Source organism: Lissotriton vulgaris, chromosome 3_1 (genome assembly GCF_964263255.1).
Source record: "Lissotriton vulgaris chromosome 3_1, aLisVul1.2, whole genome shotgun sequence".
Lineage (NCBI taxonomy): Eukaryota > Metazoa > Chordata > Amphibia > Caudata > Salamandridae > Lissotriton > Lissotriton vulgaris.
Genome location: NC_141689.1, coordinates 1240983293 through 1241055381, shown reverse-complemented (window position 1 = coordinate 1241055381; position 72089 = coordinate 1240983293).

Sequence of the window (72089 nt, the reverse complement as noted above, 5' to 3'; positions counted from 1 at the left end):
TGCTGAGACTAGGGGAGATGACCTCTGCATTGCCTGTGTTCTCTGGGGCATATATCCATTTGTTCCCTGGTTTCCGGCTTCTCATGAATCAGCGGCTTTCATTTCTGGGCCCCCGGAGGTTGAGGGTTTCTCTGTAGGTGGTTGTTGTCTCTTGTTCCCTGAGGGGCTCATTCCTTTTCCCTCAGTAGTCTTGCGGACAAATACTTGCACCTGGGGGAAAAGGCACTGCTGGTGGATTCCTGGGCCCTGGGCTGATGATCCCTTTTTGGATCTCCGGTCTTCGTACTGGTGGATTTTGGTGGTGTTGTGACAGGCACTATCTTTGTTAACCTCCTCTCCTTCGGCCACGTGCTATCTGTGTTCAGATAGTCAGCCATGTCCTTTGTGCCTCTCTTGATAAGTAGGGGGGATGTGAGGGATCTCTGTTTTTCTCTTTTCTCTAGGGGATTCGCCTTTGTGTGGGACTTGTGAAGACTCCTCTCTCTCTCCTTGCCAGTCTCCCTCTTTGGAGTGGTGAAGTGGCCTGCAAATTCTTTTGGACTGTGTGTGCCCAATCTCTATCAGCAAAATAACTCCTGGTTCGACCTTCCCTGGCTGGGTGTGCTTGCCTCAGCAGAATTGGCTGTTCTCCCTCTGTTTGTGACTTGATTCATTCATGGTTAGGACTGGATGTTTCATGCTTTCTTCTTCCCTTGGCCCTTGCTTTCCTGGGCCCTCAGTGCATTTGGGTTGTTCTGACAGTGTTCTTCTGATTGTTCCATACTGGTCTCGAACCTTGGTTTCCCCTTCTTAATGGTTGGACTGCTTTTCTGGTTTTGTGGGTTCCTGTACACCCATCTCCGCTGCTTGCTCCTCTATTCTGCCCATCCTCTCTCCTGCGCCTCCAGCTGGGAGTTTAGCTCTTGTGAGATTGTCCCTGTTGGTTCGCTCACGGGCATTCGCCCTAGTGTCTTGCATTCATCATTGGTGGTGCTTTGGCTCTTGGTGTAGGTAGATGGGTCTATCTCCTGTTTCCTATGATTTGGTCAGGGTGTTAAGTTATTTTTAGGGGAATGCTTTACTGTTGGGTCTGCCGATATCTCCTCTCCGTGCCCAGTGGGTCTCCATTCTGCCCTTCAGGGGCTCTGAATGTCTTCTTTCTCTCCATTGAAGTATTGCTTTTTGCTGAGTTTTCTGCTTCTGAGTACTGACCCCTGTTCTGCGGTCCCCACCCAGGGTCTTATATTGGTGCTTCTGGCGTTGCCTTGTCCTACTTTGCACCCCTGGTTTCCGTTGGTCTTGTGGGTCTTGTCCTTCTGGTTTTTTCTCTTGCCACATCTTCTCCAGAGGTTGTGATTCTCAACTTTTTGGATGTGTTGTAGGCCTTTCGCATCTGCCTGTATTTCCTGTGAATTTGGGTGGTAATTTCCTTATGTGTTGCCTGTGGTCTGTCTGGATGGTGTCTTGTGCCTTCTTTGTGACCTCTGACTCAATCAGTGTTCTTTTCATCATCTGTGGCATTGTTTCATGGTGCGTCCCTGCATGTTAATTGTACTGCTCCTTCTGGGGCGCATCCCCACACTTTTGGTTCCCACTACCGTCTCTGGTTGGGGATGGCTGTTTCCACAAGTTTTGGTGCTGATGTTTTGTCGGCTGTACATGATCTTGGGTTTGTGCTGTTTTTTACATTGCTGTTCAAGTATGTTGTGCCATCCTTGGTTTCTTTGTGGTTCAATCACCATGCGCTTGGGTATGGGCTCATTAGTAATGAATGGGACAGGAAGGCGGATGAGGAGATAATACCTGGTTACTCACAGCTAATCTTCATTGCTCCAAGTCATGTTCTTCCCATTCCGTTCCTGAGCCTGTCCCTCCCTCCCTTGTTTCTCTTAATGGGGATTGTTTTTTTGTTTTTCATTCATATGAGTTTCTTTGTTATTCTCAGGATGTCCTAGTGATGTGTTTTCCCCTATATGTATGATGGGTAGGCAGCACCATATTGGGGGAAGTATTCTGACCTCAGGCAGGTAAAGGTTTTTGTGGAGCAGGCTAACTGCTCATGCATACGGAATGGAATGGGAAGATTACTGGTGAGTACCAGTGCATTATTGCAGTCCTCATTCATTGTGAAAGCACATTTTTTCCTTATTGTAGACGTTATTATGAACATATTAGTAGATTATTGTGATTTAAGTAAGAGGGGATGGTAAATTTAAGCAGCCCTTGCAAAGAGCACCAGTAAATAAGTACAACCCTTCTGAGAAGATCTACCACATTAGTGCAACCGTGGGGAAAATTTCTCATACATTATTGCATGCCTGATGAGAAATGCTGGTAAATTATTGCAGTCTGCCTCGGTTACACTAATGTGTTATGGAAGCCTCGACAAGAAGCACTGGTAATTATTGAAACTTTTGTGAGAAAGGATGGTAAATTAATCCAGCCCTTTTCAGAAGCTTTTGTTTATTTTTGCAGTACAGGTGAGAAGCACTAGAAAATTATTGCAGACCTGTTCAGAGTAATGTTAAAGTATTGCAAGCCTAGTAAAGTGTATTTTTAAACTGTTGAAGATCTGGTAAGGTCTAATGTTAAAATATTGCAGCCTACTAAGGAGTACAGTTAAATTATGGCAGGACTGATAAAACATATTGTTAAAGTTTTGCTGGCCTAGTAAACAATATTGTTAAATTATTGCAGTTCTGGTTAGCAGTGCTACATTTGAGCCTGTGGTTTCCGGTGCTTGGTACCAGCACTTAATTGTCAACACTGGCAGTTGCGACAGTCTGCCACAAGGGGGCGATGTCTGACTAATTTTGGGATTACCACAACAGTAGTTCATTAATAATTCAATATACATTAGAAATGACTATTACCTGCTACCCGCACCATTCTTATAGCTCTGGGGGACCGAAATTGTTCAAATGGCTGCCCTTGTAGGAGTGTGATGGTTAGTAGTTGTAATGTTACTATCACTGCCAGCACGGCAGGGGCAATGTGTGGTGCAAGTTGCAGTAGCTCCTGACGAGAGCCTCAGCACTTATAGTTTTTACAAACTAAGCACTGTTTGTAAGGATAAATGTTAATTATTGCAGGCCTGGTAAGGAGTACTGTTAAATTATTACAGGCATGGTAAGAAGGTGTACTGTTAAATTATTGCAGGTGGTAAACTGTATTGTTAACGTCTTCCAGTCCAGTGCGGCGTATTATACCTGCAGGCCTGGCAAGTTGTATCATTAAATCATTGCAGTCCTGGTTTAAGGCTTTCAAGAGAAACAATCAGTAAATGTTTGCGACCATGATTAGAAATGCTAGAGTGGTGTAAAGTTATAGAAAAATGTACATAAAAGAAATAAAGCAATTGTCGAGCTTGAATATGATGTTGGAGACTTTAGAAACTGCGGAAGCGCAGCGGTGCATCAGGTCGTTCACGTTTCTTTCTCTAAAGGACTTTGGGTCAAGGAAACAAAATAAAAACGTGGCTAGTGAATTTACTTTTTTTTTTTTATTTGAAAAGTCATAGCTAATTGCACACATGCAACATATATATTTCTCCATTGGAATATTAAATTAGTTTCTGGGTAAATCCCTGCTCAAAGAAAGACTCTGAGGGCCTCGATTATGAGCAATTGTATTTGGGCCGTGCCACCAGTCTTCTTAGTGCACTGCCCTAAACATATGAGTAAGAGCAGAAATGCACGGTATTAATGGAATACTGTGCATTCCTGTCCTTTACCCCTCTGATTGCGAACAATTTGCTGTCAATGTAAGAACCCTTGCACCTCCGTTGCCGTAAAGATTATTTTAGGGAAGAAGGGACACCTTTCCTACACAAACACAATCCAGAGAGGCGTTTTCCTCCTACTATTTGTGCTGCAAAATGCATCACACATGGAATGAAGAAATGATGAGACATAAAATGTTCTCCTCATTATGCCTGCTCTGGGTACGCGTAAGGTTTTGGCGCTGCCTCAGGTGTACATCAGGTGGCATCAGGTGGCAGCGCCAAAATCCATGCGTGCTACTTGGAAATCCCCACTGCAAAACCCATGGGAAGCCTCCTTGATGCATAGTAAGGAAAGGCAGTGACTTGCGCTGCTTTGTCTTACTATGAGGCTATGCAAGGCCAAGCAAAGCCACGCAGAGTGGTTTTGCGTGATCACCTCATAGATAAGCTTCAGAAGCTTGCTCTGCCAGAGCATCCACAAACGTGGAGCAATGGCTGTGCAGGCCGCTTGTAATTGAGGCCTGCAGTGTCAGGTGTTGTCGAAAATATAGTTTTGTGGATGATAGAAGAGTCTAGAAAGAATGATGGTAGTCGAGGGTTCCAGAGGTCTCTGATAAACAACCTCAGTAAATTACAGTCAAACAGATGGCATATTCTTATGAGGGGAGCAAGGAACAATGCTTACATGCCTAGAAGGAGGGTTTACCAATTTAGAAAAAAAATATCATAGATGATGGGAAGTTTAGGGGAAGAATTGAAATTACATCAGTGGTGTGGTCCAGTGAAACACCCAATGTTTTTAGCTTTAGAGATAAAGGTTGTTGCTACGACGGTCTTCATTTTATGCTATTGAGTTTTGGTGACTGGAAACATGACTCAGTTTTCGTATTGTAAAGGAGAACATACATTTCAAATTTTGACTAGTTTGAATGAGCAAGCCATATTTGCTCACGTTTTCTTGCGTTGTCCAATATAGTCAGTGTGACCATTATATAGAGTAGTTGAAATCTGTTTGTTCATTTTGAATATTTTGGTAGTAAGGCACGCATGAACACACTGCCAGGCCACACTGGCTGAAATTAGAACATTTATATTTAAAGGGGAGAAACAGGCTGCTTGCTTCAGACTGGAGGCAGCAAGGGAAGACTTCACTGACAGCCATGAGGGAATTGTTTGCCTGAAAGCTCCTTGATCCGGCCTGTGAGCTTCTTGCAGTAGGTCTGGGTTCACCACAAAATTCAGTAGCTAAATATGATTGAACGAGTGACAGAAATAATAAGGAATATGTCTGGCATACATTTAAGCATCTCATGTTTTAGCTGAGGAGTTTTTTTTATTTGGTTTCTGGTTGATAAAGGTATGCGCCCTGTCCAAGCAGGATGCACAGTCCTAGTCAGGATAAATCACAAATACCCTAAATTAACTTGTGCTCACCCTCTGGTAGCTTGACAGTGAGCAGTTAGGCTTAACTTGAGAGGCAATGTGTTAAGTATTTGTGCAACAAATCAAACAGTAAAACAGTAAAATCACCACACAAAAAGATTCCACACTAATTTAGAACAATAGCTCTTAATCTAGAAAATAAAACAAGACTAAAACAACAAAAATCCAATAAGTAGAAGTCAAGATATGCATTTTTAAAGAATAAAAGTGAAAATAACGCTTAGAAGTACCTATGGGCATATCTGGCTTGACTGGACCGGGGCAAAGTCAAGAATTCATCGGGACCACAATTGGGTGCAGGCCAAATACAGGGACCACGCAAGGCCCGTGGAACAAAAGTACCATGATCGTGGTCGCAACAGTGACATGCGGGAGGCAGTCAAGCGATGCATCTGTCGACCCTGCAGTCAAAGTGATTCATCGTTATTCTCCTTGCAACAATGGTTCTGAAGCTAAAACACTGTTTCAAAGATGCGATGGTTCCCATGCCGATGCGCTGGGTTTTTCCACACAGTCAAGGGGGTTGCGCTCTCTACAGTGGCAACAATGTGGTTGTTCCGATGCTGAGGTTCCGATGGCGATGCACTGTTTGCACGAGTGATGCACCGGTTCTGCTCCTGCAACAGCTGTGATTGCGCGATTCCGCACTTACAGCAGATGAGTCGGTTACACTGAAGCAAACATCTGGATCCTCTCCCCAAGGGCCAGGTACAGAAGCAGGGTGGAAAACCGTTATGTCCACAAGTCTTCATATCAGAAAGCTAGTCATCTAGCCCTTGGAGTCTCTCTTGGTTGCAGTGATGGTGGTCCAGTCTTTACACAAGTAGAGATCACAATTGAGAATCGATGTCCCATAGTCACATTTTCGAGTGCTAAGAGGACACCCAGCAATATTTTCCTACATGGGCGGTCACAGGTGGTCGTGGACGTTCGCGATGAAAACGTTTGACTGGAAAATCTACTTTAACGGCAACCAATTTGAAAAGCAACACCTATGGCACGCCGTGTGGTACTGTTCACGCTGATTGTTCAGCTTGCGCAAGCTCCCAATGCTACAAATTAGCATGGCCTGCTTATTTGCACTCATTCGAAGAAACTTCCTCAGAATCTCACAGAGTTTTCATTTAAATCTGTGGAATTCCACCGAATGAAACTCGACGGGTTCAGCCCACCCCAAGCTATTTGTAGTAATTAAGTATGGGTTGTACACGCTTTGCTTAGTTTTTTTTTTTTTTAAACAGATTTTATTTGTCATAGATCACATATATTTCATAGCTCCGGAATCCGGATTCTGCTGCAAACATTAATGGAATGACAATAGCATCTTAGACTTTTACAGTAAAACAAACACCACCACCCCCAACCCCTCCCCCGTTTGCGCTGCTGCTGCCACTGATTTACAATATAATATCTTAACGAGACATGCCAAGTACAACAAAACACTCTGTTGTTTTCACCAATGATCCATCAGTCACATCGTCGGGAGGGCGGCCCTCTCTGGCGGAGGGTCCAAGTCCAGCCCATGGTAGTCGGCCCACCTCTTCCAGATCTTAAAATGCTTACGGGGGCACGCCCTAGCCATGAATTTAGGTTGCTCAAGTTCCATACAAAAGTCCATGCCATTCCTCCAAGCGGTCAATGGCAGAGCTTGAGGGGCCTTCCAAGCTTTGGCAATGTCTCTTTTGGCCAGTGTGAGGCCCAGCAATAACAGGTGACGCTTGTACCTATTACCCCCTACCTCCTCCATCACATGCAACAAAGCCAATTTCGGAGCGCGTGGGAGCTCCCATACCACCACTTCAGATAAGTACGTGAACACCCCGTTCCAGAATCTATGCAGCGCCGAGCACCCCCAGACAGTGTGTAGAAGTGTACCCTCCTCTGTACCGCATCGGAGACAATCGGGGGAGCCAATCATGCCCGCCTTCCATAAGCGTTCTCGGGTAAAGTAGGTGTGATGTAAATATTTAAATTGTATCAGTCGCAGGCGAGTGGAAGTTGCTGCCTCCCTCGGGCTTGCCAAGGCCTCTGCCCAATCCTCTTCCTCTAAGTCCCCCACATCCCTCTCCCATGCGGTCCTAAGTCTGTGTAAGTCGGAGGAACAGTGGTGGACCAATGTCTGGTAGATACGTGAGATTTTCTTATCAGGTAATTCCCCCATAAACAATTTGGCCTCTAGTGGACTAAACTCGGGAAGATGTCCTAGGTCTGTCAAATATGGCGTCAGTGCATGCCGAAACTGAAGGTATTTAAAAAACTGGGAGCGAGGCATCCCAAATTCCTCTTGTAAATTCTGAAAGGACTTCAGGGAGCAGCCCAACATCACATCTCCCAGGGAGGAGATTCCAATTGCGTCCCACTCCCGGAATCCCTGCAGAGTGTCCACGCGGGGCAGACAACCATTACGCCAGAGAGGGGTCTCTTGGGTAAGCACGTTCTACCACCCCATTCTGCCCAGCGTTTGCCTCCAGACATAAAATACCACCTGCGTGGCAGAGGGAAGGCACCTCCGAAGCGAGGCGGAGTACAACAGTGTGGGCACGGATGCCAAGCTCATTATGTGCCGCTCGACCGCGTAGGCCGGGTTGCCCCTATCGCCATACCACCACTCGTTAAGAACCAACAAGTGTGCCGCTTGATAGTAAGAGAGAACATCTGATGTGGCTAGCCCCCTCAGTATAGGAGGATAAAAAGCACGTTGGCAACGCCACACGCGCGGTCCCCCCCTCCTACAGAAACCCACCCAGCGCCGAGTTGACCTGCTGAAACCAACGGGGTGGAATCCGGTGTGGATGATTTTGTAGTTGATACAATAGACGAGGGAGCACCACCATTTTAAAGATGGCCGATCTGCCATATATCGTTAGTGGCATACGGGACCAAACCTTCAAGTCCTCGTGCGTGTGGTCCCATACTGGAGTGAGGTTGTGATCCAGGGAGGCGGCTGCCTCCTCCGACAGATACAATCCCAGGTATTTCATCCCTCCAGATGCCAAATGAAGGCCCGGCGCCCGTGCTCCCACCTGCTGCTGTCCACCCAGTATTCACAACGTCGACTTACCCGATTCATATAGAGGCCAGAGGTTTCACCGAAAATCTGCAGAATACGAAGCAGCCGTGGCCCCGACCGATCCAGATCAGTGAGAAAGAACAGGACATCATCAGCATAGAGTGCTATTTTATCAGCAAGGCCCGATGACCACTGAAAACCTTTGAGCTGGGCATCTATACGCACCCACGCAGGCCAGGGGCTCAATTGCGAGTGTGAATAGGTAGGGGGAGAGGGGACAGCCCTGTCGCGTGCCCCGCTGGACCCGAAAGGATCTAGAGACTGCACCCCCACTCGTACTGACGCTGTGAGATCAGTGTACAGCAGCTGTAAGTAAGCCATGAAGCGCGGGCCCAAATTGAGGCGTCGCAGTAGGGCGAACAGATGTACCCAGCTCAGGGAATCAAAATCTCTGTCCATTTTTGCCAAAAACAGCGCTGCCTGTTCCCCCAAACTCCTCCAAGCCGATATTGCGATGTGGGCGTGCCTAATGTTATGTCGAGTCGCCCTCCGAGGCATAAAACCTGTCTGATCTGGGTGGACCAAATCTGCTATGTGAGGTTTGAGTCTATTGGCTAGGGCCTTAGCCTGGACCTTGGCCTCAGTATGCCGCCAATCCAGGGGGAGCATGCCGCCTTCACATGCCTACTCCACGACCAGACAGAGATGCGGACCCAGCTATACATAGAACCGCCTGAAAAATTTGCACGGAAAGCCATTGGGGCCCGGAGCCTTACCTGGATTCAGCTCACCCAGAGCGGTGCCCAATTTGTCGTCGGACAGGGGCCTATCTAATTGTTACCGTACTTCATCCGAGACCGACCGTGGGGGAAGTTCATCTATAAACCGCTGGATGACATTGTCTGTCAGGCATTCCTGGGGCGCGTATACCTCCTCATAGTACGCCGCGAAGCTCTCCGTGATTGCCGGGGGTTCAAGTACAGGCACCCCTTCTGGGTCCAATATCTGGGGCAGCGGTTGGGCATGGAGTGTGCCCTGACACAAGTGATGCAACATCTTGGTGGATTTGTCCCCCACTGATACACCCGACTACAAGTGGCCAACCAGCACTGCCGTGCCACCTCCATCAATACCGCGGTATACTACTGCTGAGCCAGCACTAGCTGTCGTCTGACAGGTCCTCTGACCACCTCCCGACCCCTGCGCTCCAGCGCTTCCAGATGCGCCTCTTGTTGCACTAAGTCTCTCTGCCGCTCCCTACGGGCCGCCGGACACCAGGAAATGTCAACACCCCACAATGTGGGTTTTAATGCTTCCCAAAGGGTAGTTGGGGAGTCTATGGAGCCTACGTTAGAGACCAGGTAGTGATCTATTTCTTTAGTCATGTGCTCCCTGTACTCGTCCTGCAGCAGGTGCCACCCGACATGCGCCACCAAAACGAATGCCTGGCCGGGCCTATTCTGAACGTAAGGGCCACCGGCGAATGGTCGGACTGGGCTCTCGGCAGAATAACCGCCGATAGTATCATATGTGCCAGCCCCCAGGGAACGAAGATGCAGTCTAATCTGGAGAATGAGTCATGCACCGTGGAAAAGTAGGTGTATACCCTAAGTGGGCCATGCGTGTACGTCCAGTTGTATGTCCAATCAAGTCCTGTGGCTAGGGCATGAAGTTTGGTGGGTGGGCCCCCCGCCCCCGTCAGTCGCCCCACTACTCCATCTATCACTACCCAGTTCCATCACATCGTTCCAGTCCCCCCGACCATGGAGAGGGTATCCTGCATGTCTCTCCAAAGGGACATACGTTTCTTCACCAAGGTCCACTGTAGCGGTGGTGGGGCAGAAACACTACCCAGGTGTCACCCTATCCCCCCTCACCCTGCCCTGTACAATAACATACCTGCCCCTTGTATCTGTCCAGAGTTTTTCATGTGTATACGAGACCCTGCAGTGTATAAGGATCGCAACCCCCCTAGAGCCCCTCGTAAATCCCGAGTGGTAGACCTGATGGAACCCAAACCGTTGCAGGCATAGCGCCTTCGTGCCAAATGAGTCTCCTGGAGCAGAAGTACATCCGCACCGGCTCTTTTGGCAAATTGGAGAACATCCCCCTATTTCACCTTATCCAGCACCCTCCCGCACGTTCCAACTAAGTATGCACAGGGAACCAGGGGCTACCCGCCCTCCCCTCTCAGCAGTGGACATGGTGGAGTGTTACTATGTAAGCTGCAGGTGTCTCTGTGGCTCAGCATGCATATAACGTGGCAGACATATTGCATCAAGACTTGCAGAAACAATCCCCCCAACCCCAGACCCCCACACCAACCCGCCCCTCCACCCCCAACCCCATACCTCACTAACATGGAAGCACCTGTTGCGGTCGGATCGTAGCCTATTCACCAACGGGGGAACAAGAACCACCCCCTTCAATGGACAACCCACAACTATAGAACTTCACTCCCACCCACCCACTCCTACAGGGCCAGGCTCCCAGCCCTAAAGAGACTGGCCCACCTAGACATCCATAATTACCATACATTTAGACCTGTGCAGGAGCCCCAGACATCATTTCACTCCTGATTGCTGCTCCGGTGTCGGATCGCGCTGTCGAAGCGCGGAGCCAGAGCGCGGGCTGCGTCCAGACCTCGATCTCCTGCGGCGTCGCTGCCGACTCCTGAGGCCCTCGCGGGCCATTCCACTCGAGGAGGAGTCCGATTCTCCACCCTGTGGCATGTTGACACGAATTTTCACAGTTTCATCCGTCCATTTGAACACTTCCTCTGGGGAATCGAAAAACAGTGTGCGGGACTTGAAGATAACTCTCAACCGCGCTGGGTAAAGCAGGGCATATTGAAGCTTGAGGCCTCGAAGATGGGCCTTTGCTGCAAGAAAGGATTGTTGCTGCTGCTGCTGGACCAAGCGTGTATAGTCCGGGAAGATAAGGATGGTCGCATTGCCACACGTGAGGGAGGCCTTCACCCTCACCTGTTGCAGGATGGTGTCGCGATCCGAGTGATTTAAGAATTTGGCGCTCATCGGCCGTGGGGGTGCCCCAACAGGGGGCTTCTGCGTCACAGCCCTATGGGCCCCCTCAACCACAAAGCAGCGAGAGAGCATGTCCGGGGGGAGCCAGCCCTCCAGCCACTGGAAATCGCTCCACGTTGTCGCCCTCACAGCCTTCCGGAAATCCCACGAAGCGTAGGTTGTTACGCCGAGACCGCCCCTTCGGCATCATCGACCTGCATGGCTAGGCCCTTTTGTATTTTCTCCATGGCTGCGACCTTCTTCTTGAGAATGGACACCTCGTCTTCCACCTCCGATATGCGGGTCTCCGGGCCAGTGATGCGCTCCACGGCATTCCTCAGGTCCTGGTGGAGCAACATGACGTCCGATCCCACAACCCCGATCTTGGCGTCCAGCATGTCCCTGGACTGGGTTATTGCCGCAAACAGCGCCGCATTGTCAGGTGCCTGGTTCTGCGACCCAGCGGCCCCGGGCGTGTGACTCGCCTCGTGAATTTATGCAGGGTCCCTTGCTTGGTGTGACCGCCACCTGTGCGATCCCGCGTCATCGTAGCGGGGTTGGTTCTTCCAGGCGATAGTATTCCATACCCCAAGGGTCATCACAACCAGCAATGCATGAGTCAGGCAGAACGACAGGTAAACCGGTCGGCTCACTCCAAAAATCTTCAGGCAAACCGAACTAAGTGCAACAAGTCGCAGGAGCAGACTCCCGGTCTCCACTGTGGTGGGCAATCAGAGAAGGCTATGGCCACAGCCCCAGCCCCAGGGGTCCCCCACAAGAGTAACGCAGCCAACAGGCCCAGGGCGCAGCCCGAATGCACCTCCGCTCAGGCACCTCACTGCCGGCCCTCAGAGCTCCTCCGTCCTCAGCCGACCCCACCGAGGCCCGATCTGACCCCTGATCCTCCCCAGTGCAATAGACAGCAGCCGCCCAGGAAGTTCAACACAAGGGGGAAGGAGGTCAAAGCGTCCCGCCGCCCCGCACAGGCCTGGTCTGCTAACCACGCTGCAATGCCATCCCAGATCTCGCCGGGCAGATTCAGCTGGACTGACCGATCCCCCACATTCAAAGTCCACAGGAGGGTCTCCGGCACCACGCCTCTGTCAAGGGGCACACTCCTCTGGGCGAGGGTGTAGCCGGCCCCGTCCTCCAGTTCCTCTTCAGGATGGTTGTGTGCCTCAAGATGGCGGCCGCTCCCGCTTCGGGGTGTATCACTGCCCGGCACTCTCGGGTGCCGCTACACCTGCTCACCCGCTCCCACGGCACACATCCATTCTGGTCAGGGTGTACCAGCATGGGCCATGTGTGCCAACTGAGTCTTCAGGATCTTAAAGAGTGTTAAATGTCTATTCCAGCGAATCAAAGGCATTAGCCAAATTCAGTACCAGACAACCCGCTCAGGGCCATAATTCTGGTGCCTAGTTTAGGACTCAAAAGAAACGTCTCAGATTTAAGGGCGTACTGTGTGATGGCACACATCCATTCTGGTCAGGGTGTACCAGCGTGGGCCATGTGTGCCAACCGAGTCTTCAGGATCTTAGTGAGTGTTAAACGTCTATTCCAGCGAATCAAAGGCATTAGCCAAATCCAGTACCAGACAGCACCCTCAGGGCCATAATTCTGGTGCCTAGTTTAGGACTCAAGAGAAACGTCTCAAATTTAAGGACGTACTGTGTGATGACACACATCCATTCTGGTCAGGGTGTACCAGCGTGGGCCATGTGTGCCAACCGAGTCTTCAGGATCTTAGTGAGTGTTAAACGTCTATTCCAGCGAATCAAAGGCATTAGCCAAATCCAGTACCAGACAGCCCCCTCAGGGCCATAATTCTGGTGCCTAGTTTAGGACTCAAGAGAGACGTCTCAAATTTAAGGACGTACTGTGTGATGACACACATCCATTCTGGTCAGGGTGTACCATCGTGGGACATGTGTGCCAACCGAGTTGTCAGGATCTTAGTGAGTGTTAAGCAGTGCTAGGGGCCGGTTGGAGCCCACTTCATTGGGGTCTTTGTGTACCTTAGAGAGGGATATCAGCAGTGATTTGCACAGGGAAGTAGAAAGGCAGGAGGCTTCTAGAGCCTGTTCGTAGAGGATGAGCAACCGAGATGCAAGAAGTGTGGTATATGCCTTGTAAAATTCAACAAGCAGGCCATCTGGGCCAGGCGCCTTGCCTGTGGCTAATGCTTTGACCGCCTCCTGTATTTCAAATAGTGTAATTGGATCTAGTTTCACTTTTTGGATGGGTGTAAGAAGGGGAATCACGCTGAAGAAGGCGTTTGTGTCTGCTGGAATAGCAGGGATCCTTGCTCAGTACAGCAAGGCATAGTGTTGGGTTAGTTCTTGATGTATGTCTTGTTGCGTGTAGAGTATGTCGCTGGTAGCAGATTTCAGTACAGCAATTGGGTAATGGGACTGGTCCGACCTTATTAGCTATGCCAACAGCATACTAGATTTGTCAGCAGCGGCATGTGTACATGCAGAGTGGGCCTCATAGTTCAGGCAAGGCAACGGCTCCAGGAGGGAGAGATGTTCATGTTGTGCTGCTAGCAGGCGGAAAGAGCTGTCAGGGTTTCGCCCTGCGTCTGTCTCGTGTTGCAGGAGGGTTTGTTCTATATGAGATATATTGTCGTCAAGCTGTTGTTGGACATTCCAAGTCACCCCCAGACAATAGTCCCCAACTGCCACTTTGAGTGTGTCCCACTCAACCAGCCTTGATGTCGCTGATCCATGATTGTGCTTGAAATATTATTTAATAGCGGCATGTAGTTAGATGTGGCATGGGGGGGTCATCAAGCGCCGCTGGCTGTAAGCACTATGACGGAGCAGGAGGAGGGCCATTGTGCGATGTTAGCTGTGGCTCTGCGGGTTATGATCTGAATGGGTGCTGCCCAATTACTCTGTATGTGTTACAGAGGGCAGTAGGGATTCTGTGGCAATGAATCAATCGAGCCTAATGTGAGGTGATGTGGTGAGGAAATGAAAATTACGCTTTTGTTTCAGCATTGCTCTGTTGAAAATGTCTACTATATGCCAAGTCAGCCATGTATCGCTCGCATGTTTCACGTGGCCAGGGTGCTGAGTGGCGGGGGTAAGGATCTGTCAAGGTCGGTGAATAACCATGGGATTCCACTCCAATGAGAGAGTGTCGCTGACATCCGTTCAAGGAATAGGGTTGCTCTGGATTTGGAGCATATATACAACCAACAAGAATGTGTTGACCACCGAGGTTGCCCTTGACAAGGACGAAGCAACCTTCACTATCTGCTACCACCTCCTCGGTGGAAAAAGGGACCCATGACCTGATCCAGAGCAGGACCCCTTGTGCAAAGAAAGAAAAGTTAGCAACATCCTCATCAGCAACTCTGAAGTTTATACTCTTCAGTTAGTGTTAAGTATGTTTCCTGAAGCATGGCCACCTGCGCGGAACAGGGCTTGAGGTATGCATAGAGGGCATATCAGCAAGAGTGGGTCTGAATACCCCACATGTTACAGGTTATGAAAGTAGCATGTGTCATGTCAGTGTATCGTGCTAGGGCATGGAGGTAATGCCAAGTTAGGGGGAAAGAGGCACAGCCATTTAATTCAAGTGGGGCAGACAAACAATGCGTTTTCCTGACCAAACATATTGAAATACATATGCAAGATACAGCAGTAAAGCCTGAGACCGAGGGTTTTAATAGTGGAAGGTGCAGTGGCCAAGGGTGGTGTACCCCGTGTAGTGTAGGAGTATGAGTTGCAGCCAGTGTAAGATGTATAGGAGGGTGATTGTGTGCAGCGTGTGTGTGTGTCGGATGAGCTGGTAATATAATAGGCATTGATCATTGAAAAGTGGAATGGCAGACAGACTGCCAACAAAAATATGCATTGTCCAGTATTTAGACATAATTTGCAGCTATGAAAGTGTAATGTGCTGGTAGGGGTAGGTCAAATAATGCCATCGGCTATCTGTGGAGTGACCTCTGATGGTGCCAAGGCATCATAGTCAGCTGGCCAAACAGTGGAATAATCATCCTCACTCAAAGACTTCACTGCTCTTTCATTAGAGCTGGTGTCAAGTCGGGCGTCGCTGATTGCTACTACAGAACGGAGGCCTGTCTTCTTTCCTGTATAACCTGTTCCATGTTTGGGACCACCACAGGCCTGGGAGGCTGTCTCATCGCTCGCTGTTCCTCACGACTGCGTCCGCTGTCCTTTCTGTCAGTGCACGGTTCGGCTCCAGTGGCTTGGCAGGGTGACTTGAGTTGGAAGGCCTTCAGCCATCGCCAAGCATCTTCTGGCAAGTTGAAAAACCATGCTTTGCAATCCATTACAACACGTTTTCTTGCTGGGAAGATCAGCAAATATTTCTGCTTCAGTTCATGTAGATGGCATTTGACAGCTAGGAAGGAGGCCCTGTGATGTTGCACTGTTACTGCGTATTTCAGGAAAAAGCATGATGCGGGCCTTATTAACCACAATTTCATCAAGTTTCCTGGTTTCTTGTAGGATGATGTCCCTGTCACCGTTATGGAGTAGGTGAACTAGCATTTGACTGGGGTTGGAGCTAGGTGGAGTCATCCTTGTGAGAATGCAATGCACACATTCTACAGAGAAGAACGGCGTGAGGGGATGAGGCAGAAGCAGGTTCCACAGCCAGTTGCCCAGCTAGTCAAGAGGATTACATCCTTTGATGCTTTCCAGGAGGCCCACAACATGCATGTTGTTTCTGCGTGAGCATCCCTACGTGTCTTCAGCCCTGGCCTTCAGGGTGTGGACAAAATCCGTCAGTAGCTGGACTTAGGATACCAGTACTTTGAATGCCAACTGGAGTTCAGCAGTGTTTTGCTCTGCCGTGCACACTTTGTCTGCTAGTTTACGATGATCAGTGTGTAGCAGATTAAGCTCCATTGCTATGCTGTCGATCTTGCTCTCAAGGTAGACACAAGTTTTGACAGTTTTGTGTGAGTCCTCTCCACTGCATCCATTACCACATTCAACAGAGGTAGTTTTCTGCCTGCTCCGCTGGTCTATGTCCCCAGTTGGGTCTGGAGGCCGCACTAGTGGGGGCTGAGCACCATCAACGCTCTTGAATGCTTCAGTTCAGGGTCACTGACTGTTCTGCAGCAGCTGGTTCTATGTGCCTGCAATGGTCACTGACTGATGCAATAGGCCGAATCAGGGAGGGGCATCATACACAACACGGCTGGGGGCCGGCCCCAGATCCACCCGCCAGGCCAGCCGTGTTTCCCACCACCCCTCCGGCTCTCAGGGAAGCAGCATCTGGGTGGCTGCAATGAGAGAGCAGAGCTTTTCACTAATTTCTAAAGGGGAGGGACCAGGTGAGCCCAGACTATCAGGCAGTGGCAGCAGTGACCGGGCCCCAACTTGGTCCCTTGTGCACCTCAATGCACACACCAGATGACCAGGTGCTCCGTCCTCAGTAGCCTTATCTCAGCCGAGGCCCTCCACTCCACTTGTAGTTATATCAGAGTGGCACAGCTGGTGGGTCCCAGTACGCTAGCAGGCCTGTACCGCCAGCAGCAAGCCAGCTTCGGCTCAGCAACAGTCACTAGGGGGGTTCACAGCTGGCCTTCCAGCAAAAAACCTTTACCATTGGTTGACAGTCATTGGTAGGTGCACGATCAAGGCTCGGCAGGTGTCCAGGATATGGCTGGAAGCAGGATTACTCTGGATAACCCAGATTTACCCATCAGAGCTACCTGCTGCACATCTGCCATCTTGATGTCGCTCCACAGACTTGCTTATGATAAGAGGCTGCTTAGTCACACTTGTTTGTTATTTCAGGAATGGGATGTACCAGTTAAAGGTCTTGTTGTAGACTTTGATGGCCTGTTGTGTCGTAAATCCAAAAACCTTGGAGAGGATAAGCATTGTAATTCTTTTGGATGAAGGGCATGAGTTGCATGACAGGAGTGTTAAAAGGCACATTGGGGACAAAATCAAAATCGAGTATTGCCAAGGACAATTACAAGGATCATTTACAATGAAAGGTTCCAGACGGAGTAAGAGGAGGTTGGTAACATGTTTCAGTGGAGCAGATTTCTTGAATGCTCGAATTTTGCAATTTGCTGTTTGATGTAGTTTGGCCTGGCTTTTGAATTTGTTTGTTACAGTGTGTGCGGAGTACATGCAAGGTCCCCAAGATGGTTGTGACATTTTGCCTCCAAACCTATTCTGATTTAGATGATCAGAAAGTGAAACGTCTGAAGCCAGGTTTCCAGTACATTGTGGATTTTGTTTTTTATCCTAAACAGCAAGGGTTAGAAGTCAGTGCACAGGATATTCAAAAAAGCATTGCAACTGAAGGGCCTGGCTTAAAGACATTCATGTTCATGCTGTGTCCTTCTGTAAGGGTAGAGGTAGAAATGTGTTGAGTGGTTTTTAGAGAGTGCATTGGAGGTCAATGGACAGTCAAGTCAAGTCTTCCATTTTTCATCTTGATTGGAATGTATGCTTTGTCCAAGTTACATTGCAGAAAACGTTGCCTCTTTTTGAAGGACCGATGAGATGGCTCATTGATTTAATGTTTCTGCTACGGAATATTATGTTAACCTGAAAAACACAAACTACAAGCTTGCCATGAAGGTCTAAGCACTCTTTCAAATGTTTGCATACAAGAAATGGCTTTTAACGCTCTGCACAACTACTACAACTTAAAAGTGGATGGCCCTTCAAGAGAAAAACTGAGGTGTGGCTTTACTAACCAAGACTTTTGAAGGATTACAGTATGAACATTTTAACCTCATGCAATCTTTCTAAATTGGTGTTCTTGTTCCTTTTCATCTCTCCATAGAGACCAGGATGAGAGAAGTTCCTCCGCTCAATTGGCCAGGTATAGTCCCATGTGTGAGAAGAGCACCTTGTAAATTTCTGGATGCCTGCTCTGAGGAACACTGTGAAACCTTGCAACACTGTGCTGTGTATGGTTGTGATACTGGCTGATAGGAACAGAGGCAGCTCCTTGCTGCATTGTGTTGTGTGTCATATTGGATTAGAGGAACAGTGGCATCTACTCGCTGCAATTTGTTGTGTGATATACCATCTCAGAAGAACAGTCACAAATCCTAGTATGCAACATAGTAAGTGCGTCTATGCCTGGATCAGAGGAACAGTGCCAACTTCTTGCAGCAGCGTTGTAAAATGCCAAAAACCTTGGCCACTATAAGAAATGTAATTATTCCTCAAGAGGGGTATTAGTTGCACGATAGCAGCGCTGAAAGGCATATTTGTGACACAATCAAAATCGAGTGGTGCCAAGGGCACTGTCCATGGTAATCTGATCCCTGAATTCCAGTGGATACTGCCCTTTTCATGGATTTTGCCCTTGAAAGAGAGATTTGTAATGGTGAATTTCCATTATTTTAAAGAACAGGGTTACTTGCCTTTACTTGAATACGATAGAGTAAATGCTGGTTGAGAAGATGTTTATGAAACTTATGTACAGCAGATCATGATTTGGAAGCAGTCTATCCCAACCTCAGTTCAGTAGGAGTCTGAATCTGGTTAAAGTGAAGTGATTGAAATCATAGTTCCTAAATGTTTGGACAAATTTGATCCCAGATGCAATAGCTGGTTTGGTAAATTAGTTGATAGGTTGAGAAGTAAATAGCTTTTAAAAATGCCTTCATGAATAAAACTGTGAATCTGTTTGATCATTTTACAATTAGCGGATCCAGAGGGAGTAAGAGGAAGTTGCTCACACCTTAAAGTGTAACACGTTTCGTGACTGTTGGTATTTTGTATTTGCTGTGCAATGTAGTTTGGCCTGGGTTTTGAATTTGTTTGTTACAGTGTGTGAAGTACATGAAAGGTCTCTAAGATGGGTACGACTTTTTGTCTTCAAACTTATTCTAATTTAGATGATCAGAAAGGGAAATGTCTGTAGCCAGGTTCCCAGTAATTGATGTGTTTTTTTTACCCTAAACAGCAAGGGTCAAAAGTCAGTGCAGAGGATTTTCTTGCAGGCGAAGACTCTACTTTAAGATATCCTTGTCCATGCTGTGACCTTTAGTATGGGTGGAGGTAGAAATGTGTTCAGCAATTTTTCGAGAGTGTATTGGAGGTCAGTGGACAGAGGATTCGAGTCTTCCATTAGTCATCCTAGTTCGGATGAATATTTGTCCAAGTTAACTTAAGGAAAACATTGCCTCCTTTTGCAGGGTCGATCAGATAGCTCAAAGATTTAACGCATCTGCTACAGAATAATATGTTAACCTTAAAAAAACAACCTAGAATCTTGCCGGGTAGAACTGAGCACTCTTTCATTTTGTACGTAAAAGAATTGGGTTTAAACGCTCTGCCAAACTGCTCGCAATATTAAAAGTGGATGGCCCTTCGAGAGGAAAACTGAGGTCCAGCTTTACTGGCCAAGTCTTTTGAAGGATTACAATATGAACATTTCAACCTAATGCAATCTTTCTAAATTGGTGTCATTGTTCCTTTTCATCTCTCCATAGAGACCATGTTGGAAAGTGGGTTATTGTTAGGGGCAAATGTAGGTCTGCCACTGGCAATAAGGCCACTAACACATGATAGGACTCAGCATAGGTATTAGAAAAGTATTCCTTTGCTCAACCCTTGGTAACGTGGCTGCGAGCAGACAGGCTTAACTTCAAAGACAGGTATGTAAAGCATTTAAAAACACCATTTCAGTAACTAATTAAGACACCACACAAAATAAAAATCCAACTCCAATTTATAAAAATAGGTAATATTTTCATCTTTTAAATGACACCAAAACAAAAATAATCCACTGTAGGGAACCAGAGATATTAATTTTTAAAGATTAGTCGCTTTCTAGTGCTTAGAAACCAACAGTGCCCCTTTAAGTCATTTCGTTTTCTCTGTCAGGGACACACCTTTATAAATTGTTCTGAAGAATTCTCACCACTGCAGTGGGCCGCCTTCTTCAGCAAGCGGGGTCCAGTTAGAACACCTTCCTGGCGTTCTGCTTGCAGGTACCAAAGTATCCAACACACAATCCAAGGTTCTGGAATCTCCAAGAGGGTCCTTGAAAGTATTAAACTTCAATTTCGCAATCCAGTTGAACAAAACCCTAACAAATCCACTGTACTCCAGGCTTGGAATTCTTTGTGGGGCTGTCCAGGTGAGCTCTGTTAACCTGTACCTTGCAGGGAGTCCACTCTTAGTCCTTTGGCAGCAAGGTAATCCACAGGGCTGCAGTTTTACTTGGTGCAGTCTTCAGAGTTCAGGCCTTAGAAATCTTTGCACAGCAAACTTCGCAGCAGGGCACTTCTTGCTTCATTCAGTTTCAAGCAGCAGATCTGGAGGGCTCTGACCCTCTCAGATACTTATTCAAAATTCTCTGGGTCAAGCACCAGGTCACTGCTGACCAATGAGAGCAGTGCAACTCCTCCTAGTTATGACCCCATCTGGTGGAGTGTGGCATTTAGTTTGTCCCTGAGTGCATCATCCTTCCAAATATATAATGGCTGATTTTCCAGCAAGGAGGTAAGAGCTGGCTAAACACACCCCCTGGGATATCTCATTTCCATGGATCATCCCAGTAACATCTGCAAATTCCTTTCTTAAGCCTAGTCCTGACTCTGGGTCACTACTGTCAAAGTGAACTAAAACCCAGGCCTCCCCTCTTGCCTTTGAAGAGCATAGTTTACGACGCCACCTCCTGGCCTGGAATTCCTATAGAACAGATCACTGCCCTCCCAGCAGCCTGGCTAATCCACTTAACTCTGACCAATCAGGGCAGACCACTGAAAGGCTGAATTTGGACTTACAAACAAGAAAGTCTCATAACTTATTGTATGTACACTTTAGGAGAAATTCAACAATATAATATCGTTGGATTTAATACGACCATTCTGGGAAGTCTTTGAATGGTCCGGCTAGTCCTCTCCTATCAATATTTATTAATCAATCACTTACTACCATGTTAACCTATGGGCCATGGGGTTTGCAATGGGGAAAATGGCTTGCGCCACTTTTGTAGCAGCAGGGCTTATAAAACCATATTTTATAAGAATTTCCCTAATTTCTACCGGACCCCCACCCCCTGTGCAACTAGGGGAGACTTCAGGGGTTCTGAATCTGCAGAAATATTGCAGATCACCCTTACCCAATTCTTCCAGCATCAAAGTCGAATTTGAGCACCTCTTTAAGACAATGTGGGGAGTGAAATGTAAAATTTCACTTTACCCAGGCTTCTAAAAACTCATTTTGTAAGGGTGCTGCTTATAGATTACTGACCGCCCCCCCACCCCTGGAATACCTAGGGGTGACCCTGGGGGTCCCTAATATGCAGAAACATGGTAGGTTTTTAATTTTTAAGGGCCCCTACCCCCAAAGTCGAGTTTGGGCACAATTTAAGGTTTAAAAACTGTCCTGGCCACCAGTGCAGCTTTTAAACTGACCTCAGGCTTCAGCGCTGCACGCATGCTGGTGCAGAGAATCTGCTGGCCTCTAAACTGCCATGCCCCAGGATACTGGAGACTTCTAGGTAGTTTCAATCCCCTGCCCTATTACATACTAGGGGCGTAGGTGGTAGGTCATGCCAACTACAGGGGTACTGAAAATCTTACAAGGAGTAAGAGTGACCTGCAGTACTCTTGTGCATCAATATGCTAAATGTTTATGTGCCAAGGTAGTTGAAACAGTACAGAATATATTTTACTCCATGATGTTTGCAAAGGTTTCAATTGTTTATTCCTTTATCTTCATATTTCTCTCATATGATAGGATAATCACGAAGTATTTTCCAAAATTAATCATCAATAACCAACATGTTGACAGATCACATGGTTTAAAGTCCCCAATGCATTTCGCACAACAGTGCGCTTCCTCAGGGGGTCGCGTGTGCAGATTAGAAACGGACTCGATAGGGGTAAGACGGCACGAAACCGTGTGTAGGCGAATACCCGGCTCCTGAATCGGGAACCTGGGTTAGACACTGGCTATATGCAAATCAGCTCTGACCATGTGCCTCATGGAAACAGTCCAGTCGGAACTACCAAGCCATGTCTTTCCCAGACCGGAATCAAGCATCCAAGGACCGGTTTCTGACTATCAGCCTTCATCAGCCAGGATAGCTTGTTTTTTGCAATTTTCACCCCAAGTGTGCTGGGTATACTCAGACATGAGTCCCAGGCTCTCCACACCACTGGAGTCAAGCTATCCAGGCGGATGAAGGCTGATAGCCAGAAACCGATCCTTGGATGCTTGACACAATTTAAGGTTTAAAAACTGTCCTGGCCACCAGTGCAGCTTTTAAACTGACCTCAGGCTTCAGCGCTGCACACATGCTGGTGCAGAGAATCTGCTGGCCTCTAAACTGCCATGCCCCAGGATACTGGAGACTTCTAGGTAGTTTCAATCCCCTGCCCTATTACATACTAGGGGCGTAGGTGGTAGGCCATGCCAACTACAGGGGTACCCCACCATACTAAAGTGTACCCTAGTGTAGGTTGGGTGTCTTAACTGTGTTCTAATTTGTTCCTTTTGGCTTGGCACTGGCCCTGGGCCTGGTTAAACAGAGCCCAGGGTCAGTCAGAGTCAGTTACCACCAGTTCCAGTCAGCAAAAAGTTGGGGGGTGCCCAGGGCACAGGATGACTTTGCAACAGACCAGGATGAGAGAAATTGCTGTGCTCAATTGGCCAGGTATAGTCCCATGTGTGAGAAGAGCACCCTGTACATTTCTGGATGCCTGCTCTGAGAAACAGTTGAACATCCTTGCTGCTCTGTGCTATGTCTGCTTGTGACACTGGCTGATAGGAACGGAGATAGTTCCTTGCTGAATTGTGTTGTGTGTCATATTGCTTTACTGGTCAAGTCTTTTTAAGGATTACAGCATGAACAGTTAAACCTTATGCGATCTTTCTAAATTGGTGTTCTTAATTTTCATCTCTCTGTAGAGACCAGAATCTGAGGAGCAGCATTTCCCGAGGCAACAGGTATTGTCCCATGTGTGAGAAGCTATCTCTGAGGAGCAGTTTGAAATACTTGATGCACTGTGCTATGTTTGGTTGTGATACTGGGTGGTAAGAACAGAGACAGCTCTTTTCTCCATTGTGCTGTGTGTCATACTGGCATGGAGGAACAGAGAGAGTCCCCTGCTGCATAGTGCTACATGTCATAGTGGCTCAGAGGAACAGAAGCAGCTGCTTGCTGCAATTTGTTTTATGTGATACCCACTCAGAAGTGCATAGACAAATCCTAGTATGTATTATAGTAATTGGGTCAATGCCTGGATCAGAGGAGCTGTGCTAACTCCTTGCAGCAGTGGGTTCTCTGTAATACCAGCTGAAAAGACCACCAGCATCTCATTGCTGCCCACCCAATGTTGTGAGTGATGCTTGCTCAGAGCAACAAAAACAATTCCTTTGATACACAGAGTTGTGTGTGAAACTGACCAGCAGCGGCTGCTGTCAATCCAAGGTGGGGGCGGGGCAGAAAAATAGTAATAATAAAAATTAAAACGTACCTTTTTCTGTCAGCCACCATGATCGTCTGCTCCTTCTCTGTGCCTCGCTGCTCCTCTGCTCCCATCCAGGCACTGCAATCGCTAGGAGCACAGGCTCCCACACCTCACCCAATGCCAGCGCTTCTCTCATGCTATTACTTCCAGCATGGGCGGAGAGGTGCAGGCCGGTTATATGCTTCAGCAGGGGCTAGGAGCTTGGGCCCCTGAGCACTAGGATATCTCCAGGAACAGCCTGGGATATCCAATTGCGTGTGTTGATTTGGCCAATCATGGACAGCCACCCAAACTGACATACACACATTCAGTGCATACCACTCCTCCTTCCCCTGCTTTGTGGCACTGCGGTCTTGCCCTGCCACAACCTAGACTTGTCAGACTGGAATTAAAAATAAAATGACAATAAAATAGCTTTATTGTCATTTTCGTTTTCTTCTGTCTGCTTCATTTCAGCAGTAGGGTGACGCTCCTCCACAATAGCGGAGGAGACACCCCTGATAGTGTCTCAGATTAACTGTGCTAGCTCCTTGCAGCACTGTGTTGTGTGTGATGCCATCTTCGATTTACAGAAACAGCTCAGATAAACAGTAATAGCTGCTTGCTGCACTGTGTTGTGTGTAATGCGGGCTTAGATGAACAGTGACATCTCAGTGTTGTGCGTGATGCTGGCTCAGATGAACATCGACAGCTCCGTGGTCCAATTAATTGTGTCTGATTTGGCTCAGAGGAGCAGTGACAGCTCTTTAACACAGTTTGTTGTGTATGATAACTATTAAAAAAAAAGATAACAGCACCATATTGGACTGTATACTGTGTTCGCCTGATACAGTGTCTAATTTGTAAAATAATAAGTGCCAGTGTCCAAGCACTTCTCAGATGCCCATGGCCAGCAATATTAAATGTCAACATGCAGAGTGAGAAGGCTGTGAAGACCTAAATCCACCCCAGGTCTCTTAAATGTAATGCCAGACACTCCCTGCCCCTTTATCTCACTCTTGCAGCTTCCTGCTTTCCCCTTTGGTGACTGTTTTTCAGTCTTTCTTTCTATGTGTTTTCCCCTTTCCTACTCTCTAGAAATATTTGATGTGGAAAAATAGGTGGTGGTCTCTAAAAATACCAATGAGACTCTGCCAGAAACCACCAGCTGATTTTAAGCGTTAGTTTGATACTGTGTAGAGGAACAGTACCAGTTTATGCTTCACTGTTGATAGATACTGGCTGCGCTGTGTTGCGTATGGGTGTTTTTCCTCAAAGGAACTTATTTCCCTATGATGTGCATGGGTTTTTGAGGGTCTGTAGAACAGTGGCAGCCCATGTCTGCACTATACTGTTTGATGGTATGATCCGAGCATAGACAGCCACACACACTTCACATTGTACTGTGCTGTTTGTGGGTGTGATATGGTCACAGAGTAATAGTAGCAACTCTTTGCTGCACTGTACTATTTGATTGCACGACTCATGGTATGAAGACCCGTGCAATACTCTGCTTTTGAGTAAGATGCTGGCTCAGAGAGACACAGACACCTTCTGTGTTAAGTATGGGAGTAATATCTGCTGAGAGGGGTGGTGACTGCTTCTCCATGCACTGCTGGGTGTACATGATGCTGGTTCAGAAAAAGAGTGCCAGCGCCCTGCTGCACTGTAGTGTGTGTGTGTGGGTGGTATGCAATATGGATGAAGACGGTGAACAGAAGTAAAGTACGTCATCATCGCTTGAGGGTTATAGTCAGAGTCTAAGTGAGCGAAGGAGTGAGTGGGGGTAGAGGGGCTCACAAACTGCACAATAATATAGGAATTGCATTTTTGAATGTCGATTTACATCACAGTGGCTGGTATCTGGAGCTTAGAAGACTGCAATCCCTCTTTATACCCTCCTTTTCACCCTAGTTCACCAGAACACATGAAGGTCTCCTCCCTGCACACCGCCCTGATCTTCTGCCTGTAAAGAGACTTGCTGATTCAGAACATTGGTCTCTTGGTCTTTTTCTTATGCTAGAGATCAGTGGGGCAGGATGTGACTACCAACGTTAAGGGAAAATCACAATGTATTTTTGTCCTTGAGCTACGTTATAGCCATTGCAGGTGAATGAAGAAATGCTGTTTGCCTCTTTCTCTCATAGACATCGGATATTTACACTTACAGTTAATGGAGGATGTCCATGTACTCCATTCTTCCTCAGAAATCTCTAATGTGCAACAAAGGTCAAGGGAGAATAAAGTTTACTTAGTAATAGAACTTGATAAAGTACACTAAATGTCAATGGGGAATTCATAATCTTGCTTTCACCTATAGAAGGCAATGTACGTGAATCTATAACTGTGCACGAGAGATCGATAGACAGGCAATACACCTTTTTAGGGACTCTCTTGGGCACTCAATTTATTAATCTAAGGCATAGCAGTGGGACTGGTGCTGCAAGATTATATTTTCTAACGGGGGAAAATCAAAAAGAAATGTTAAGGTGTACACTGAAGCAACAAATTAGAGACAGCCAAGCATTTCAGATCAAGCCACTTTCTAATTCAATGAACCACGGTGTTAGCTTGGATTGTCCAGGTAATATGTCAATTAGGGGTCTCTACCCGTGTCCCTAACATATTAAACTTTCTCCAGCTGTTGTCTTTTTTTTCAAAAGCTTATCTCCTCCTTTAGGGTTTGATTCACCGCCTTTTCTTTCACAAGTCGGTTTTGCTTATTACTAGTGAAGAGCAAAACAAGAATATATGAAATCCTACTCATAGTAGGATTGTTTTTTAATCTACCGCAGTTTTGCAATTCCATTATAAAAAGTAGATGCCTCTGGAGATTGAGTTTCACATCTTAAACACTCAAAGACACTAGAATGATAAAATTGTGAAGACGACGATTGCTTATCACCTCTTCATCTGTAAATCCCAGCGTTAATAAAAAAGGCATCAAAGGGCAATTCAACACCAGTCACATTTCAAATCTTCAAAAAGATCTCTTTTCAAAATCCTTTTGTGGTGAAATGTTCAAATTATTACCGACAAACGATTTGCCATGTTTTTAGGGTGGAATACACCAACATTTCAATTTGAGTAGCATAATGTTCTGTCTAACCAGGACGTAGAATAACAATAGAGATAGTAATATTGCTTGTTTCTTCAAATTAAACTGAGGCACTAAATAATGCATGCTTGTGCAGGATGACTCCCAAAGTCATCTCAGACAGTTTCACCAACACATTTTTACAATTGAGTCTCAAGTGGTATATCAAAGAACTTTTGTTTAGTGGCATCATGTTTACATAAAGCTGAGAGTTATCAGTGTCTTGGGAATTTTCCACTTCCTTTCCTAAAAATCTACGGATTTATAGATAGATGGACATATCTGTAATGTGGCATGCTGTGCTTCATGTCGCTGACTAATAATTTTTACGCCACGTCCAGCTCGAAAAATAGCTTCAAAATGCTTTATGCAATTATTATTTGTAGGAGTGGATGATAAATACTGCTCCCCCAGGGGAGTTGGTGGAATTCTGGCCACTCCGTGTTACACTAGTAGAAATTCTTTATTTAGATATAACACAGATATCTTTAAAAGAGGATTACATAGTTCACGTTGTATACAACTTATTAAAAATAAAAACAACAAGACAGTCAATTAGCCAGGCATGATAAAAATAGGGGTCTTCCGCATCCTCAGCCTCCTAGGTCCATAAAAAAACTTTTTTTTTTTTTTTTTTTTTTTTTTTTTTTTTTTTATAAAGGATAAAAACCAGAAGAAAAAATAATACAAAAGTTAAAATCTAATATACAGGGAACTTCACCCCATTTTCTTTACTCTCACTGAATTGGATATCAAACAACTAAAAAACGACCCAATTCTCCTAGGGGTACTACTCATATTCTTTTCGTTTCATCCCCCTAGAAATTTGGGATGTATCGTAAGGATCATTAAGTAATAAAAAGGAAAAAGGAAATAAGAGGGAGGATTTAGCAGGACCTCTTTAAGTTAAAATTACGATATGCTTGCTGGATGAACTTTGTAAGTCTGATATTCAAGTCAGTGTTTTCAGGGTTCAGAGCCACAATGATGGCTTGCCTGCAGGTTCGGGCGCCCAACCTATTCCATTCGGCTTTTAGTTTGCACCTGCGTTGGAGGTTAAAGGCTGGGCAAAGGCAAACCACGTGTAGCAATGTTTCGGCTGTTTTACCGCACCCTCTGCAGGTTAGATCTTCCACTGTCCGTCTCCAAGGAGGTAAATCTTGCAGAAAACGCCAATCACCCATTCTAATGGCTATAAGGGTGCGTTTTAGATACAGTGGATATGTGCAGGAAAAGTAAGCGGCGGGGAGTAGCCGACTGTAAGAATTTACAAGGGCCCAAGAATGGCTGCGTTTTGAGAAGAGTGCTTTGTCTGTGATGAGTGATCTCATTCTTACACATTTTTTGATGGCGATTTTAAACGCTGTCTGACTGGGGTTAAGAGCCCATAGGTCACCTGCTGACATTTGTTGAATGTAGTCCTTAAAAAGGCGACCAAACGTTCCACCTGGATTTTTCTGGGAGATTTCCAGCCAGACTAGAGATTCTAGTGAGCCTGGGTTAGCCTGCCTCAGCTTGTGACACAAGTTTAGGTATGCACCAATATTGAAAACCTCATAGTTTGGTAGCCCCATCTCCAGTCTTATCTGTGCAGCAGATGCAGAAGTTGGCAACTGGAGGACCTTTTTATAGATTTTGGTGGTATGTTGGTTTAGGGCCGTATTCAATTTACCCTTGAATGACTCTATCCCGTATGATAGGGTGGGGCCGATTTTCGCTCTCAGGACTTCCAGGAGGGGCGAAAGGGTTGGACCTGAGAGGTTTTTCGAAAGCTTGGTTAAAGATACTGCAAGAGTCGTGGCTTTAACTGCAATCTCATGGCGCTGTTTTAAAAGGTTGCCCCTTGAATCCAGGTGGACGCCTACACTAATACTGCGGAGTTCTGTCCAAATTCCGCCAACCGCAGCGTGGTGGAGTTTTTTTGTGCGCAGCTCTCCAACGGTAAGTGGGCAAGCATGATTAAAAATTGATGTCCCGTGGTCCAATTTTCGAGTGCTAAGAGGATACCCAGCAATATTTTCCCAACGTGGGCAGGCACAGTCGGTCGCTACCATTCGCAATGAGAAACTTAGACTAGAAAATCTACTTGAGCGGCAGCCAATTTGAGAAGCAACACCTCTGGCATGCCGAGTGGTGCTGTTCATGCTTATTGTTCCACTCGGACAAGCTCCTGATACTAAAAATCAGCGTGGCCTGCTTATTTGCACTCATTCGAGGAACTTCCTCAAATCTCACAGAGTTTTCATGTAACGCGTGGAATTCCAGGGCGAGAAGCTCTATGAGTTCTACCCGCCCCTAGCTATTTGTAGTAATTAAGTATGGGTTGTAGATGCTTTGCTTAGTTTTTAACCTAAAAAGTGCAGCAGCAATCATAACTGTGCACGAGAGATCGATAGACAAGCAATACACCCTTTTAGGCACTCTCTCGGGCACCCAATTTAATAATCTAAGGCATAGCAGTGGCACTGGTGCTGCAAGATTATATTTTCTAACTTGCATATGAACTTGCCGCCACCACTACACATTACGTAGCAGCTGAATACCACGCTGCACAGTCTTCATTGTAACGAGTGTCTCTTTCGTTGACGTTGTTACCCTTGCTGTCTTTTTAGCTCACTGTTGCAGGACAGCTTTCATCTCTAGTTTCTTCCTTTCTCACTGTTTTCCTTTCGCAGCATATCACCCTCATTTCTGCTCTCCAGTTCACTCCATATTTGCTGATATAGAGAAGGATTAGGTTGCCCGTTATCAAGGGCATTACATGGTTTGTCTTTGGTCAAGTCAGTTCTGAACAAAGTTAAACAGTGTTTATTGTCTCGATTCCTCAATGAAGATGCTTTGAAGAGTCCTGTGTAGACAAGGGTGGGTTTGTTATTAATTTTTAGTATGGTCAAAGTCCTCTGTTGGCTGGTCGTGGGTGAATGTTATTTCGAGGACCATGAACCAGCTGAACAGGAAGGATTTTGGTTGAACGTCAAAGGTGGAGAAGAGGGTGGACAGTTGGTATTGTTTGCATTAAATTCAGAGACTCTTCGCAAGGAAAGGACTTTAACTTTTGGTTCGCTATCTTTTGGTTTGCTGAATTTGGAGCAGGGTCATGGGATCTTGATGTTTTGGACGGTGCTAGCTTTGTTACATTCAGAGAGCTGGGATTTCAGTCATTGAGGCAAGTCATCAGGAAGGGAAAGGCCCTTTCCTCAGTTGTGGACCAGTAGGAGACCCTGATGATGGAAGCAATGTGATCTAGAGCAAGTGTTAATATATTGGTGCAAAAGAGGAAAGTTTGGCAGTGATCCATTCATTGGAGGTTGAGCACTTTGATGACTGTGCAGAATATGGGCTATGACAGAAACCTTCTTGGCTTTGGGTACATGCTAGTGAGTAAATTTAGTTTCTTTATTCTAAGAGCAGTTATGCCTCTCATTTGTATACACTGTATTTTTTCAATGATTGGGTATTTAATTTGTCTGCTTGGTATTTACAGCAGATATTGAGTTTGAGAACAGGTTCAGGGGACTTGATGGCATTAGTTAGTTAGATGTCTTTGGCACACTGGTGTATGGTGCTGTTGTAAAGGCAGTTGCCTCTCCTAGTATATTTATGCATAGGTTGAACACAAGGGGTTGGGGTGTTGAGTCTTGAGTAATTTCAAAACAAACTTCATTATGATTTATTTTGTTTAAATCTGTTTATTGAAGTTTATTTTACAGGTGGAATACATGGTTAGCATTGTTGGTATAACAATTGGCTCAGTATACATGGTAACAGTGGTACTGGGTACAATAGCATGATCTACCTTGTATTGAATTCATCCACTGTCAGATTCATCAAAACATTTAGAAATTGTATTGCTTACCCCGCTGACAATGAGAGCTATAAGATTTTGGGCAAATTAGGTGCTGCAACCAACATTTTGCATCAATGAGGTCAGTTGTGTATCTAACAATACATAGGTTAACTGAGTAAAAAAAAGAACAGTTAACATCAACAATAAAAACCTCAACATTTCCTCCACCTGTCCTCACTCTTCAGACAGTAAAGCCATTTCACACATTTTAAACAGTGTATTGGTGTGTGCATAGAAGCACTGTAACCAGGCAGCAGCTTGGAACCATGTGTAGGGCATATGGTGTACAAACCATAAAGTCCCAGCAGCTGGCGTGGTGTTCAGTGCACTGTGTCATCTAGCTGATTTAATGGCAAGTTTGTATCTGAATCTTGGGGTAAACTAAACAGTAGTCCACAAATCTGCTAGAATAGCATCACAGTTGGACACTATAGGGAATTTGCAGAGTTTAATAATGCTTCTCAATGCTGGGTGATGCTCTTTGCTTGAGGCCATGCCAGAAGCGACTGCATCCAAGCTGCGAGCCCTGGGGGCTCCTGCCACTTCTATCTATGAGTGATGAGGCGCTCGGCTGTTATTAGACTTGAGTCGAGAAAGCTCGATATGACCTATGCTTCTTAGTCTTGCATTAGAGACAGAGAATGCACACCTCCCCGGTGTGCAACTCCAAACGTCCTGTCCAGGCAGACAATTGTGTAGTGGTCCCTTATCAGTAGCGTTATAGATGCTACCATCCCCAGAACATGTGCAAAAGGTCGGCGTCTGTGAACAATGGGGGCAGTCAGCAGGGTTGGATTGGGATTAGAAATCGGCCCGGGCACGCTGAAAAAAAAGTTGCCCACATTTGCATATTGCCTTGCAAAACACTGCTTCAGCCAAGTTTTCTAACAAAAAAAAGAGGGGGGGGGAGAAAATGCACAGATTTGTTTACACTGGTGAAACACACTGGAATACAAGTGTGGCCATTTTTGCTTCGGCCCCCTGCCCCCGCTCAATATGTATGTGTTAATGGGCTGGCCCCAGCGAGATAAAGGGAGTGACACCTCTGCCCTTTGATAAAAGGGAAGCAATTGAGGCCCATCTGCCCCCAGAAAGGCCACTCAGGCACCCACTGGGGCGCTGGCAGCATTCGAGCAACCCAGAAACGGCCAAATCGCCCTCAGACTGCTCAAAAAAGAAGCCCACAGCTGGGACTGGACACCGACCCCTCGGGCATTGCCCGAGTGCCCGCGTTACCAATCCGACGCTGGCAGTCAGCAACTGCTCACTGGAAGTATCGGTTTATTTTATCAGGGGTGAGGTATGCCCTGTGATCTATGTAGTATTGTATAGGCGAAATTTGGCATTGCGGGGAACATAAACTGGGCCCACAGCAGCGTTTCCAGTTCCCTGTTAGTGCAGGGGTGGGCCAGTGACTTTTCCCACCTGCGATGACGGGGGTGTAACACAGTGGAGAAGCAGACCAGGACACAAATGTGCAGGTATAGTAAAGGCTGTTTTTATTTAGTTCACTGAAACAAGGATTTGTGGGGGTTATAGGCCAGTTTGTCTCTTCACTGTCCTTTAGACTCCTGGGAAAGAGTTTTCAACGTCTTCTTCTTCTTGTGGGTGTGATTGGATATCTCGTTGCAACGTGGTAGAGTAGGGAGAGGGAAGACGGAAAAGGGAAAAAAAAAATCACCCAGTCAGGGTAATGTTGGGTTTTTTAAATACTGTATGGAGGGGGAAGTGTCAGGAGTAAACACCCAAGACCGTCACCAGTGAGGGGATTGTGGTGATAGCCGGAGGCACTCTACAGGTAGGGCAGCAGTTTATATCCTCACCCCGCGTACACTGCCCTCGCTGTTGCTTTCACCCTCCGCCCTATACGGCACCACACTGCCCCAAGGCGTGCCCGTACCTTGTCGAGCCACGACCCTGCTGTGCCATGGCTAGCTTGCTTGTATTGCCGGATGGGGTCCGGCGTCCCGTCTGTGCTTCCTTCTTCGGCTCTCAGGCATCGGGCTCCTGCGTCCCGATTGGGTTCTGTGGCCACCATAATGCTCCTTCTCTCTCTCAGCTGCGGCACGACGACGAAGGTCTGAACGCTGGAGTCCTCCTCCTTGGGTCCTTGATTTTCCCTCTTCAGCCCGCCAAACAAATGACTGTCTTCCTCTGTTTCATAATTTTTTTTTTTTTTTTTAAAAACCTTTATTGAACATTTGCAATCAAATACAGACAAGGGCCTACAACCCCCAGGGCTGGCCGCTAATCAAAGGATCTCAATTCAATGCGTACCGGTTGCAAAGATAAATCGATTTAAACACAGGATAGGAGGTTTTCATTTTTAAATAATAAGTAGAAGAGTCGGGTATCGCACAGTGTCTCGGATCACAGAGAAGGGCGAGCAGAGAAACAACGTGTTTTAAAGAAACTCGCTATCCACTGAGTCAACGAATTTGAGACATGAGTCATCAGGATAAACTAGCACATTTTGTTCGCCGACTCCGTCAGTACTGACCGCCCCAGAGCACCAAAACCCGAATAATCAAGGTGCAGGTATAGAGACCAGGATGCAAGAAAGCCGAACCCACTACACTAACCCAAAAAAGAAAGGAAAAAAGGACAAGAAAAGAGAAGGAAGAGAAGAGGTCATAGAACAAAAACAAAAACGAACACCCATCCCCACACCCCCCCACCCTGCACCCCTGCTGATGACTACGGCCACCCCCCTCGCAGCGTGCCTGTCGCCCAATAATAGAACCCGAAATATAGAAGGGAGAGAGAAAGAAAGGCAAAAGACCCTACTTGTGAGGGAAATCGGAGGAGGGCATGTTACTACGGACTCCCGGTCTCCTTCCCCCGTCATGACTAACCCCGCCCCGGACTCCGTTAGATCAAAAAAGACACAGTCCCGTTAAACCTATGCGACAGTGAGAGTCCCAAATAACAATCTCAACCCTGGCCCCGTCTATCAAATGCGTTAAAGTCATTGATTAAAGAAAGCCATGTCCACGAAGCTGAAAAAGTGCGGCAATTCTCAATATGGATGATTGGGGACAATGGCGCCCCTCCCCGTCTCCGAAGCCAAGTTGTAGCCCATCCGCCATCTTGAGAGACCGACAGGGGAGGGGAGTCAACAAGGTCCAAAACAGCAAAGGATAAAAAGTAGACAATTCCAGAATGGGGATATCTTGCAAATGTTCCAGGGAATACACAATCGGGGGTTTCAACGGCTCCATAGGGCGATCGGGCATAGTACAGTCAGGTAGATCTAGTACAGTAGGAGCAAACACCGCTTCCAGCGCCGGGTCAAGACAAGTCTCCGAGAAAGATATTAAAATGCAGGCTGATTGCCGGGACGTGGGTATCAGGTCAGGGTCCGCTCTCAGAACTGTGAGGCCATCAGTCGCAAACAACAAACTGCAAGTCCGGACTGCAATGGTTCCCCTGAGTGCCATGAGTGCCTCCAGCACCGTTCGCAGTGACGGGCCAGGTCTAGCCTGCTCCGCTAGCTGCATTTCTTCCTCCAGCATGGTAGTCCCCACGGAGTGGCGCCTTCTCCGGGGCAAAATTAGACGGAGCAGGAGTAAGCCATGAGGGACTGAAGTTTAGCAATCAATAATACGCAGCGAGGAACCGACCCGGGGGGATCGACGAGCGATTGCCGAACCCCCGGTCAGGGACCCCCGCGACACATCACCGCGCATCACTCGTCTCCTCACCTACTATTGAAACACCAGGCAGTTGGCAGTAGCATACCAATCAAGAGTCCGAATGTTCCGGAGAGCGGACCCTACCACATTCGGCAGGCCGTTGTTGTTCAACTCGGACCCGGCAGAGCTTGCACGCGAGACCCCGGCGTCTCCGCTGGGTTAGGCCTCACACAACCATCGACATATCTCTGCTCCACGACTGCAGAGAAACTCCGGGACTGCACCACCAGAAAGCAGGTCAGATCACACACACGGATCCGGTGCGGGAAATCAGGATAGTCAACAGGATAACAGACAGAAAGACGGAGGTCGGCGGAGCCGGGAGACTATGCGGCCATCTTGGTTGGTGACGTAGCTCCTCCCTGTTTCATAATTTTTGACGTCGAAGCAGTCACCTGACTTAGTCACGTGACGCGGAACAAGGCAAGATTAAAGGGCCAGTGTCCCATTCGCACATCCTGAAAATAAAGAAGGGGACAAGGAGAAAGGTGAGCGGGGAAGTGTTCTGCTCTTTGTGTATCCTTTTCCGTGGCCTGTCCTTCGTCCTCACACACCCCTACCCCAGTCTGTTCACGATCGGGAAAACAGTTCCAGCTATTTTTCGGTGATGTTCTGAGTTATGGGTGTACGTAAAGAGAAAGGCCTCTGGATATAGTGTGGCATAGTCCACCACGACCCAGGCTTAAAGATGGCCTTTCTTGGTTTGTGGCAGAGGACCAATGAAATCCATGCCAATCCTTTCAAACAGATTACCTACAACTGGGAGGGGTTGCAAAGGGACCGCCTGGGGTTTATACAGGTTTTTTTTCTGGCACACTTCGCATTCTTGAAACGTGTCGCTAATGGACCATTAGCGGCATCCCTCTAGGGCACACTATATCCTCACACTACAAAAAAGGATTCCACTCAAAATCTCCATCTGAATGTTCAATTGTTTTTTATTTGTTCATTCGTAACTTTATATTAGTTGAACTTTTTTGTTTCATTCTTTGATTCAGTGTTTCTGATTGACATCATTGCAATTCAATCCTCCTATGCATTTCGGGCATGAAAAGCCCTTCCTCAGGGAGAGTGTTGGACAGGCCACATGAAGGACCCGCTCCCCCTCTGCCCGACCAGGCCCGAGCCCGGTCCCTCAAGTGTTACACCCCACCACTTCACGTTTTCCGTCCCCTCCGGGACCCCTGCCTCTGAACATCTCGCCCCCTTGGGCCCGATCCACTACTGGGCCGCGCGCCCGACCTGGGCGCCATCTTGGACACTGCACCACGAGGCCGCGTGGCCTCCGACCGACCCTAACCCTGGGCCTGGCCAGGCCTCAGACATCCCGGCACCAACATCCACCCAGGAGGTGAGTGGACTACTTGGCAGGTCAATGGGAGAAAGAGGTGTCGATGGCTCTCCCCCGCCAGGTACCGCTCGCCCCCAGCCTCCCCGGGCGCCGGCTCCACCCCCCTGCTGGGTGTCTGGGCTCCCTCATCCTGGACCCACCGGCCTCCAAGTGCGAGGGTCCGGACATCAAAGGGCAACAGCCCTATAACTGAGGCAGCTCCAGAGCAGGAAGGCAGTTGTATCTTGGAGTCGAGAGACGCAGAGAAGAACTCATCCTTGACGGACTACTGGCGCTGCCGTAGCCCTGCCTTGCGAACTATCGTCCTGCCTGCTGGCGCTGCCGCAACCTTCTGAAACCTTCATCGTCGTCGGGACCTGCTGGCGTGGCCGCGGACCGTTTGTACCTCCATCTTCATCGGGACCTGCTGGCTCCGCCGCGGACCGTCGCCACCTTCAACCATCTCGGGACCTGCTGGCTCCGCCGCGGCCCGGTCATCTAGAACGCCGAGCTCGAGGATTGAGAGCTATCCATCCACCCATTTGGTAACAAGACTGTCCCGCTACCCCTTTTTCCCCACCAGAGACCCGAACCGAGGGGACCCCTGAGTCCAGACCTCCTTGTACCATTTGACCGTACTCAAAGAATTGCTGATAAAGTATCGTTTAACCTTATCCTTATGTGGTGTCCGTCTGTGGGGGGGAAGTTACTTGTCTGTACGATCGCTGGAGACGGCTCTCCCTGGAGACCTCTCCCCGTGTACTCGGCCGACCCTCCCGGTCCGTCTAACATTGGTGGCCAGCGGCGCGATCCGAATCACCGCATAATCGTACAGAGAGTAGCTCACCCCACGACGAAATCACGATGACTACCAAAGAAAGCGGATCCACCGAGAAATTTCAGATGGAGAAAGTGGAAGAATACAGCCATCGTGAATTAAAACAATTCTGCATCGAACTAGGTATCGCTACCACCGGTCTAAGTACCAAAGATGATTTCAAACAGGCCCTGGAATCCTGGGCAGAAACCGGGGCCGTCAGACCCCCTGACCAAAATATCACAGCAGTAGAAAAAGACACCGCGGCTCCCGAGAAGCGAAGAACGGGTCTCTCGCAAAACGAGATCCAGGAACGAGAAAAAACAAGACTACATGAACTAGAAATGGCCCGGCTCAAAATGGATGGTGAACTCAAGTTGGCCGAACAGAAACTGAACTTAGAACATCTGAGGCTCCGAGAAGAAAGAGAGGAAAAACAGAGACAAAGAGAGCTCGAGGAAAAAAGACTGGCATATGAACATGAGCGCAAATTAGCTGAGATAGACCTACGCAAGCAGAACAAGGAATCAGGGGCGACCGAGCAACCCCGCACCCCGGGAGCAACAGATAAGAAGGTACACATCCCCAAGGATGTCGTCCGAGAATACTTCCGAGAGGACGACATCCAACAATGGTTCAAGGCCTACGAAATAGCTATGACCTCCCACCGGATCGATCGAAGCGACTGGGGAGCCGGTCTATGGGGGAGATTCCTCAATGAGGGCCGCGATGCCCTGCTACAGCTCCCGGACCATCTGATGACCTCCTATGACCACATGAAAGCGGCCCTCCTCACCCGCTATGGGCTCACACCCGAGATGTACCGCCAGAGGTTCAGAGACTGCACCCGCATCCCGGGTACAACTTGGGTGGAGTACGTTAACTATTTCAGCAGAGCCTTCGAGGGTTGGATCAAAGGAAGCAATGTCACAACTTACGAACAACTCTTCAATCTAATGGTGTGGGAGCATCTGTCAAACAATTGCTTCATCGAGCTCCGGCAGCACCTCCTCGATAGCAAATTGACTGATCCACGGCAACTCGCAGCCGAAGCTGACCGGTGGGAAATCACCAGAGTGGGCCGAAATGGGTCCTATGAACAGAACCGAAACCACCACGGTCAGCACCGTCCCCGAGGAGGAGGAGGGGGGGGCCAAGGAAGAGGAAGAGACAGCACTCCGGCCGCCCCCGCTGCCAGCACCACTCCCCCGGCCAACCGGGGCAGCACCCCGGCACGACCGGGATATAGGGCCAATGTCACGTGTCACCGATGCCAGCGAGTCGGCCACTACGCAAACGACCCAAATTGCCCACAGAACCAGAGCCCGAGACCCCGCCAGGTGGCTGCCGCTGCCCTGGGGGAAGAACAGATCTCCGAGGAACAAGAAGAATATGAGCAAGAACATCAAGAATGGGAGCCAGCCGCCATGGCTCTAGCCTGCTTAGGGGGAAAAGACATGGTCCCGCGGGTCCCCCTACCCGCTAACACCCGGAAGTACAGCCAATGGGTGAGCATCAATGGACGCCGGGCCGAAGCCCTCCGTGACACCGGGGCCAGTGTAACAGCCGTCCGCTGTCACGTGGTGACCCCAGAACAGTTCCTACCAAATATTCTCTGCCCTGTCCGTTCAGCCGATAACTCGGAAAGTCTGTGTCGGATGGCCTGCGTCCCTTTCGAATGGGGAGGAGTCTCCGGCATGTTGAAGGTGACGGTCCGAGATGACGCCCCCGTAGACTGCCTCCTGGGGAATGACCTTGAAAGCTCCCCGTGGGCAGCCGTAGAACGAAGAGAACACCTGGGGATGTTAGGCGTCCCGGACTGGGCGTGCGTCACCACCCGGTCCATGGCCGCCCGTGCCAATCTCCGACCCGAGGAACCTGAATGGCCGGCACCTCCTCCCCCGGTCGCTCCAGTAGAAGACGCCGACCGTGCCGTCCCCCCAGAACCAGCTCAACCTCCGGACCTCTCTGGCCTCGACCAGTGGCATCAAGAGGGGGGGCCCACACAGGAGCAGTTTCGCCAAGAGCAGAAGACCTGTCCCTCCCTCGAGGGACTCCGCCAACAGGCCCTCGCCCAGAGCGCAGGGGATACCTCCGGAACACATTGGGTCTATTGGGACAATGAGCTGCTATACAGTGAACCAAGGATCGCGGAGTTGGGGGCCAGTCGAGTGCTAGTGGTGCCCCTCCGTTTTAGAGACTTCTTGCTAAATCTGGCCCACGATGTCCCCCTGGCTGGACACCTGGGCCAGGATAAAACTTACAGCCGCCTAGTGACCCACTTCTTCTGGCCTAAAATGAGGAATGATGTACTCCAGCATTGCCGATCTTGCCCCACGTGCCAAGCCAGTGGGAAGAGCGGCCGCAAACTAAAAGCCCCCCTGCAACCATTTCCAGTGGTTACCACCCCGTTCGAGAGGGTCGGGATAGACATTGTGGGGCCCCTGGACCCCCGTACAGCACAAGGACACCGGTTCATCCTGGTACTGGTGGACCACGCCACCCGCTACCCCGAGGCTGTTCCCCTGCGAACTGTGACAGCCCCGGTAGTCGGCCGGGCCCTGATGGGGATCTTCTCCCGTGTGGGCTTCCCCCGAGAAGTCATCAGTGACAGAGGCACGAACTTTATTTCAAAATATATGAAGTCCCTCTGGCAACAGTGTGGGGTCACCTACCGATTCACGACCCCCTATCACCCTCAAGGAAACGGACTCGTTGAGCGGTTCAACCGCACGCTCAAAGGGATGATTGGGGGGTTGGAAGAGCCCCTCCGTCGCCAGTGGGATGTGCTACTGCCGTGCCTCCTCTTCGCATATCGAGAGGTCCCCCAGAAGTCCCTCGGCTTCAGCCCGTTTGAACTGTTGTATGGACACCCCGTACGGGGACCGCTCAGCCTGGTCAAGGAAGGCTGGGAAATGCCCCCTCTAAAGAACCCTCCAGATGTCTTCAAATACCTCCTAACCCTCCGCAACCAGACCCGACGGTTCAGAGAGCTGGCAAAAGCAAACTTGGAGACCAGTCAAGAGGACATGAAAAAGTGGTATGACCAAAATGCCTCCTCCATCGAATTTGAACCCGGCCAACAAGTATGGGTGATGTCCCCCACCGAACCATGCGCCCTGCAAGACAAGTGGACGGGGCCCTTCAAAGTAGTCGAGCGCAAGGGCCCTGTCACCTATCTCATCGACCTGGAAACCGCACGGAACCCCCTCCGGGTCCTCCACGCTAATAGACTGAAACCCCATTTCGTGCGTTCAGAACTCAGCCTCCTAATGGCCACAGACAATGGAGCCGAGGAAGACTCCGAACCCCTCCCTGACCTCCTACGGACTCGGGAGAAAGACGGCTCCGTGGACGGGGTCCGACTCTCGGAGGCCCTCACCCTGGAACAACGCCAAGAATGCCGAGACCTTCTGTTGCAGTTCGCCAGCCTGTTCTCCCTCACCCCAGGTGTCACCTCCTGGTGTGTGCATGACGTGGACACGGGGGACAGCCCCCCTATCCGCCACCGGGCCTACCGCGTACCAGATTGGGTACGGGCCTGCATCCAGGAAGAAGTAACCAAGATGCTCACGCTCGGGGTCATTGAGCCCTGGCAGCCCCCCATCACCCAGACCGAGGTACGCGCCTTTCTGGGACTCACGGGCTATTACCGACGGTTCGTGAAGGACTATGGTAGCATAGTGGGGACCTCACAGAACTCACGTCCAAAAATCAACCAAAGAAGGTCAACTGGACCCCAGATTGTCAAACAGCCTTCGAACAACTGAAGGCCGCCATGTGCTCCGCCCCTGTGCTTCAGGCCCCCGACTACAGCCGGGAATTCGTCGTCCAGACGGATGCCTCTGACCACGGCATTGGGGCGGTCCTGTCTCAATTGAACCCCGAAGGCCTTGATCAGCCAGTGGCCTTCATCAGCAGGCGACTCCTGCCTCGAGAACAACGCTGGAGCACCATCGAGAGGGAGGCCTTCGCCGTGGTATGGGTCCTCAAAAAGCTCCGGCCCTATCTCTTTGGCACACACTTTCGGGTCCAGACCGATCATCGACCCCTGCAGTGGCTGATGCAGATGCGGGGGGAGAACCCAAAGCTACTACGTTGGTCCATCTCCCTACAGGGGATGGACTTCACTGTGGAACATCGACCTGGGCAAGACCACGCCAACGCGGATGGCCTGTCACGCTTTTTCCGCCTCGACGAGGAGAGTCCCCAAGAGGATGGGTGACTCTCCCCGCCTTCAGCTGGGGGGGACGCATGTTGGACAGGCCACATGAAGGACCCGCTCCCCCTCTGCCCGACCAGGCCCGAGCCCGGTCCCTCAAGTGTTACACCCCACCACTTCACGTTTTCCGTCCCCTCCGGGACCCCTGCCTCTGAACATCTCGCCCCCTTGGGCCCGATCCACTACTGGGCCGCGCGCCCGACCTGGGCGCCATCTTGGACACTGCACCACGAGGCCGCGTGGCCTCCGACCGACCCTAACCCTGGGCCTGGCCAGGCCTCAGACATCCCGGCACCAACATCCACCCAGGAGGTGAGTGGACTACTTGGCAGGTCAATGGGAGAAAGAGGTGTCGATGGCTCTCCCCCGCCAGGTACCGCTCGCCCCCAGCCTCCCCGGGCGCCGGCTCCACCCCCCTGCTGGGTGTCTGGGCTCCCTCATCCTGGACCCACCGGCCTCCAAGTGCGAGGGTCCGGACATCAAAGGGCAACAGCCCTATAACTGAGGCAGCTCCAGAGCAGGAAGGCAGTTGTATCTTGGAGTCGAGAGACGCAGAGAAGAACTCATCCTTGACGGACTACTGGCGCTGCCGTAGCCCTGCCTTGTGAACTATCGTCCTGCCTGCTGGCGCTGCCGCAACCTTCTGTAACCTTCATCGTCGTCGGGACCTGCTGGCGTGGCCGCGGACCGTTTGTACCTCCATCTTCATCGGGACCTGCTGGCTCCGCCGCGGACCGTCGCCACCTTCAACCATCTCGGGACCTGCTGGCTCCGCCGCGGCCCGGTCATCTAGAACGCCGAGCTCGAGGATTGAGAGCTATCCATCCACCCATTTGGTAACAAGACTGTCCCGCTACCCCTTTTTCCCCACCAGAGACCCGAACCGAGGGGACCCCTGAGTCCAGACCTCCTTGTACCATTTGACCGTACTCAAAGAATTGCTGATAAAGTATTGTTTAACCTTATCCTTGTGTGGTGTCCGTCTGTGGGGGGGAAGTTACTTGTCTGTACGATCGCTGGAGACGGCTCTCCCTGGAGACCTCTCCCCGTGTACTTGGCCGACCCTCCCGGTCCGTCTAACAGAGAGGTACTAAGAATTCGAAAAGCATATATAAACAAAAGTCAGTTCATCGTGCATAATTGAAAAATAACCACAGTTAACTTGACATGAGGTGCTACATGCAAAAATTACGTGTGTTTGGTGTTTGTGTGCACCGTTAACCGAAAAAACGCGGGGTGCTATCCAAACAGTCAAAAAACATAACTCACATGAGTCTCCTTTATGTGATAGCATGGTCAACCTGCAAAAACCAAGGGAAAAAACAAGTACAGTGGGTTAAAATCCCCACCTACTTATACATTTTAAACGTAAAACCATGTACGTCCTGTCAAATAAAAAACTAACCTTGAAACGTAATCGCTTTTCCACAATTCTGCTGGACCTGCTTCCACAGTCTTCAGAAACTCTGGGCGCTCTTACGCGCTTCCGTGTTTTAAAATGAAAAACTGTTCCGATTGGACCACCGTGCGGTCACGTGACTAGAAACTACCCATATTGCGAGTCCCAGGATGCTTGTTTCTGGTCCAGGGAAGACATGGCTTGGCAGTTCGGGCTGGACTGTTCCCATGAGGCACAGGGTCAGACTGATTTGCATATGGCCATGGAGACGCCTAATCTGTAACTGCTGTCCAGGGAGCTCACCGTGTAATCCCTGCAACGTACTGCTGCTGAATTGGCATTTTCCATCGCTGCACCTCGCGGTACCCGCTGCGCGGGTCCCGCATCGCCCGTCCTGCTGGGTGCTCAACCGAGGAGAAGGATCCTTGCTGGCGACTTGGGCGGATTCAAAGGGCGCGAAAAGAACACTCTTCCAGGGCTGCGAGCGCCAGGTGAGGGACAGGGACTCCATTTCCCAGGAGTCCCTGTGTTGCCATCACCTGCACCTGGACGCTCTCCCTGCTTGCCCCGCCCCCTACCACCGAGCTAAAGGCGCTGCATCCTTAGGAACTTTGGGAGACGCCTAATCTGTAACTGCTGTCCAGGGAGCTCACCGTGTAATACCTGCAACGTACTGCTGCTGAATTTGCATTTTCCATCGCTGCACCTCGCGGTACCCGCTGCGCGGGTCCCGCATCGCCCGTCCTGCTGGGTGCTCAACCGAGGAGAAGGATCCTTGCTGGCGACTTGGGCGGATTCAAAGGGCGCGAAAAGAACACTCTTCCAGGGCTGCGAGCGCCAGGTGAGGGACAGGGACTCCATTTCCCAGGAGTCCCTGTGTTGCCATCACCTGCACCTGGACGCTCTCCCTGCTTGCCCCGCCCCCAACCACCTCTTCACCTTAATATAAGCAACTGACCCCCGCTAAGCGGGACGAGTGCGGGACGCCCGGGGCTAAGCCCGGGCAAAGGGCGGGCCCTCTAAGGCCCTCGTAGGCCAGAGGAGGCCGGGCTGGGCCTATCCCTTAACATCTGTAGTTCAGTGGCCCGTGTCCTGCCACACGTTGGTTATGTCGACAGAGGAGGAAACCCCTGGGAAAAAAGGAAGATTACGCAATGGGTCTTTGGAGAACTACTTTCCCAAGAAGAGTGAGGGTGAAAAGGATTCTATCCTAGCAGAGCGTAGGGCAGAGCGGCGTCGCTCAGTTGAGAGCATGAAACATAGACCCCTCACTGATAGTTCCCTGCTTGTTTTGACCCGGGAGGGAGGTTCAGTTGACTTGAGTGAGGATAACGCTAGTCAAGAAGGCGTTACCCTATTGTTCCGTGATTTTGTATCCACACCCTGTTTGCCCTTGGATAACACTATAATTGATTCTCCGACCCCTAGTCCAAGTCGCACCATTGTCACATCCAAGTCTAGGAAACAGAAACCAAAGCTTTCACTTGCTGCCCAGATCCACCGCCCACCACCTAGTAAAAAAAGGAGGAAACAAAGGGTGGCACCAGGTAAAGCTAAAACCCCGCATATTGATTTTGGTAAAGGGGCAAAAACCCACATTTCAACCGTGATTACCCCTGCAGAGGAACAGGATCTTACACCAGTAGTAGTACCACCATTGGTTCATAGTTCATCTAAAACAGCTATACAGGCTGTGGTTCCTGACAGCAATGCTGGAGCTACAGCAGCTGTTACTTCATTTCCCCCCACATTGATAGGGAACTTGGAGTTTTTGTTGAGATCTCTCCTTTTACCTATTAATGAGTCCATTAAAAAGGTGGAAATTAGACTGACCATACTGGAAGCTGCCATAACTAGCATGGTCACTCTGACTAAACCCCAGGGGAATGGGGTAGCGTATTCTACACCTTTGGTAAGGCTCCCTTCTACCACTGTTCCAAAAAACCCATCTGCCCCAGCTCAGCCGGCCAAGCAAACTTCACAGCCCCAGGGTAGAGTTGACCTTCCCTCCCAAAACCCACCGCTTCCAAAACAATTAAAGACACCAGTAATTGAATTAGGTGATGCCCCAAATAAACCAATCACAAAGGCCCCGTCAAGTAACAACCAGAACGGCCAAGGGGAAGGTGGATATAATAGAATACCACATAAAAAGGTGCCACAAGTGGAGATTCCCCCAGAAGCAGTGCCCTTTGTGGTGGTCTTGACTGGGGTCCCCCAGTTAGCAGAAAATAAGAAGGAGGGATACATTGACCTCAAAAATAAAATTATTCATTGGCTGAGGACGTATAGGCCGATAGCGCCGAATATAGATGGGGATATAGTGCATGTTAGACGGATCAACTGGCTGGGGAGTAGAACTAAAGATATAGAGGGGGATCTAGTGGTGGTCAACTTTAGAGATCCCCGGGCTGTTGACTATATCCTAAATTGGCCACCTGGAAATGGGGAAACTCGCATCATCCCTCGGGCCCTAACATACTTCTATCCCAGGTCAGAGGCTATTCCCTTTAAATATCCAAATAAGTTTCAATCCTATAGGCCACCCCTTACCTTGCCCTATAACAACAATCATCCTCAGTATGGGCAACACTTTGCCTTGGCGTCTGACCAGTACTCTGCCTGGTCTACGGTCCCTTATAGACATACGATGAACCATGGCACCAGGATGAATCATCTAAGACCTTTTACCCCGTTGGACACTTTCAATCGGTTTTCGCAGCTTTCCGGGCTGGAGGATTGCGATTGAAGTTCAGTGCCCGGGGGGGAGATATGTGAAAATGCTGGGGAGGAGGCCCCACGACGACTTTGTAGCAGTATAAACGCAGGGGAAGTTAGTCCTTTTCCAGCTCAAATTGTCATTACCAATAACATTACTGAGGCCTCCATGCCAGCCGGGCCTATGGCTAGCATGGTTGGTTGTCTTGCAAACCCTATTCCTTTGACTCAGGATGGGGGGAGCTGTATGACCATGGCGGATAATGAGGGAGTGATTAAGGGGGGACACGCTATAGTGCCCAAAGGAAGGCGGGTAATAAACCTACTTTCTTGGAACATTGCGGGGTTAAAAAGGAAGTTAGAAATTCCAGAGTGGCACACGTTCATTGAGAGGTTTGATGTTTGCCTGTTTCAGGAAACCTGGAGCCTACTACCCTTACACAAATCGGGGTATACCACCCACTTTTTGCCAGCAGTAAGCAAGGGAAAGGGCAGACCAGCGGGTGGCCTCGTGGTCTGGATTAAAATAGAGCTGGATTGGGTGGTCACATGCCACAACTTGAAGTGTAATGAAATACTCCATCTCTCCTCTACAGGAAATGTGGAGGGTAGTAGGCTGGACCTTTTCAATGTTTACGCTAGAGGGGCACCCGGGGACTCTGCCTCTTCAATTTTAACAGCTCTGGACTCCGCCTTAGCTAATTGCCCTTCATCAGCAAAAATCATTGTGGGGGGTGATTTTAACTGCACGTTTGAACCCCTCCTCGGAGATGACCCCTTGGGTATTGAAGAGGAAGACTCAAAATGGTCCATCCCAACCTTATCCCTGCCCCCCATTAGGAAATGGTCAGCTAGGGCAATTCAAATCAATGCACTGACTAGGGACCATAAGTTAAGAGCCCTCAATGGCAGGACTATATCCGATCAGGCAGGGGCACTGACCTTCAACAGATTTACTGGGCCGTCCCGAATTGACTACATCCTAATGGATGTTAGTTTCTGGGCAGACCTTATTGACATGGAGGTCCTCCCAAGTCAGGATAGCGACCACAGCCCCCTGTGTTGTAAGTTTAATTGGGGTACCCTTAAAGATAGGAGAGCGAATGTCACCTTAAAAACATCTAAAGAGATTATCCCATATAACAACAATCGCAGACTAAAATGGGATAGGGCTAACCTTAAGGAGGATGACCTAGGGGCCATTAAATCTCTGGTAGAGGGCTTGTCCTCTGATTTGGAAGTCTGGGTCGGTGAAAATCAGTTCAGCTGGTTTCCGCACTTCTCCCTTGACTCAGCTTATAAAACTACAATAGATCATGTTGGGCAATTTTTTACCTCGAAAGGGAAAAGCAATAGGGATACTATTACACCTCCCATTTCTAATAAACCTTGGTATACAGATGAGTGTAAGGGCAAAAGGAAAAACTTGACAAAAGCCCTGCTTCTTGGGGATCCTTTGCTGGATAGAGCGGCCAGGAAGGACTACCTAAAAGCATTATCACTGGCCAAACGTGAGTGGGAGGAACAGCATTGGCAGGATCTATCTAATGCTGTGAGTAGAAGGAACCCGAACCTTTTTTGGGATCTGATTAATAGAACCAGGCAGAGGAAATCGCAACCATTGGCTGTACACATAACCAGTCAGCAATGGTTTGATCATTTCTCATCCCTATATGGAGGCATTGATGAAACAGCTAGCCCCGGGGCAGATAGTTTGTGTGTAGGGGATCCCCTAGGGGTGGACGACCTTCCATTCACGACCACAGAAGTAGTGATGACGATTAGACATTTAAACCCAAAGAAAGCAGCCGGGCAGGATGGGATCCCTGGGGACCTGCTGATCGCGGAGCCGCAGGCTTGGGCCAAATTAATCGCCACAATAATGAATTTGATTACCAGGGGTCACCAGGTGCCAGATTCTTGGAAGGGGCAGAGGTAGTAACTGTGTTCAAGAAGGGGGCAAGAGATGACCCTGCGAACTACAGACCTATCAGTTTGATAGATATAATTCAGAAAGTGGTCGGCAGGGTCATCATTTCAAGAGTAGGAGATTGGATGGAGGAGGCCAGTATTCTTTCCCACCTCCAAGCGGGTTTCAGAAGAAAGGTAGGCACGATGGACCAGGTCTTTCGTTTTTTTGTTATCTATTGGAAGGCAGTTACCATCAAGAAAGGCAGTTTATACATGGCCTTCATAGATCTCAAAACGGCTTTCGACCTGGTCCCCCGGGCAAAATTGGGAGATCCTAGGAGAGATGGGATTTCCCAGTGGTCTCCTGAATCTAATCGTAAAGCTCCACGAGGGGAATTACGCGAGGGTCAGATGGGGATCCCAGGGACAGTTAACAGATAGGGTCCCTGTGAGGAGCAGAGTACGCCAGGGCTGTGTCATGGCTCCGACCCTTTTCTCCCTATTCGTGAATGGAGTGGTGGACCATTTGAAGGGGGAAGAGACGGACGCCCCATCCCTGGCGGGGGAAAAAATCCCCACCTTACTCTTCGCTGACGACACCTTATTAATCTCCAAATCCCCAGTGGGTCTGCAAAAACTCTTGAACCGGTTTAGCTCCTTTTGTACCATCCGAGGCTTAACCATCAATACCTCAAAAACCAAACTGATGGCACTCTCCCCCTCTAAAAGATTTGAAAATAATTTCCTGCTCAATGGTGTCCCTCTGGAGTTGGTCGATTCATTTGACTATCTCGGTGTCCGGATAAATAGTCGAATGACTTGGAAGGACCACTTGGCCAAAATGTTACTCAGCCACCAAAGGGTATCCGGGGTGACTTTGAGGGAGCTCCGTGAGTCAAGTAGCAACCCTGTCTCCCCGGCCATGGCGATCTATGAGGGTCAGATCCTTCCGGCGGCACTATATGGCTCCGAACTCTGGGGGTTCGAAAATGTTTCAGAACTATCGACAGCGGAAAACAATTTTCTAAGGAAGGTGGTGGCTCTTCCTGCTTCCACCCCACTGATCCCCCTGAGACTAGATCTGGGCAGAAGAGCACTAAAGGACTTGGTAAGGCTACGCCCGTTGCTCTTCTGGACTCGCTTAAGAAGAACTGAGGAGCTTGCAAAATATGCTGATGGGTTGGACGATCTTCTTCAACTGGACACGGGTAAAAAAATAGGATGGCTGAATAAATTGAGAGACCTGGTTCTTAACTTGGGGCTAAGGGATGCTTGGGAGTCACAATCGCCGCCACCCAAGGAAGTGATTAAAAAGCTATACTGGGACTGGGTGCAGAGTAATGCACTGAGGGTTACGGATGGGGGCCCTCTCACGGATCAATTTTTGTTATTTAAATATGTGAGAAAATTGGAACCCTTCCTTGATCTGATAACCAAACCTCTTGATCGAGCGCTATATCTAAAACTGCGATATGGGACGCTTCCGGTGCATGACTTCATGGCGAGGTGGTCGAACTCTGGTGCCCCCCTGCGTTCATGCCCTGGCTGTGTAGCACCAAAGGAGTCTGTGGCCCATCTATTTTTTGCCTGCCCAGCTTATAAAGGGGCGCGGAAATTTTGGCTGAAACCTGTTTGCAGGGAACTGGGGTTGAGGTGCCATACCCAGGCACTACGTGTACTTTCTACGGACTCTTCATCTTCCATCATGATATGCGGGGTGGCAAAATTCCTGGGCAGTGCGTGGATGACACGCTCCCGTTTACTGAAATTGCATTCGGGGGGACCTACGGTCTGATGTTGTAGCTGCTGGTAGCAAATCAGTGACTGTGGTGTACCTCTTTTTCTTTTATTCACATTTTTAATAATTTTAACCGGAGAATTGGAAATGTATATTGTATATGCATTCTTTTATGGTGATCAATTTGCCGAATAAAGATATATTAACTAACTTTTGCATATGGCCATGTCTGAAGAACTGGGAGGCGGAGTAAGCTAAAGAATGATGATGGATTAAACCCAGATCAGTTGACTGGGGGTGAGTGCTTGCAATGTTCAACACTCCGTCCATCATCCCCCTTAGTTTTGCTTTGGGGATACATCAGTAAAGCCTGAGACTGAGGGTTTTACTGGTGGGAGGTGCAGGGGCTAAGGGATGTATACCCCATGTAGTGTAGGCATATGTGTTGCAGCCAGTGTAAGATGTGTTGAAGGGTGATTGTGTGCAGCGTGTGCACTTGTCGCATGAGCTGGTAATATTGTAGGGATTGCTCATTGAAAAGTGGAATGACAGGCAGCCAACAAAAATATGTAATGTCCTGTGGTCAGACATAGTTGACTGCTATGAGGGTATAACGTGCTGGTAGGGTTAGGTCAAATAATGCCATCAGCTGTCTGTGGAGTGTCTTCTGATGTTGCCAAGGCATCATAATCTGCAAGCCAAACAGTGGAGTAACCATCCTCGCTCGAAGACCTCACGGATCTTTCATTGGGGCTGGTGTCAGGTCGGACATCGCTGGTTGCTACTTCAGAATGGAGGGCATGTCTTCTTCACTGTAAAATCTGTTCCAGGTCCAGGACTGCCACATTCCTAGGAGGCTGTCTCATCGCTTGCTGTCCCTCATTTGCTGGTTCCGCTCTGGCAGCATGGCTGGGCGACATGAGTCCAGAGGCCTCCAGCCATTCCCAAGCATCTTCTAGTGAGTTAAGAAAGCTTGCTTTGCTACCCATTACAACACATATTCTAGCCGGGAAAAGCAGCAAATATCTTAGGTTTAGTTCACGTAGATGGCATTTGACAGCTAGGAAGGAGTCACTGTGGCGTTGCACTGTTATTGTGTACTTCAGGAAATGCATGATGCGGGAGTTATCAACCACAGTTATGTCAAGTTTACTGGTTTCATGTCGGATGATGTCCCTGTCACAGCAATGGAGTTGGCGAATTAGCATCAGACTGGGGCTGAAGGCAGGTGAAGGCTTCCTTGTCGGGATACAATGCACACATTCTACTGAGAAGAACTGCATGAGGGAATCAGGCAGAAGCAGGTTACGCAGACAGTTGCCCAAATAATTGACAGGGTTACATCCTTTGATACTTTCCAGGAGACTCACCATGCACACGTTGTTTCTGTGTGAGCGGCTCTACGCATTTTAAGCCCTGGCCTCAAGGGTGTTGACAAAATCCGTCAGCAGCTGGACTTAGAATACCAGTTCTTTGAATGCCAACTGGAGTTCAGCAATGGTTCACTCTGCCGTGCGCACTTTGTCTTCTGGTTTACGATGATCAGCGTGCAGCAGATTAAGGTCCATTGCTATGCTGTTGATCTTGCTCTCTAAGGTGACGCAAATGTTCATAATGTTGTGCAGGTCTTCTCTACTGCATGCAGTACCACATCCAACTTCTCTTGTAGTGACGAGGGGTGATCACAGGCACCTACAGTCTTGGTCTGTCCGACCATGGTAACACCCTGCCAGACATCTTCGCGTGTGGGTAATGGCGCTCGATCGGAGGTGGCTTATCATGATGGGATGTCCTCCATGATCCAGTGCACACTCAAGGGATAGAAAGCACATGGGATGGGTCTGTTTAGTCGTGTTTTGGAAGTCTGCCAAAGTCCTGCAGCACGTGCAGCCAAGGCATCCTCTCCAGGCGGAGGTGGCCCCAACTCACTGAGAGCCTCCTTGGAGCGTGCCACAGTCACCGGCACAGATCGGGCACTTGTGCCACTGCATTTTGGCTTTGAGCACAGTGAGTTGATTGGCAAGTCAGGTTAGCCACTTCAGTCTAGCGAGCTTTGTAAAATGTCCTCACTCTGCAGCGAAGTGCGCACTTGCAGCTATTAACCTTTGGCTTGGGCAAGCAGGCAGAGTACCTTGTTAGGGTAAGAGTGTCAGTGAGGTCGTTGTATCAGTGTTCCCCCCAACATTCAGGGCCCAGTTTGGCACATGGGCCAGTTGCATGAGCCTAAAGGGTGCAGCGCCAAAACCCTCGGTATCTACCACAAGAGGATGATGCAGCTGCAGCTTCCCATGCTATGTGGGGAAGGCAACAGCAGTAGGTTCCTGTCTGCTCCACCTGTCTGGGTACTCAGTGGGGTATGGAGGCTGCACTAGGGGGGCTGTACACCATCAGCACTCTTGGATGCTTCAGTTCAGGGCCGCTGACCGTTCTGTAGCAGCAGGTTCCATGCAACTGCAATGGTTGTTGATGCGATGGCCAAAGGGGGGAGGGGCATCATACATGCCACGGAGGGGAGCTAGCCCCAGCTCCAACCGCCAGGCCAGATGTGTTGTCCTCCACTCCTCCGGCTCCCAGGGAAGCAGCATCTGGGCACCAGCACCGACAGAGCAGAGGTTTTTACTCAATTCCAGAGAGGAAGGCCCAGGTCAGTGCAGCCCATCAGACAGTGGCAGCAACACAGTCACAACTAAGCCAGCGGCACGCCAGCAGGGACCGGGATCGGGACCCAACTCGATTCCTCATGCCCCTCAATGCTCACACCGGATGACCATGTGCTCCATCTTCAGTCGCCTGATCTCAGCAGTGGTGCCCCATTCCACATGCAGTTACCTCAGAGATGCCAGCGAAGCAGCTGCTGGATTGCGGTACACCAGCAGGCCAGTACCGCCAGCTGCAAGCCGGCTTTGTGCAGGAACAGTCACTAGAGGGGTTCAGAGGTGGCCTCCCTGCAGGATATGGATGGAAGCAGGAATACTCTGTATACCCCAGATTTACCCAGCATTGCTACCTTTACAATGAAAGAAGGAAGTTCGCATTTTAAAGTGAAACAGATATCTTGACTGCTGGTATTTTGTATTTGCTGTTTGATTTGGTTTGACCTCTCTTTTGAATTTGTTTGTTACAGTATGTGTGAACCAGAAGCAAGGTCTCCAAGATGGTTGTGACTTTTTGTCTCCAAACTTATTCTGATATTAGTGATCAGAAAGGAAAATGTCTGAAGCCAGATTCCCAGTAATTGGTGGCTTTTGCTTTTTTATACTTAACAATCAAGGGTCAGAAGTCAGTGCACAGAAATTTCACAAAAGCATTGTAGGTGAAGGGCTCGGCTTTAAAACCTTCATGCTGTGTCCTTTGGTAAGGGTGGAGGTAGAAATGTGCTGAGTGATTTTTGGAGATTGCATTGGAGATCAATGGACAGTCAAGTCAAGTCTTCCAATGGATCATCCTGGTTGGGATGTATGCTTCGTCCAAGTTAAATAGAGGAAAACTTTGCCTCTTTTTGAAGGACCGATCAGATAGCTCAAAGATGTAATGTGTCTGCTACAGAATATTATGGTAACCTAAAAAACATAAACTAAAATCTTGCCATGAAGGTCTAAGCACTCTTTCAAATGTTCGCATACAGGAAAAGGATTTTAACGCTCTGCACAACTGCTTGTAATATTAAAAGTAGATGGCCCTTCAAGAGGAAAACAGAGGTCTAGCTTTACTGGTCAAATCCTTTGAAGGATTACGATATGAAAATGTAAACCTTGTGCAATCTTATTAAATTGATGTTCTTGTTCCTTTTCATCTCTCTGTAGAGTCCGGGATTGGAGAAGTCGCTGTGCCCAATGGATCAGGTATAGTCCCCTGTGTGAGAAGAGCACCTTGTAAATCTGTGGATGCCTGCTGTGTGTAACAGTGTGAAATCCTTGCTGCACTGTGCTATGTATGGTTGTGATACTGGCTGATAAGAACAGAGACAGACCCTTGTTGTAGTGTGCTGCGTGTCATGTTGGCTTAGAGGAAGAGTGGCAGCTGTTCACTACAATTTGTTTTGTATGATACTGGCTCAGAAGAACAGTTTCAAATCCTAGTATGTAGCATAGTGAGTGGATCTATGTTTGGCACATAGGAACATTTCCAAATCCTTGCAACAGTGCTGTAAGATGCCAAAAACCTGGGCCAGTATAAGAAATTTCATCAGGGGCATGAGTTGCACGATTGCAGCTCTGAAAGGCATATTCGGGACACAATCAAGATCGATTGGTGCCAAGGACACTGTCTGTGGTAATCTGTTCCTGAATTCCAGTGGATACTGCCCTTTTAATAGATTTTGCCATTGAAAGATATATTTGCAATGGTGAATTTCCATTATTTTAACGAACAGGGTTACTTTCCTTTAATTAAATGTGGTGGGGTAAATGCTGGTTGATTAGAAGATGTTTATGAAACCGAAGTACAGTAGGTCATGATTTGGAAGCAGTCTATCGTAACCTGGGTTCAGTAGGAGTCTGAATATGGTTAAACTGATGTGATTGAAATCTCAGTTTCTTAATGTTTGGACAAAGTTGGTTCCAGACACAATAGCTGGTTGCTAAATTAGTTGATGGGTTGAGAAGTAAATGCCTCAGATAAATGTCTTCAGGAATAAAACTTTGAATCTCTTTGGCCATTTTACAATAAGAGAATCCAGAATGAATAAGAGGAAGTTGCTCACACCTTAAAGTGTAACACGTTTCTTGACTGTTGGTACTTTGCAGTTGCTGTGCAATGTAATTTGGCCTGGCTTTTAAATTTGTTTGTTACAGTGTGTGAAGTACATGCAAGGTCTTCAAGATGGTTTGGAGTTTTTGTCTCCAAACTTATTCTGATTTAGATGATCGGGAAGGGAAATGTCTGTAGCCGGGTTCCCAGTAATTGGAGGCTTTCGTTTTTTTATCCTAAACAGCAAGGGTCAGAAGTTAGTGCACAGGAGTTTCTTGCAGGTGAAGGGCCCTGCTTTGAGAGATTCATGTCCATGCTGTGTTCTTTGGTTTGGGTGGAGGTATAAATGTTTTGAGTGGTGTTCAGAGAGTGCATTGGAGGTCAGTGGGCAGACAATTGCAGTCTTCCATTGGTCATCCTGGCTTGGATGCATATTTTGTCCAAGTTACCTAGAGGAAAACATTGCCTCCTTTTGCAAGGCCAATCAGATAGCACAAATATGTAATGCATCTGCTATAGAATAATAAGTTAACCTTAAAAACACAAACTAGAATCTTGCCATGTAGAACTGAGTGTTCTTTCAGTTTTTACGTAACAGAATTGGGTTCTTACGTTCTGCCAAACTGCTAAACAGTGATGGCCCTTTATGAGGAAAACTGAGGTCTAGCTTTACTGGCCAAGTCTTTTGAAAGATTACAGTAATAACATTTAAACCATATGCAATCTTTCTAAATTGGTGTCCCTGTTACTTTTCATCTCTCTGTAGAGACCAGAATCTGAGGAGCCGCATTTCCCGAGGAGTCAGGTATTGTCCCATGTGTGAGAAGCTATCTCCGAGGAGCAATTTGAAATCCTTGTTTCACCGTGTCATTTTGGTTGTGATACTGGCTGATAAGAAAAGAGGCAGCTCTTTGCTGCACTGTGTTGTGTGTTGTACTGGCTTAGAGGAACAGAGAGAACCCCTTGCTGCGTATTGCTACATGTCATAGTGGCTCGGGGGAACAGAGACAGCTGCTCGCTACAATTTGTTTTGTGTGATATCAGCTTAGGTGAACATAGACAAATCCTAGCATGTAGCATAGTTAGTGGGTCTATGCCTGCAGCAATGGGTTCTTTGTGATACTAGCTAAAAAGACCAGCGACAGCTACTTGCTGCCCATTGTTGTGAGTGATGCTGGCTCAGGGCAGCAAAAACAATTCCTTTGACACACAGAGTTGTGTGTGATAGTGACCAGCGGTGGCTGCTGCCAATCTGAGGTGGGGGGGAGAAAAAGAAAAGTATTATTAAAAATATAAAGTTACCTTTCCTGCCAGCCTCCATGATCTTCTGCTCCTGCTCCATGCCTCGCTGCTCCTCTGCTTCAGTCCCAGCGCTGCAATCCCCCGAAGCACAGGTTACCTGACCGTACACAATGCCTGTGCTTCTCTCATGCTATTATTCCCAGCATGAGAGCAGTGCTTGGATTGGGCAGAGCGGTGTGGGCCGGTTATACACTCCAGCAGGGACTGGGAGCCTGTGCCCCTGGGCACTAGGATATCTCCAGGGAACAGCCTGGAGATATCAAAGTGTGCATGTTGATTTGGCGAGCCATGGACAGCCGGACAAACCGACATGCGCACTTTCAGTGGCTACCACTCCTCCTTCCCCTGCTGTGTGATGCTGCAATATTGCCCCACCATGCCCTAGACATGTCAGACTGGAATTAAAAATAAAATGACAATAAATTAGCTCTATTGTCATTTTCTTTTTCTTATGTCTGCTGCATTTCAGCAGTGGGGCGACGCTCCTCCGCCATAGCCGAGGAGCCACCCCTGATAGTGTCCCAGATTAACTGTGCTAGCTCCTTGCAGCACTGTGCTTTTTGTGATGCCATCTTCGGTGAACAGAAACAGCTCAGATAAACAGTAGTAGCTGCTTGCTGCACTGTGTTGTTTGTGATGCAGGCTCAGATTTACAGTGACGGCTCAGTGTCTTGTTCGATACTGGCTCAGATGAACATCGACAGCTCAGTTATCCACTTTTCTGTGTCTTAATTGGATGAGAGCAGCCGTGACAGCTCCCTACCACAGTGTGTTGTGTATGATAAAAATTCACAAAAAATGATAACATCATCTCACTGGACTGTATACTGTGTTCGTCTGATACAGTGCCTACTTTGTTGTATAATAAGTGCCAGTGAGCAAGCACTTCTCAGATGCCCATGGCCAGCGTTAATAAATATCAGCATGCGAGGCTGTGAAGTCCTGAATACACCCCAGGTCTCATAAATCCAATGCCATGCACTCCCTGCCTCTTTATCTCACTCTTGTAGGATCCTGCTTTCTCCCTTGGTGACTGTTTTCAGTCTTTCTTTCTATGATACTTTGTGTGTTTTTCCCTTTCCTACTCTCTGGAAATATTTGATGAGGAAAAATAGGTGGTGGTCTCAAAAAATGAGTGGCAATGAGACTCCACCAGCAACCACCAGCTCATATTAAGCGTTGGTCTGATACGGGTGTAAAGGAACAGTATCAGTTCATGCTGCTCTATTCTGGGCGTGGGGGTAACTCCGGCTCAGAGCAATATTGATAGATAATGGCTGTGCTGTGTTGTGTATCAAAGGAACTTGTTTCACTATGGTGTGTATGGGTTTTTGAGGCTCTGTAGAACTGTGGCAGCTCCTTTCTGCATTAAGCTCTTTTGCTGGTATGATCCTAGCATAGACAGCTACACACACGTCCTATTGTACTGTGCTGTTTGTGGATGTGATATGGACACAGAGTAATAGTGGCAATTCTTTGCTGCACTGTACTATTTGATAGCATGTCTCATGGCATGAAGAGCAGTGCAATATTCTGCATTTGGGTAAGATGCTAGCTCAGAGAGACATAGTCAGCTTCTGTGTTAAGTATGGGAGCAATATCCACTCAGAGGAGTGGCGACTGCTTATCTATGCACTGCTATAATAATGATTCAGAAAAAGACACCTGCTCCATGCTGCACTGTCATGTGTGTGGGTGGTATGCTGGCACAGACGACCAATAAAGCAACAAACACCACTGTACTGCATGTTGGTATGATACAAGCTCAGATATACATCCTCAGTGGTATCAGGCGTGGCCCGTGCATGAAGGAGCGGTTTGGTGGTAGGGCGGAGTACGGGGGAGACGACCGACGACCCACTTCCTTACCTTGCACTCGCCACATCACAGAGTCAGCAATCTAGCGAGAATAAGGTAAGTGGTTTTCTTTTTTTAATTGTATTTTTCCACGTCGTCGTCTGTCAACTCACCCCGACCCAACCCCACCGCTCTTACCTGCATTGTATATCATAGTATATCGCTAGAATATCAAGTTTAAATATCATTCTACAAAAATATAATACCAGAATCTTGGCTACGAAAATATTGTGAAGGCAGACAAATGTAGATAAATGTACATTTCTTAAATCAGTACTTATATATATGCCTGCGTTCACAATATTTTGGTAGTCAATACTTATGATGTTTTTGTAGAAGGATGTTTCTGTACTGTACAGTACTTGTTCCAATGGCTATCATAGTGAAAACAGTCAGTACTAATGTATCTGGCCTCACTCAAGACACAGCTACAGACTGTAGTTTTGATAGATTATTAAATATTGATGGGTCACTGTAAAACTAAGATTGCAAAGCCCAGCCTGAAGCAATGCAACTTTGTTGCATGACACAAGAAAACAGTCAAGCATATATACAAGGAGACTGCACCACCAGAGCGTCCCTTTTACCAACGTTTCGGTGGCGCAAAGCTCTGCTCCATATTTAAAAACTGGAGTTAAGCCCCATAAACATTAATTCCTGTAACGCAGACATCCTTGCACTATGGCGCATGGGTGTTGGGGCTAGCCAGCTATTTATAGCGCTAGGAAAAACACAAGGGTGCACAGAATTCTTGTAAATACTGTGCATCCCTGCATTTTGCCGCATTTTCGCAGCACCGTGCTGCGCCATTTCCTTGTACATATTCCCCAGTGACTGTTCCTTCTTTGAATAGCATTCTTCCAAACTGCGGAAGGACGGAAGGTTTTGAAAAAATTTTAAATGTCCGTTGGCATCCTCACATAACTTTTTAAAACCTTTTTCAGTTTTGCTTTGTGGGAAGCTGATGGGATCTGTTTTTAAACACAATAAAAGGATCCCTGTGCTGTTGTGGGAACATTCTTTCTGCCACACAGGGCTGCTAGCTTAATGCCATGAAGCCACAATTTACTGTATTGCTGACAAGCCATGTGCCTCCACTCCAAGGATGCCGGAAGTTCCAGGGCAGGACTCCTTCAGCCAGTGGATGGTGAGGATGTCCTAGCAGAACCCATACACTCTAGCTGACAAGCTGAAATGGTCCCCCTTAATGTATAGAGGACATCCCCCGACAATGTGGGGATAACAGGGATGTCCATGACGCTCTTTCCTTCAGCAAACATGAGTAAGTATGATGCTCACCTGTTGTTTTATTTTCCCACTGTCACTCAGAGATTTCAACCCTGAGCGACAATCGTGAAAACAATTCCTTGCAGCCAGATGTTGGTGTGCATTGACAGCACTATCTGTATGTCCTGTGTTAGAATAGCATTTGTACCAGAGGTCAGAATTTAGTGACATTTTAAGAGCTCTACCTGGTCCAGATATTGGCAGCTTGTTGGTTGTGGTAGGTTTGGTTTGAGGTGCTGATTTAAGAGCAGTGCTGCAAGATTTATTAGAGGTACACCAAACAAGTTATGCGCTTCGGTCTCATCCAGTGTCACCACCTCTTCACCGAGAAAAATACCAGCAATCTCTTCATGTTTTAACATTCTGCAAAGTCCTGGAACTGAGTCTTAAGTAGAACTCTAAAATCTTATGATATTTACTCAATAAAGGATGTACTGATAAGGAAAAAAGACAGTTTTTAAGTAGTTTTCCTAAACTTTGTATTGGCCAGGACATTAAAATGCTGGTCATGATGTTATAATAACTTTTATAAACAAGCTTTTGCAATGCAATAGGTCACGCATTTACGCAAGTTTGAGCCTTTGACATTGCAAATAACAATGCCTTTTATTTTTGTTTCCGTTTTATAAGACCTAAAAATGCTGGTCATGCTTATTTATTTATTTTATTTAGAAAGTTTTATATAGCGCAAACATGACCACTGAGAGTATCAGAGCGATTTACAGAGTGTGCAGAAGGACCTGTACATGCAACCACACATATTCAACATAGCGAAAAGTACATAGGTTTAAAATGTCTGACATTATCGTGAGCCCAGCCGCTAGGTCACAAAGCAGCGTTGATAGCCCGGGAGTCAAATGGGGTAGGCAGACTGAGGCAGATATTTCTTCATCAAGAGCCCTTTAACTTCTATTTTGAAGAGGACAGTGGAAGTGATCATCCTGACTTCAGGGGGAAGAGAGTTCCAGATCCTTGGCGCCAAACCTGAGAATGCTCGATTGTAGGTCTTTTTTTTCTTGAATTTTTGTGGTTTGAGTAAGAGGGTGCTGGCACTTCTAGAGGGTCTTGAACCACATTAGAGCTCCAATTTATGAGCAAGATACATCGGGATCTTGAGGTGAATGGCTTTGTGTGTCATGCATGCAATTTTCAGCTGTATCTGAGCTTCATATGTGAGGGCCAGCAGGACCGGAGATATATGGTTGAATTTTTTAGTGCCCGTTATGAGCCTAGCCGCAGCATTGAGGGCCACCCTAAGGGGAGCCGTTTCTACTCTGGGAAAGCCACAGAGCGTTGCACTGCCATAGTTCAGCTTTGCGTAGAACCAATGCTTGCACTGCAGCCTTTAGGTCATGAGCCGGGAGAAAGGGTTTGAGCTTCCTTAGGATGCTGAGTTTGAAGTTCACTACTTTGGTGAGGAGACTGATGTGCTTTTTCATGTTCAGACTTTTGTCTAGTATAATACCAAGCGAGATTAGGAGGAATTCTGTTTTTAGCGCATTTAGTTTCAGGTGGTTACGTGTCAGCCAGCTTTGTGTTTCCAGCAGGACTGAGTTGAGGGACTGGATGTCCTCAAGGGAGGCGATCTTTAGGTAAAGTTGAGTATCGTCCGCCGTCCGCATACATGTGATAGTGATACTGGATGATTTCAGCATTACTGTTAGAGGCTCCATGAACAAGCTAAAGAGCGTGGGAGAGAGTGCTGAACCTTGGGGAACCCCCAGCGTAACTGGTGCTGGATGGGACAGGGATTGGTTTACCTTGAAGCATTGGGATCTATTCAGGAAGAACAAAGTGAACCAATTGGGCACAGGACCAGACAACCCCATCCTGTGTTCTAAAAGGTCAATTAGGTTATCGTGTTTGACAGTGTCAAATGCTGACAAGAGGTCAAGAAGGATCAGTAGACATAGCAAAACAGAAGGAAGTAGCCTGGTCCAAGTTACTGTTAGTGTGCCGTATTGAATCTAGAACCATGAGTCCATTAGTAGCACTAAAGTGATAGCACAGGGCTAGAAAAAATTCCCATCAGCCCACCCATCTGGTGGAGTATCATCACGTGGGAGATGTATCATAAATCCAGATCTCGATCAATGCACCTGATAATGATGCGGAGATGGATTTTGTTGATATGAACTTAGACCACAGTGCTTCACTGGTGATGCTAATGGGGTGCAGTGCAAGTGAGAGGTTGTGTGAGGAGGAAGTGAGGATAAAATTGACTCCAAGGACCAAAAATAAGTTTATAGGTATGGTACTAGGATCAAAATTAAAAATGCCAAATAGTTTTAAATAATAACTATATAGAGGCATGGTGTATGGAGGTCGACATGTTTCAGCTAGATGGACTATTGGTCCAAGCTTTCTTCAAGACCAAGTGAAAACTGCGACTGCAACTCAAGTGAATAGAATACAAAATAGCGACTGTGTACACTATATATTGGATAAATCCTACCAGCTCCTCTGAGCCCAGATGTGTACTGGTGGTAATCCAAATCTTGCGGTCTCTCCTAAAGAAAAAGAGAAGTGTACAACAGTGAAAAATTTAGTGTATAATGGTATCAGGGATACAGGAGACAAAACACTAAGCACACAAACAGTGCGGGAGAGAGAATATCTCCCCGCCACACAGTAGACAAAAGGTTCTACCGGATTTAATGTGTCCAAATCACAAACAAGTAAAAACATATAAACTCACCCAGCATTATGTGGAAGTATGCCTCACCTCACCCGGCACCCACTCGGGAAAAAGGAGGCCCCGCTCTGTTAGAATGGAAATGGAATAAGAACCTCAGAGCAATATCAGAGGTGCTTGGATACATATAATCACACATTTCCAGTGATCTCCTAACAAAAACAAGTTGTATAAAAAAGAGACTCAACCTCATTTGAGCAAATAACTGGGACTATGCAGGGAAAAATCAAGGGAAAAGCCCTACCTGTCCGTCGGTACCTCTACACCAACATCCGAGAGGGAGTGGAGGTAACTGGCTGATCACGCGTGACCTGGGTGTGTCGTTGTCCATGAGTGTCTCGTTTCAGATACTAGATCCGTTGAGGTTTAGTACTTTGCATTACAGTTTAAATGAGTCGTTATACATCTCTCTAGTGAGTCAAATACACCTCTCTTACATTGGCGCCCTGAGTAAACAGCTGTAAGGACAATAACTTCATGACGCATGCGCGCAGTCGCTACACTTGTGTGTTCCTTGGGTCACGCGTGCGCAGCCGGTATAGCATTCTACATGGCGCAGGCGCGCCCCAGCGAAAGCGTCTTTTCTTATGATTCAGCACAAATGTCCATTAGCAACTCCTAAACAGCTGTAGTGAATCATTCAATCAGCACGGGTATAAAAGGACATGCGCGTTCATCAGCCAGTTACCTCCACTCCCTCTCGGATGTTGGTGTAAAGGTACCGACGGACAGGTAGGGCATTTCATTGTGTTGCCCCAGTTACTTACAAATAACTTTTTAGATATGTGCCCATCTTTTGGTACTTTCTGGTCATCATACTGCCATACATACAAGCCAACCATTTATATAGCCTATTTAGTCTTGGCTTTTCCCTTGATTTTTCCCTGCATAGTCCCAGTTATTTGCTCAAATGAGGTTGAGTCTCTTTTTTATGCAACTAGTTTTTGTTAGGAGATCACTGGAAATGTGTGATTATATGTATCCAAGCACCTCTGATATTGCTCTGAGGTTCTTATTCCATTTCCATTCTAACAGAGCGGGGCCTCCTTTTTCCCGAGTGGGTGCCGGGTGAGGTGAGGCATACTTCCACATAACGCTGGGTGAGTTTATATGTTTTTACTTGTATGTGATTTGGACACATTAAATCCGGTAGAACCTTTTGTCTACTGTGTGGCGGGGAGATATTCTCTCTCCCGCACTGTTTGTGTGCTTAGTGTTTGTCTCCTGTATCCCTGATACCATTATACACTAAATTTTTCACTGTTGTACACTTCTCTTTTTCTTTAGGAGAGACCGCAAGATTTGGATTACCACCAGTACACATCTGGGCTCAGAGGAGCTGGTAGGATTTATTCATTATATAGTGTACACAGTCGCTATTTTGTATTCTGTTCACTTGAGTTGCAGTCGCAGTTTTCACTTGGTCCTGAAGAAAGCTTGGACCAATAGTCCATCTAGCTGAAACATGTCGACCTCCATACACCATGCCTCTATATAGTTATTATTTAAAACTATTTGGCATTTTTAATTTTGACCCTAGTACCATACCTATTAAACTTATTTTTGGTCCTTGGAGTCAATTTTATCCTCACTTCCTCCTCACACAACCTCTCACTTGCACTGCACCCCATTAGCATCACCAGTGAAGCACTGTGGTCTAAGTTCATATCAACAAAATCCTTCTCTACATCATTATCAGGTGCATTGATCGAGATCTGGTTTTATGATGCATCTCCCACGTGACGATACTCCACCAGATGGGTGGGCTGATGGGAATTTTTTCTAGCCCTGTGCTATCACTTTAGTGCTACTAATGGACTCATGGTTCTAGATTCAATACGGCACACTAACAGTAACTTGGACCAGGCTACTTCCTTCTGTTTTGCTAGTTGTAGTAAGGGCGTAAGTTGTCCTGGTCGTTAAATATGCCCCTTTGACCCTCCCCACAATATTTTTTCAGGATCAGTAGACATGACTTATCGTGGTCCAGCATTCTTAAAGCATCATCGACAATGTGCGTTAGAGCCAACTGTGTGCTATGGCCCGAACGGAAACCAGATTGGCATTGGCCCAGGAGTTGGAAATGGTCGATGTGGTTGCAAAGTTGGGCAAGCACACATTTCTTCAGAAGCTTTGCTAAGGTGGGGATGTTGGAGATTGGGCGAAAGTTATGAAGGTCCATAGGATCAGCAGTAGGTTTCTTTAAAATTGGGGTTACTTGACCCGATTTAAGGCAATCTGGAATAGCACCTTGCCGAAGTGATGCATTGATGATCGTGGCCCACACTGTTAGTAAGGAGGATCTCACTTCCGGGAAAAGGTTTGATGGCAGCAGGTCATTGTAGTGGTTAGAAGGTTTCAGAGTCAACAGCGTGCATTGTTTTTGGGGAGGTGGGGTTGAGGCGGACCAATAAAATCCCTACCAGGTGGACAGAGGGAGGTCAGTGGACCGAACGACAGGTGGTCACAGGCAGATCATAATTCAGTTTCAATCTTACTGGTCTTATCTGTGAATAAATCTGTGAAGTCTTTGCTATTAGGCAATGTCCCTTGTCCCAGAGGTGCGACATTCGGATGACTATTGGCTTGGGACTTGATGAGTTCGAACAATTTTTTGGGACTTTTTTTGCTTCGTCCAGCTGAGATCTGATAAAGCTGTCCTTCGAGCATCTGTTGCTTTTGTTATATATGCTTCTCAGGGAAATTAGGTGGTAAAGATGCTCAAGGGAGGGATAGGACCGCCTTAGACTTTCAGCAGGTCTTAAGTTTCTAAACCGTGGTTTGGAGCGTTTAGAGGAGATTCTTTTAAGCTGTAGTGGTGTGACCGAGTCTAGTATGTTCAGAATTGCGTGATTATAGTGGGCCGTAAGGTCTTGGACATCCAGCATGTTAGGTGGGGGGCTGGATGTTATCAGTTCAATTAGTCTTTATTTCGAATAAAAAATTCATAAAAGACAGCAAGTAAAAAAAGCATTTCCAGTATACAACATTGTACAATAAAACCCCCAGTACTTTAGATATGGTGTATAAGCATTAAAATTAATAAAACAATTTACAGATTCTTTACACGGATAAGCCACATCCAACCCAAAAATTTTGCTACACAAATCACAGATTTAGCATTGCGTAGATCTCTTAATTTAAGAAGGGCTGTGTGGCTAAAGTTTTGCAGATTGGTCTCAACCATTTTAGTCTGGGCAATCGATAGGCAGGACATGCAAAAAATACATGGCCCAGGCTTTCTACTTGATCAGGGCAAAAGGGGCATTTGTCGCTGGAATTTGTTGCCCACTTTGCAGTAAAGGACTTGATCGGTAGGGTTCCCACTCGGAACTGATGGTATAACTTACGATCAAGCGACTTACAAATCAAGTCCCAGTATGGTTCGAGAAAAGGAGTTAATTTGTGCATAAGAAACTGTCCTGTTAGGTTGTTAGCAGATGAGAGGGAGACCAGTGCGGATTTTTTTACAGCCCAGAAAAGCTCTTTGAATTCCGCTTTTGATGGGAAGCTTGAGCATTCAGGATGTAACCATAGCTCTGGGAGGCCCATCAGATACAGTATCTGCTTTACTTCCCGAAGCCATGGAATTTTCTGAGCACCCCACAATGCTCTGACCTCACCAAGTTCTTGGGCAAATAAGCTAAGTTCTTCGGTCGTCCAAAGGCGACGCCAAAGAGCAACAAGACGGTACTGGGCCATCTCACCCAACGGTTTGCAACCTAAATCTAAAAGCAGAGGAGTAATGGGGGAAGATTGGGGGAGACCCACTAACTTCCTGAGGAACTTATTCTGAGCATTAGTGAGGGCCGACAAACCTATATACCCCCAGATATCCGCACCATACAGTGTAGCCACGTTCACCTTGGCATCGTATATTTTTAAAGCAGGTGTGATGCGTTTTGTCAAGGATTTTTTCTGTTCCTTTAACAGGCACCCTGTAAGGCGAATGAACTTAAGGGTTAACACTTCCAGCTGGGGTTTCCAAGTGAGTTGGTGGTCCAAGGTCACGCCCAGATAGGACATGACTTTGACCTGTTCTATTGGAACGCCCTCTAAAGAAAATGAGCTGGTAATGGGCTTGTTTTTGTTAAAAATCATAAATTTGGTTTTGTCGGCATTAATTTGAAGGTCATTTTGTGAACAAAACTCAGAAGATCTGTTTAAAGCAGCCTGCAGGCCGCTACGTGTCCTTGAGAGGAGCAGGGTGTCATCAGCAAATATTAGCAAGGGATATTTAGAGCCCCCCAGGGTAGGTGCATCTGTGTGAGTTTCGTTGAAGAAAGCAACCACCCGGTTAATAAACAGGAGAAACAAGGTAGGGGCCAGCACGCAACCCTGCCGGACACCACGTTCTACAGGGAAGCTAGCAGTCACCTGACCCTGGTTGCCCCATCTTACGCGCGCAAAGTTGTCCTCATGAAGGCGTCGGACCAGGTCTAATAAGTCTGGTGGAAATTCCATGCTTTTTAGGGCATCCCAAAGTTTGGCCCTGGGAACCAAATCAAATGCCGACCGAAGGTCGACGAAGGCAGCATAGATGACACCCCCGCCCAAAAAGACCACCTTCCAGTATAACATAGTGAGCCGAAACACCTGGTCTAGGGTGCTGGTGCCTGATCTGAACCCTGCCTGCAAGGGGGAGAGTATGTTGTTTTGCTCGATCCACCCCTGTATTCTAGCTAGGGCCATTCGTGCTACCACTTTTTGGATGGTATCGATCAGGCTAATGGGGCGGTAGTTTTTTGGTAAAGATCGATCCCCTTTCTTAAAGACCGGTATTATCTCAGCCCCTTTCCAAGACTGCGGTATTCTTTCCCCGGCAGCAATAGAATTTGCTAAGATAGTAATATAAGGGACCCACAGATCTAAGTTTGATTTAAAAAGGTCGGCTGATACGGCGTCAATGCCTGGAGCTTTCCCGGACTGGATGGATCCTAATGCATGTTCAGTGTCAGAGCAGCTAAAAATTAGTCTATTCTCATATGAGGCTAATTGGGTCCCTAGTGAGGGCACTTCGCCCGACTGGGGAACATTCTGAATAGTGAATTGAGCAGAAAAAAATTCCACCCAATCTCCTGCTGAAACATGATTTTCAGGGGATAGTGTATCCAAACCCCTTCCCCGCCTGACTATCTCCCAAAATCTAATTTGGTTGGAAGACTCACATGCTTGAAGAAGGTCAAGCCAATATGAGTCATCCCAGTCCCTTTTGGCATCCCAGATAGTGCGTTTATAAATCTGTCTCGCTGTCCTAATGACCGGGGGATTTCTAGATTTGACCGCAGCAATGAGTATGCCGTGGGCTTCTCTGCAGTTTTTATTGTACCAGCCTTTACGTTGCTTAACCTTCAATTTCCGGCATGGTCTGGTAAGGAGTTCTTTAATTGCCACAAAGCATGACTCATGAAGGTCAACGTTGTTAGTCGTGGGCAGGTCACTAGGAGAAGGTGCCAACATCTTATCTTTAGTAGTACAGGCCAATTCTTCTATCTGACTGACAAGCTCAGGGTCAGCTATCACCTTGGACCATTTGACCCGTCTTCTGTTATCACACAAGACGAGGTCAGATGTGATACAGTCTGACTCCTCCTGGGGTGGCACTAGCCCTGGGACCTTGAGTGCAAGAGAGAGAGGATTGTGATCACTCTCCGGCCTGTTGTCTATAGTCATGTCAGATATAGATACCCAGGATTCGATGTTAATAAGTATGTAGTCAATGCGACTTGCGCAAGACCCATTATCAAATGTTGGCTTCCCCTCCTTATCAGATAAGCTGCGGCCATTTACGGCTCGAAGCCCCCATTCCAAGCACAGCCCAAGCCAATTGAAGGCAGCCTCCGTTCCCCTGACAGCCTTGGTGATTGTTAACGGGGGGATGTTCCATGTGGAATCCTCATCTAAGCCAACATCTTCGGCAAGGTTCAGAATGGGCTCAAATGAGCAGTTCAAGTCCCCAGCCACTATGGTGAGTTGGTCACTTTTGTGCTCATTCAAGAGGGCTTCCAGATCATTAAGGATCGGTTGCTTCTTGCCGCCCTGGCATCCTCTAGCATAAATATTAATGAGCAGTATTTCTTTGCAGTTCGCCTTGCTTAGGGATATGCAAAGCAGGTCAGGATTTGTCCCCGCTATTTCTCTAGTATTAAAACCCAAGCTGTTTTTTATCCAGATGGAGAGTCCACCCGAGGCCCTGCCCTTCATGCCCTGGGTTGCCGGTTTATAGAAGTTAAGGTAACCTTGTCTAAAAAGTGGGGCAACTGACCAGGTTTCTTGGAACAGGATGACGTCATGGGAGGAAATGTAATCAGCCCAATCATCGTTGTCCAAGCGACCCCTAAGACCCGCTATGTGCCAAGATATTATTTTAAGTTGGCTGTCTGGGCTGTTAGTACAAGGGGAAGCATGTTGAGCCGGGATACCTGCATCAGCCGGGAAGGGATAGTGGTCAATGGGAAATAATGTTTGTTGGGCTGAAGGCAACATTTGACAGCCTGTACTATCAACTCTTGTAGTGTTCGTACTAGGGACTATCAGCTGCCCTTTTGTGTTCTCCCCCCCGAGTCAGTCAACCTCCTCCAAGCAGCCGAACATATTAGACGTAGGAGCTCCCTGCCACCAACTACTCTGGCTTGGTCCCTCATTCCTATAACCCCTATTTCTGGACTTTTGAATTGTTGACCAAGTCCCACCTGTCCTGTGGAGGTTTCCAGGGGGATAGAAAAAAGTAAGGGGTCTAACAACAACTGTCTGGTCGTTTGCGCAAGGGACCCATGAACAGAGGTGCTGTGCAGTGTTAGGGTCGGCAAACGTCACCACTATACAGTCACCCATGATGGATTTGCGGCTCGGTCCAACCCACGGTACTCTTCGCACCATGAGTACCCGGCTTCTTTGGTGGCTAGGGAGCTGTCTATTTGTATTTAGCCAGTGTATTACCTTGTTTTTAAGGGACCAGTGGTCCTCTTTTGTTAGTGGATCAAGGGTCGGTACACCGGCTAAAACAATGACGTATGGACTAGCTTCCGGTGGTAAATCGATGTAGCCACCACGGAAGTTGGGTCTACTAGGTTCAAGGGGTGGCTGAGCATTGAGGGCTGGCTGTTTAGATTGTCGATCGGCTTGTGGCGCAGGTTTTGATCGTGCAGTGTTCGGCTGAGTGTGTGAATCAGCCCCTGATCGAGGGGCACTGGGCTTAGGTTTGGATGGCATTGGGGGCTCATTCGAAGGGCATACTCTTGGATTTGGGATAGTGGAGATGCTATTTCCAATTATTGTGCGCGGTTTAGGAACAGGTTTGGGTCACTGAGTGGGAGCAGCTAGTGCTTCTACTTCTATGGGTTGTGAAAATGAACTCCCCCCCTGTGAAAGTCTAGCTTCCATCTGCTTGAGACTAAGGGTGGCCAGTGTAACGATTGTCCTATCCATCTCAAGCAGATAGTTTTCTATTCTAGAAAGTTTGAGTTCCAAGGGGGTGAGTAGTTTCTTAAGAGTGACCCAAACAGTTTGTACAAATTCCTCATCTCCCCTCTTGTCCCTCTCCACCCCACACAAACTTCCCTCCCTTGACCCCTCTTCACACGAGCCAGGAGATGCTACCACCTGATTAACATTCGAAGCTCCCTCCAGAGCGTAGGTGGTAGCACTAACAGTGCTGTCAGTGTGAGTTTTGTCATTTAGTTCACCATGTGCACAGGCATTCAGTGGGCGTCGGCAATTAAAGAACTGGGCTCTCGCAATTTTTGCCTTCTTGCGAGCAAAGGCAGATCTGGCCAAGCACTTTTTTTGCTGAAGCGCCTTTTTTTTTGCAGTGTTGTTAGCCCTTGTAGCAACCCTAGGTGATTTGCTCTTCGCCTGTGAACTTATACTGTCTGCAGGTTTAAGTGGCGCTACCTCCTCCGCAGGATTAGGTGGAGGGTCCCTATCTAGGTCACTTGGGGGCAGAGATGGGCAGTAATGTACATCTGCTAAAGTAAGCAGGGGGCGAGGACCTGTTGTACGCTCAGGGGTAAGAGCTAGAGCAAGGTTGCCAAGAGACGATTTTTTCGAGGAGGCAATATTAAGGGACAATTTACGGGCAGCATCAAGTTCAAGGGAGACTCTGTGTTGCATTTTGTTAATTTCGTGGTCAATCGCCAGGTTGGTCTTGAATAAAAAATCATCCAGAGTCCCACTAGGACCACCAAGTCCCTTTGCAGTTTTACTTCGTGTGGCTCGTGTGCACATAATGGTCAGTGGGGATCTTGCCACAAGAAAATGGAAACAAACTCACATGCAAATGGCTTGCCGTAGAACCAAGTAACGTGGCCCAGCCCAGACCTCTTAGGCCTCGAACGGCCTCAAACGGTCCCGCCCTTGTCCCGGGCTTCTCCCGGCGCCCTCCCCCGCGCTCCCGCGCAGCGGTGATGCTAGCGTTCTTTTCAGTAAGTGTAATTGGTGAAGGGGCGGGGCTTGCAGGGAGAGCGGCCCAGGTGTTTGCTGATGGGCTGTCAGGGACTCCTGGGATAGCGAGTCCCTGACTACACTGCTCGCAGCCCTGCAAGACTTACAGCGCCCTTACCTCCTGCACAGTCTGTCCACAATGCTCCTGGGCCAAACAGCGAAGCGGGACCCGCGGAGCGGGTCCGGCAAGAAGTTGAGGTAATCCGCAGGAAGAAGAGAAGGCTGCCACACCACAACGGACAGCAACGGACAGCAGGTGAAGCACTGGTGGGTCCCACAGAGGCAATGGAACGAAGGGCTTTTCACTCGTGAGTGAGGGGGCAGGGCTTGCAGGGAGAGCGGCCCAGGTGTTTGCTGATGGGCTGTCAGGGACTCCTGGGATAGCGAGTCCCTGACTACACTGCTCGCAGCCCTGCAAGACTTACAGCGCCCTTACCTCCTGCACAGTCTGTCCACAATGCTCCTGGGCCAAACAGCGAAGCGGGACCCGCGGAGCGGGTCCGGCAAGAAGTTGAGGTAATCCGCAGGAAGAAGAGAAGGCTGCCACACCACAACGGACAGCAACGGACAGCAGGTGAAGCACTGGTGGGTCCCACAGAGGCAATGGAACGAAGGGCTTTTCACTCGTGAGTGAGGGGGCGGGGCTTGCAGGGAGAGCGGCCCAGGTGTTTACTGATGGGCTGTCAGGGACTCCTGGGATAGCGAGTCCCTGACTACACTGCTCGCAGCCCTGCAAGACTTACAGCGCCCTTACCTCCTGCACAGTCTGTCCACAATGCTCCTGGGCCAAACAGCGAAGCGGGACCCGCGGAGCGGGTCCGGCAAGAAGTTGAGGTAATCCGCAGGAAGAAGAGAAGGCTGCCACACCACAACGGACAGCAACGGACAGCAGGTGAAGCACTGGTGGGTCCCACAGAGGCAATGGAACGAAGGGCTTTTCACTCGTGAGTGAGGGGGCGGGGCTTGCAGGGAGAGCGGCCCAGGTGTTTGCTGATGGGCTGTCAGGGACTCCTGGGATAGCGAGTCCCTGACTACACTGCTCGCAGCCCTGCAAGACTTACAGCGCCCTTACCTCCTGCACAGTCTGTCCACAATGCTCCTGGGCCAAACAGCGAAGCGGGACCCGCGGAGCGGGTCCGGCAAGAAGTTGAGGTAATCCGTAGGAAGAAGAGAAGGCTGCCACACCACAACGGACAGCAACGGACAGCAGGTGAAGCACTGGTGGGTCACATAGAGCCATCATAGAGCCATCAGATCATGAGGGTTGATGTTCCTTAGGCACCTTTTCAACTGTTTTGGGTTCTTGGGCTGGGCTTTACTTGATCTTACCAATTCCAGGAAACGGAAGGTGATGCAATAGTGGTTTGTCCAATCACATGGGAGGATCGAATCAAGGAGGATGGAGTTGGGCTTACCAATGACAAGTTCTAAAGAAGCTCCTTTAATATGAGTAGGGCTGTCACAGATTTGGATTAGGTTGAGGTCAAGAAGGAAGGATTTAGGGCTATTGACCACCACGTCATTTACATCATTCCAAAGGAGGATGAAATCTCCCAGGAAGATCTGAGTGCCATGGAAGTCTACATTGGCTGAAATATTGTCCATGGTCTGTTCTGTGTAGGTAAGGCTGTCGCTAGGGGGATGGTAAAACGTGTGCAGTTTGCAGGAGGGATTGTTGCCACCAGTCACTTCAATGCATAGGTATTCACAGGACAGATGTATGTCAGTCTGTAGTACCTTCACTGTAAGATTGCTCTGATGTAAATCAGCGTTGCCTCCACCTTGCCCACAGGATCGGTCCAGACTAATGATAGCATAGTTGGGAGGTATTAAAAGGTCTAGGAAGGGGGCAGCTGAGTCATTTAGCCAGGTTTCCGTCAACCTTACAAGGTCAAGATCCTGCGCCAGGGTGAGGTCGGCAATGTCTGCAGCATATTTAGCTGCCGAACTACAATTTAGGAGCATGCATTTGAGACTAATGATGGTGTCTGTTGGAGCGGGTTGCATGGTGGTGACTCGCGTGAGGTTGTTACTATTTAAGGTTCTGGTGTTAGGCCTAGGTTCCCTGAAGGGATCCGTGGGATGGATTCAATTTGTTGCAAGTTTGCTATGGTGGGGGGATGTGCTGGAACATAAGTGTAGGAGAGAATGGGTATCCGTATTGGAAAGTTAGGCTGTACATCTGGAGGGACGAGCTGGGTCGTTAGGGAATGGGAGCCAAACTATGAGGTATGTGGGAGACATGAGACAGGGACCTCCGAGCGTCAGGGGGGATGGAGCCCGGAACACCTGCAATCAGGGCACGAGCGGAGATGGTGATTTTTTGTGGTAGCACAGCTTGATCTGGAGTTAGCAGACAAAGTCTCAGTGATATTAGTAGGCTACAAACCTCTGTCTTGAGTTGTTGTAGGCAGAGTGCCATCTCGCTCAGGCAGCCTTCCAGTGATGTGTGTGGAAGGGATTGGGAGGCTAGGTCCCAGGGATCCTGGAGCTGGAGAGAGCTAGTTAAGTCGGTGGAAAGTAGGGCGGGTGGGGACTGAGTGTGCCCAATAGGAAGCTGCACGCTCGGAATGGGTATGATAGGGGAGGAGCAAATGAGGTCAGGGAAAGTATAGCGGAAGGCGACTGGGTGTCCCCAAAGGGAAGGGATTCTGGGAAATGGCACTGCAAGCTCTGAAGGATGGGTGGGATGGGGAGGAGGGGACTAATGGATAGAGACCCCTGGAGGCCGGTGTGAGCCCGATAAGATTGTGTGTTTGTCTGGAGGAAGGTGGTTTTTTTTGTTTGTTTTTTTCCTCATCTCACCATAGAGCGAGTGCAAATAGACGCGAGAAGCCATTAATCCGACCGGGGCGCCCCAGGCTTCTGCAATTGCATTGGCTGTAGGACTAACCAGGCCAGCTTCTTTGGATAAAGCTTAGGTGTAGTCATTGGACTTAGGGGTTTCGGATTAGTCTCATTTCTCTGGCCCATACCAGGAACTCCGACTATATGTTACAGCCATCGTCAACCCAATTACCCAAGTCCAAACGTGCCATGCCCAGTACAGCCCTCAGTCAATTCTCATACGACGGGGGCGTGGATCTTTACAAAGCTTACAAATGTCCCTCCAAGCAATTAGGATCAGATACATTGTCAGACCTTTTTGTACAGCCGACAAGGAATTAATCGAGATGTTATCAGTGCCAAATATCACCATTGGAAGATTCAAGTTAAACTTAAATTTAAAAAAGCTCAGAGAGTAGATTCCACATTCTGCCAAAATTGTTTTAACTCTTCACATTGAAAGAATATATGGACATCATTTTATGGAGAGAGATCACATCGAGGGCATTTTGAGGAGGAAAGGGGGGCAAATTTAGCTATCTTCTTTGGTGTATATTATAGTCTATTTAAAACAAAGAAATGATTCTTTTTCAAAGAGGCGGCTTTAA